Source organism: Coptis chinensis, chromosome 5, assembly GCF_015680905.1.
Source record: "Coptis chinensis isolate HL-2020 chromosome 5, ASM1568090v1, whole genome shotgun sequence".
Taxonomy (NCBI): Eukaryota; Viridiplantae; Streptophyta; class Magnoliopsida; order Ranunculales; family Ranunculaceae; genus Coptis; species Coptis chinensis.
In genome coordinates this window covers 2,442,402-2,503,349 of record NC_141460.1, presented here as the reverse complement: position 1 = coordinate 2,503,349, position 60,948 = coordinate 2,442,402, and the positions used below count along the sequence as shown (strand labels likewise).

The 60,948-nt window shown below is 39.0% G+C and overlaps 2 protein-coding genes across 5 annotated transcripts; one reads left to right on the top strand and one right to left on the bottom strand.

The window, feature by feature from the left end:
* Nucleotides 1-10,384: 10,384 nt before the first annotated feature.
* LOC147496259 (transcription factor bHLH52-like) lies at nt 10,385-11,861 on the bottom strand. The gene is made up of 3 exons (XM_086562460.1): nt 11,720-11,861; nt 10,853-11,519; nt 10,385-10,729 (listed from the first exon to the last, which is right to left on the bottom strand). Exons 2-3 carry the CDS (start codon nt 11,495-11,497, stop codon nt 10,532-10,534), a joined length of 843 nt encoding a protein of 280 aa, XP_086418586.1. The 5' UTR covers nt 11,498-11,519; nt 11,720-11,861; the 3' UTR covers nt 10,385-10,531.
* A 4,867-nt stretch (nt 11,862-16,728) lies between these two features.
* Nucleotides 16,729-22,689, top strand: LOC147496258 (uncharacterized). Of its 4 annotated transcripts, none has more exons than XM_086559250.1 (5): nt 16,729-16,943; nt 18,175-19,008; nt 19,593-19,742; nt 21,321-21,572; nt 22,345-22,689. In XM_086559250.1, exons 2-5 carry the CDS (start codon nt 18,181-18,183, stop codon nt 22,468-22,470), a joined length of 1,356 nt encoding a protein of 451 aa, XP_086415376.1. In that variant the 5' UTR covers nt 16,729-16,943; nt 18,175-18,180; the 3' UTR covers nt 22,471-22,689. The 4 variants fall into 4 exon arrangements, with proteins under 4 accessions (XP_086415376.1, XP_086415377.1, XP_086415375.1 ...); XM_086559251.1 differs by lacking the exon at nt 16,729-16,943 and adding an exon at nt 17,019-17,145; XM_086559249.1 differs by lacking the exon at nt 16,729-16,943 and adding an exon at nt 17,220-17,358.
* Nucleotides 22,690-60,948: the final 38,259 nt, after the last annotated feature.

Sequence of the window (60,948 nt, the reverse complement as noted above, 5' to 3'; positions counted from 1 at the left end):
GATTTGTCGTTAGTGAGTTAAGGTGGATTCAATCCCCCCCTAATTCCTTATTATAGAATCAACGTAGTATTTCCGTAGTTGAATCAATTATAGTTTGTATCTTGTGGGTAGTTGCATCGTAGTATAATCCCCCCCTCGTAAAACTCTCATTGACTTAAGACTGATTAATTAGATTAGAAAACAATTCCGTGCTAGAGAACTAGGAGTGGATCGAATTTGTTATTCCACTCTATTTTCGATAGAATTGAGAGTAGGAATCTTTGATAAGCAATCTAGCATCATTACTAGTTTAGTTTTTCTTACGTTTTGAGTTCATCGTTCATTTCTTAGGAAAAACTATCATTTTTATGTTTATCAGTTAAGAGAGAAAAAGAAAAGACATGGAATGTGGAAATTCTATTACTAAACATGGGATTTCCCCCATTTGTTTTTATTCTTCCAATGATTTTATTTTATTAAATAAGGACACTCCTACAAAAACTGAAATTACTAGATGCTTGTATGTAGCCATTGGATTCATATTCTTAGAGATGTCATTTGTGAGGTGGACTACTGGATTGTATAAAGTCCAAATTATTTCACTCCAAAATTTAGTTTGTGGACATAAAATCTATTTGTAAACAAATTGAGTGGTCATGTCCTTTTTTGGTGTTTTTTTTCTTTATAAAATTATGTGGATAAATTAGGAAATATGAGGCTTTCCAAATTGGCGACCACCTAACTCGCCTAAGAGTTGAGCCAACATTGAAAATGATGTTCTATAGCTATATATTGGGCCACAATGCAGATTCAAGGATCTCTTATAGCTTAACTATTTGGGCACAATGTAGATTCAAGAATCTTTAATAGCTTAATATCTTACCTTTGGCAGGAGCAAGTTGACCTTTTCTTTAGAATATAGATGAGAAGTCGAAGAAAATATCGAAGTAAATAACTTGATTATGTGGAGAATTATGAGAAGCAATTAAGAGTTGAAAGTATATATGTATTGATTTTCCAATTGTGTTTGTCAATTAGATACATATGGAAATTCCAATGATATCTATATATATAAAAAGAAAATTCCAAAAGATAGGTTAGGTATAGTTAATTTCCAAATTAGACTTCTATAGAACACTAGCCTATTTTTTAGCAAGTTTAGGTGATAAAAGCAAGTTATTTTGACATGCAAAGTCGCAAACTCTCCAAAGAAGTTCCCTGTGGCATGGTAGGCTTAGAGAAAAGGGTTATCTTTCATATTAGAGTGCCACCTAGGAAATAGAATCAATTTCCCTTGGTGTACTCTACTTTAGTATATAGATAGTAGATTGAAAGTTCATTTTATTTTCATGTGACATTAATAGTTCATTGTACTTTTGCAAACCAAAGACAAAGTTTATTGTATTTTTAGGTCATTAGAGCATCTTTAATGGAGACACCAATTATATACAAACACCAAATTCTTGAAAATTTGATTAAAACCCATCTTTAGTGGAGACACCAATTCATCTCACAAACCAAACTTGGGTGTTTGGTTTGATGTTTAACCAAATGTACGACGTGGCTTTTTGAAAACCACGTGGTTTATCAAACACCGCACATGTAGTCCCACCTACCATATAGCTTGTGGTCATCCCTCAAAATAGATCAAATTAGCCAATAACCAACAGTCACGTGTGTCATTTGTTTTCATATTCTTTTTCCTTATGGTCCCCCCCCCCTCCCAAGACAAATAATTTGGTGCTTAAATTTTGTTTTATGGACTGAAAATGTTTAGTATTTTTTTTATTTGGTGTTTGGTTTGATAAAAAAAATTGTGTTTTTTAGGTCTGACCATTAACGATGCTCTTCTCTCCACAACTTAATTGTAACGAATAAATGACATAGAAGCAAATCATGATTTTTGGAGAGGATGACCTCGTGGTCATGGAGACACCATCTCACAAGATAAACGGAGACATCATACCAAAACCAAAGAGGCTCATGCATTTTGGCCAATTTAGCTAGATCATATATTTATATGTTGTTTGTTCGGAGAGAGCGTACCTAATTAAAATGAGTTAAAGTTAAAATGAGTTAAAGTTGTCACAGATATAAGTTATTTTGCTTAGGTACTATTTTATTCTTTATTATTGTTGGGAAATATGAATATTAGTAATATTTACAGTATGTGGGTTAGTCCCACATTGAGTAGGTAGTAATCAGAGTATGTATTCTCTCATTATATAATGAGAGTGAGTCCATTTGTAATTGCATCTAATCATAATAATATTTCCGCTTTATAAAATTTACTTGATTTCGTAGCTTTAGAGTTAAAACCTAGGGCTTTATGTTTCTGGTCACCGACTGTCGGATTTTGGCGAAGAAATTTTTTGTTTTTTTTAGGTCAGTTTGTTAGGTTATTTTATTCTTTTTGGTGGTATTGTTTATGTGAGTTGGAGATTTTTTCCGACAAGCAGATCTGGTGGTGTTCTAGATGATTCTATTCTTTTTATGCTCTTGAATTTACTGTTTATAGTACTGTTCACTCGTACTATTTACGCTGTTGTTCACGGTATTTTTCACTGAGTTATTATTCACTGCGATCTAGTGGAATTATCGTTTGTTCTATTTCTTTGGTTTTGTTGGTAAGCTCTTAATCTCTTGCTTGACTTGATTTGTTTTTTGTTGAGAGATACGGGTCAAAGTTTTTCCTCCTCTCGACTTGTACAATTTGGTAGGACTCCCTAATTATTGGTTAGTTGATAAGCACTTTCATTTATATAAGGTTCCCCTTTTATGGTTCAGCTTGTAAGGGTTTGACTCCCTTTTATGTTGTGGTGCCGAGTTCTCTGGTATTTCACAGACTTTTTTGTTGTAGCCCTCTTATTAAGGAGCGTATTATATGATGTTGTCATTGATGGTTTAGCTTTTCAAGGTTTGATTCCCTTTTTATGCCATAGTGGTGCCGAGTTCTATGGTGTTTCATCGTCTTTTTTGTTTTAGCCCTCTTATTGAGGAGCTTATTGTATGCTGCTGTCATTGACAGTTAAGCTTTTCAGGGTTTGATTCCCTTGTATGCCGCAGTGGTGTCGAGTACTCAGGCGTTTCATAGACTTTTACTATCTCTTGTTGAGGTAATTCATTATTTTTTATGCTACCCTGATTTGTTGTCACAAAATGCTTATAGGGAGTTACTTGTGTTATATGTCTTTGGATTTGACAGGGAGTATTGGAAGTATTTGCTTCTACATTATCTATCAAGTGATGCGGAAAGTTTTGGTATAAGGTGTTCGTGGATGAGATTGTTATTTTGGCTTTTGGATGAAGTTCTTTCTAATTGGTTTGGTTGCATCCTCCCCTAGTTGTTTATGAGTTGTTTGGATACATCACCCTAATGCTACAATTGGTCTTTATTATTGATTATTGGATCCAACTTAGCCTTTTCTCTTGTTGGTCAAGCTCTTCCATTATTCGATGCACCCAGTTCTTGAGTTACCTCTACATGACGAGCAGTTGTTATTGGAGCTTCCTTGGCATGTGCTTGGAGCATTTTGGAGCTACCGAGTCCTAAGAGTTCGGAGCCTTTGTTTTTGTTTTTGTTTGTTAATGATTGTCCATATCTCATGTTGAGGTATAAACAATGATTGTTCATACCTCAACATAATGTATAACCGGTAATAACACATATTGGAGTATGAACAATGATTGTTCTTAACTCATAGTAAGGTATGAACAGTGATTGTTCATACCCCAGACTGTTCATACCCCAAATAGGTATGAACAATGATTGTTCACACTCTGGAAAATAGGTGTTCCTACTGACCATACATTATGTTGAGGTATGAACAATGAGTGTTCATATCAATAGTGATTGTTCATACTCACCCCTAAATAGGTATGAACATGCAATGAGTGTTCTTATGAACAATAATTGTATATAGCTCCGGTTAAGGTATGAATAATCATTGTTCATGCCTCGAACAATCACTATTCATACATCAACATGAGGTATGAACAATGATTGTTCAAGGTATGAACAATGATTGTTCATACGAACAGTGATTGTCGTTCATACTCCAATAGGTGTGAACAATGATTGTTCATACTTCTTACTATACTGACCACACATTATGTTGAGGTATGAACAGTGATTGTTCATACTCTAAATAGGTAGGATAGGTATGAATAATGATTGTTCATACTATATACATCGGGTCATTTCAGTTAGGCCGGGCCATTTATTATTTCGCATCAATGGTATACTTGACCTTTCATTTACCCGAGCCAATTTTAATTTCGTGTCAAGGGTATACTTGACCTTTTATCTACCTAATCGTTATGAGTGATTAAAAAAATATGTTAATTCTGAGAGTTACTTTTTCCCTTGATCTGTCCTGGAGAGTCACTCCCTGTTTTTAGTTATTCATGAGCTAAGTGTTAGCAGTCATCACTTACAAAACTATGTATATATGGACATGAACCTTGAGTGTTGGAACTATCCCGCAACCTAGAGGCAGGCTAGCTCGGTACCACTCGACCATGCTGGTCTTGCTAACATCGTCCCATGTATGTAGGGATCAACCGCCAAGGAGAACTGTATCTCTAACCTTATTGAAAGAATTTTACAATACAAAATAAAACAAGAACACACAAAAATCTTGAAATGATTTTACTATGATTATTACAATGAGTCAGCTATTTATAGTTCTGCACTAACTACAATACAAAGTTAATTAGTTACAAAAGCTGAGCTGTCCTTTGTTAGTTGAGTCTTTGACATGACATTTTGCATTGTTTTCTTCGGACACTCTATAGTACACTTTATCTTAGACTTTATATCCTTCAATACTAAAGTCCAACTTATCATCTCCTTCTCTACAACATCCCAAACAAATATGAGGTTTTGTATGTGCTCAGTCGTCTCATAGCCAACTCTATTCAAGGTCTATACAAGACAATTATTTGTCCTACCAAAGACTTTGTGTATAATTTACATTAAATGTTTGACTTTCCATGTATTATATATACCATTCATATGGCTATGTAAAGAACACAATTCAGTGAATTAAAAGCAAGCAAGTTTCTCATTTTAATTTCACATGGTATCAGAGAAAACACTTACTTGTGATTTTTTTTCAATCATTTGTATGTATCTCATGTTAGCATAAAATTTTGTTTCACCTCTTCTGTGAAATTCTTTAAGCAACATATCACCTCTTCAGTGATTTTTGTTTCACCTCTTCTGTGAAATTACTAACAAAGTAGTTATCACCATTATGTCTACCATACATCAACTACCATCAATGTTGCCCAAGCTAATGTTCCCTCAACTTGATGAACCATGGATCCCAACCCAATCATCCACTCTTTCTTCACCACTCAGACAACCCGGATACCATCATTGTCTCGCATATATTAAATGGTATGTGATAACTATGCAACATGGTCTCATGCTATGCGTATGATTTTAGTTGCTAAAAATAAGTATGGATTTATAGATGGCAGCAGTCACAAACCTAAGGACTCTTCTTCCTCTAGTACCATTTGGGAACGATGCAATAGCATGATTTTATCTTGGCTTACAAATTTTGTAAGCAAAGAGATATCTGATAACGTATCTTATGCCAGTACTGCTCATGAAGTTTGGCGTGAACTTCACGAGCATTTTGCTCAAAGCAATGCACCCCGCATGTTCCAATTGAGGTGACTTATAGCCACTCATGTCCAAGAGTAAAATACATTTGCTTCTTACTATACTCAACTCAAACAATATTGGGATAAATTGTGCTCTCACATGCCTATTGTTACTTGTTCTTGTGGAGAATCTACATCTCTTACTGCTTATCAACAAATTGAGTACCTTGTGCAGTTTCTAACTGGCCTCAATATTTCATATGGTCCAATTTGAAGCCAAATCTTGCTCATTGATCCGTTGCCCACAGTGACAAGAGCTTACTCTTTAATCTCACAAGAGGAAAGACAATGGGAATTGCACATGGGACATGCCAACAATGAACTCGTTGCTCTTGCAGTTAACCGTCCTAACCATGTCTCTACGAATTCCAGTGAGACACGTTCTTGCTCTTCAGTGGAAAGTTGTTCAATGCGAAAATTGCAAGAAAACTAGGCACACTCGTGCTAAATGTTACAAATTGATTGGGTATCCAAAAGGTGCTTCTAAACCTTGGAATAATGTTGTTTCCAAGCAAACTATTATTGGTAGTGATTCACCTTCTTCTTCTAGTGGAGCTGCTCCTCAGTTTACACTTTATCAACAACGGCAAATTTTGAGTCTCCTCAACCTAAGTAACTCATATACAATGGCCCATCTTGCAGGTAATGCATCATATTACTCTTCAATTTATAAACCATCCACTACTTGGATTATTGATAGTGGGGGAACTAATTAATCATATTACCAATAATATTTTGTTGCTTCAAAACTTGGTTTCTTGTGATGCCTCTCTGGCTGTTAAGCTGCCAAATGGTACCATAACACCTATATCTCATGTTGGTTCCATATTTCTCACTAGAAACTTGACATTAAATGATGCTCTATGTGTACCTTCATTTGGCTACAACTTGTTATCTATACCAAGTCTCACCAAGTCTATCCAATGTACGGTAACATTTTTTTCCGATCATTGTGCATTTCAGGACCAAACGCAGAGAACAATTGGAGTGGGTAAATGGCACGGTGAACTATATTTGTTTTGTGTCCCCAATACACCGGTAGCTTGCACTTCCATTCAACCCAACGTCTTGTTTGATTTGTGGAATTGTCGTTTTGGACATCCTTCCAAAGTTTGACAAAAGGAAGTTATTTCTAGTAACTTCGATTCTCATAATTGTGTGTGTGATGCTTGTCATAGAGCAAAACAAACTAGGCTTTCATTTTCTATCCGTTCTATTTCAACTAAATCTCCATTTGATCTTATTCATTGTGATATTTGGGAAGGATATAAAACTACTTCACTAAGTGGTGCTTATTACTTTCTTACTTTGGTTGACGACTTTACTTGTTGTGTCTGGATTTTTCTAATGCATCATAAATCTGAAGCTAACTATCATCATTTTTTTACTTTGTAAAAACTCAATTTCATTGTTCAGTTAAAACTCTTCGAATTGATAATGGGTCTGAGTTTTTCTCCAATGACTTCAAAAATTACATTCTCAAAAACGGTATCATTCACTAACATTCTTGCGTTTACACTCCACAACAAAATGGAGTTGTAGAGCGTAAACATCACCATCTACTTGAGATAGCAAGAACTTTGCGCTTTCAGGCTAACTTACCATTTAAGTTTTGGGGTGACTACATCCTTACCGCTGCTTTCTTGATTAACAAATTACACACAAAAATATTGAATGGTAAACCACCAAATGAAGTTTTACATAATGTCAAGCCTAGTTGATTTTTTAAGGGTTTTTGGTTGCTTGGCCTATGCCCATAATATCTATCACGCACACAAATTTGATAGTCGTGCTCGACGTTTGCAAATTCACTGGATATCCTTTTGGTCAAAAGGCTTATCGTTTCTATGACTTAGAATCGCATATCACATTTATAAGTCGAGATATCAATTTTTATGGAACTACCTTTCTTTTTGTTTCTATGCCACCTTCACAAGAATCACACAATGTCCTGCCCGTGCCCGTTCGTGATATTGAGATAGTTGATACTCCCACCATTACCACTGAATCTGCTCCACCAATAGTTGAACGTACACAAACACCCATCCTATCCAACTCTTTAGGTGAATTGAAGCACCCATTCATGATGTTCCTCGCCAATCTACTAAGCCTCGCGGACCTCCATCATACTTGCAAATTAAATTTATCATTGTCCAACTATTAAGCCCGTTGTTACCACTCCAACATCCAATGTCGTTGCGGTTAAAGGAGGTACACCTTACCTACCTATCATGTAATTATATTTCATATGATAAGTTGCCCATTTCTCATCGGTCATTTGTTGCAGCCCTCACATCACCCCACAATTTTAAGCAGGCTATGTTAACCCAAATGGAGAGAAGCCATGTCTAAAGAAATTATGACCCTGAAGAAAATAATACATGGACTTTAGCAGTGTTGCCTTCGGGTAAAAGGCCAATTGGTTGTAAGTGGGCATACAAAATCAATTAGTGCAACTCGAATGGTTCTATCGAGCGCTACAAAACCAAACTTGTTGCAGAAGGTTTTACCCAAACTAAAGGGATTAATTATCATGAAACCTTTGCACTTATGGCCAAACTAGTCACTTTTCAATGCCTACTTTCTATTGTTGCTATCAAAGGCTAGCCATTGCACCAACTTGATGTCAACAATGTTTTTCTTCATGGGGATCTTGAGGAGGAAATTTACATGCAAATTCCACCTGGATTCTCTAGACTAGCCAAGGGGAGACGTGTTTGTCGCTTAAACAAGTCTCTTTATGGACTCAAACAATCCTCTAGGAATTAGTTTGCCAAATTTTTTAATGCATTATTGAATGCTAGGTTTTCTCAATCTCGAGTTGATTATTCTTTGTTCAAATCTATCAAAGGAACTTCTCAAACCTTCGTTCTTGTATATGTTGATGATAACGTCACTGGCAATGATGAAGATACTATTCTTCAATTGAAAATTTTCTTGCACACCAAGTTTCACATCAAGGACTTAGGACTTTTACAATACTTTTTGGGGATTGAAGTTGCTTGATCTAAAAAAGGGATCTTCATATGTCAACGCAAGTACACGTTGAAGATTTTGGAAGACAGGCATGCTAGCAACAAGAACAACATCTATTCAGATGGAACAAAACTTAAAATTGAATGATTCTAATGGATCCATCCCTTCTTGAGGATCCTACTTCTTACCGTCGTTTGGTTGGTCGACTCATCTATCTGACCATTACACGCCCAGATATCACCTACATTGTTGACATCTAGCTTGAGTCAATTCATGAGCAGACCACAGAGTACCCATCATGATGTTGCTTTGCATGTTCTTCAATACTTAAAGGGCACACCTGGTCAAGGATTGCGCGTTGTTGTCCAATGACTCGTCGTTATTGTGACACTGATTGGGCTAGTTGTCCAATGACTCGTCATTCTGTTACTGGCTACTGCATTTTTCTTGGTGATAGTCCTATTTCATGGAAGACCAAGAAACAAAACATGATTTCTAGATCATCTGCAGAATCTGAGTATCGTTCCATGGATTCTGCCACCTATGAACTAATATGGTTGTGATACCTTCTAGCAGATTTTGGAATTCATCATAATTCTTCAATGGACTTTCATTGTGACAATCAACCTGCCCTTCATATAGCAGCAAATCCAGTTTTTCATGAAAGTTAGATTGTCATATTGTCCGAGAACGCATTTAGCAAAGTCTTTTTCGTACGTTCTATGTATCCACCAATCATCAACGTGCTGACATATTTACCAAATCTTTAGGCACAGACAAGTTTCACGTACCTTTCTTGCAAGTTAGGCATTCACGACATCTATGCTCCAACTTGAGGGGGAGTTTTAGACTTTACATCCTTTGATACTAAAGTCCAACTTATCAACTCCTTCTCTACAACATCCCAAGCAAACACGAGGCTTTGTATGTGCGCGCTCAGCCGTCTCATAGCTGACTCTATTCAAGGTCTATACAAGACTTATTTGTCTTACCAACGACTTTGTGTATAATTTACATTTATAAGTAGTTGTCTTCCCATGTACTATATATACCATTCATATGGCTATGTACAGGGCCGGCCCTGCGTTTGAATGGGCCCAATGCAAGGTCCGCAAAATGAGACCTTTGTTTCTTTGATTTTTTCAAAGAATGGGCTTTTTAGGTGGGTTTTTTAAGATTAATGGGGCTTTTTGTTTTGGTTTATATTGGGGCCCTATGCAAGGCCTTAGACAACATTGGCCCAGGGCCGCCCTGGCTATGTAAAGAACACAATTGAGTGATCGAATTAAAAGCAAGCAAGTTCCTCATTTTAATTTCACACTTTAACCGATGAACTCAGCTATATATAGGGAAGAAAAGCGTAAATGCCCGCTAAGAAATAATTAGAAGGCGATCGAACTTTGAACACATAAATATGGGTTAACAAAAACAAAATCACTAGCTTGTGTGATGCTTTCAAAAATATTGTGAATTTGTGTTACACTATCATTTTACTTTAAAAACAAGCTTGCCAATCAAAAGAGTGAAAATTAAATGTAACTTGACAAGCACAACATTATGAGTTGTTGATGGACTTGTATCACAAATTGGGCTTGGATTAGTTTTTATAGGCCCTACTTAAGTGCATGCAGTTACGCAAGACCGTGGTATTATTATGGACTTGTGGTATAGGTGCTTGTGATCCAGTATAAACTGCTAGTCACGCCGTCGCGGCAGGGCATGTAAAAACGGACAGCAAAATAACACACAAGTCGAACAAAGAGTTTAATTCATTAAACAAAAAGATGATTACAACAATAAGAAATATGGATATAATGGCGACCAATGTGGCATTGGCAACATAAAAATTTTAGGAAACAAAAATGAAACAAAAAACTTCATTATCGGGTCTGGACTGTGATCAACTCCCCGATTGGGTAAGCAAATCGACTTCTTTAGAGATCAAAGGATTTGATTGTATGTCATGATCTTTTGCAAGAATTTCAACAAATTCCTTTGGAACCAAGCATTTCTCCTCTGTGGATAGCTTCTCTCGGATAGCTGGAGACGCAATGAGTGTTTCAAGTCCTCCCGTCTGTTGGACAGTACCATTTTCCTCCTGTCCATAAAAACACAAACACCAAGCCCAAAGAGCATGCATGTTAGAGCACACTCCGAAAAGCAGTTAATATTGGATTAAACTGACCATGACAAGTGAATATAAGACAAACAAGAAATTCACCTGGATGGCCCCCATGAGTTCAAGAATTCCAACTTGGGCTTGCATATACTTGATATATTTGAAAGCAGTTTGAAACATTCCAGCTGTGTTCATTCTGTTTCCTCCAGGAATAAGCTTCCCAAGCTCTTGAGTCTTCTCACTAATCTTTCTCCTCCTTTGTCTAGCCGCAACACTCTGCGCTGACAAACCCCTTTCGTTCGACTTCTTCGCACTCTCGACAGCTCCGCTCGAATAAACAGCAGGAACCTGAATTTGCTCTGTTTTGGGAAACACTGCTTGTTCAGGCAATAAGTATGTAGGATATTGATAGGTACTATTCACAGCGTAGCCATCCAAGCAATCGAACATAATATCCGAGCAATGTAGGTTATCGTAGCAAGCCTTTCGGCGTTTGGGATGTTGATAACAATCTAAGTCGTTGTCAATGGGAAGGATATCAGGTTTTAGAGAAACGAGTGGATCAGTAGGATAACACAAGTATGGTAACAAACTAGGGTAAGTATTGTTCTCTGCTGGGTCAGCAGAGTACAGGAAATCATTTGGCTCAAAGAAAGAATCCACGAAGTTATTAGAAGCCATTAAGTCGTTGTGAAAGCTGCCAATGAGCTCTGCTCCTAGCTGTGTTTGTTCATACACAGTACCCATTTCTAGTATTAATCCTGACTATCTGAAAGAAAAAGCAATGACCAACATTAATTAGTCGAAGCATTTCTAAGTATATTGCTTGCAATGATGGGTTTTGTGTCCTCAAGGCAAGTGAAGTAGAAATGTAGAATGCACAAGTAAGAAACTTAAAAAATGCAAGAAAACAGTAAAAAAAATAGAACAAATGAACCATTTGAGACCGACAATGTGCGAGAGATATACCTAAGGAAGCTTTTGTCCAAGACAAAAGGCTGCTGGTTGAGATATTTGCTCAATCTATCTCTTTATTTTCTCTCTCTCTGTGTTTTGAATCCAAGTAGACTTAATTTGGCTTGTAAACCGTCCTTAACTGCTGCTGTAACTTACACTAGTCTTAGACACTCACACACTCAATATGTAAAGGACGTGGGGTTGATCGGGTCCTTTAATCTCTTTGCCAAGTTTGTGCGCTAGATTTATCGTACACCCCATGTTGTTCAACCTCCACCTCTTGCTAGATTAGGATTTTGGTTTCAATTGATTGTTTTGAATCTAGAGGAATGTGAGGGGTTGAGATTAAGATGGTTGACGGTCCACTCGTGCTGAGCATAAGAAAGCCCACCAAAAACAGTTATCCACGTCCAAGATAGAAGGAGAACACGTTCTCTGAGGTGGGAAGTTAGTTAATAACTTGGAATGGAAACTAAGTGTTGCTATATCAATGTACATCAGCGTTTGATGCACCTTGACTTACTGAGGGGCACGTCGATAATCGCACACTACTCATAGTTTGTATCTGATTTTCTTTGTTAGGGTAAATTCGTAAATTAGTGCTTACGTAGTATAAATTGCTGCAATATATTGTGATATATATATATGCTGAAATTGGAATAATGGACAGTGTCAAATTGGGTGGGAGTTTTGTACATGACCCACTGCCCCGACACGAAATTAGCGGGTTTGCGTCATTTAAGAGTTGACCCGCCAAATAAATGGGTTGGGTTAGGGTTTAACCCGAATAACCTGTTAGTAGACCGGATTAGTTCTCGAGTTTAATGGGTCATCGAAACTCGTGATCTGTATAACCTATTTTAAAATAAATTTCATTATTCCAACAACTTAAAATAAAAACGACTAAAAAGAGAAGGATTAGCCGCCATATTGATTCATTCGATAAATATATGTTTTATTATTCAATTGTCATTTATATGTAATTGAATTATGGATGGTTTTTGAGAATTAATACATATATATTTTTTTGATAAATAAAATGGTGAAATATTAAATATTTTGCATACAAGTTATATGTGAATCCGATCCAAAACTGATCTAAAATTTCATCTATCATCCCAACTACCTAAAATAAACGACGAAAAGGAAAATGATTAGCTGTCCTATTGATTTATTCGATAAAAATATGTTTCATTATTCAATTTTCATTAATATGTAATTAAATTATGGATGGTTTTTTAGAATTAATGTATTTTTTCTATATATTTTTTTGATAAATAAAATTATAAAATACTAAATATTTTACATATAAGTTATATGTAAATCTGATTCAAAATTGATATGAAATTGACCCGCTAGCTTCACGGGTCACCCGTTATATAGGCAGGTTGGGTTTGGATTTGGCAAACTCGACATGATTAGTAATTGGATTTGGATTTGCTCTCCTAATACGCGATCCGAATATAACACGACACGAACTCCACCCAACACGACCCATTGCCACCCCTAGTGTCGAGTTTATTCCAATGTTGTACGGCTTTATTATCGGGTATATCGAAGATATATGTCAAACTTTCAAGGTGACATTTGTATCGGCATTGTCACATTGAACTTTGAGGACCAAAACTTTTTGGTTTTGATTCCAACTTCCGAAAAGTCCAATCAACGCGGATCACTTGAAACGCGCCGTCTCATCAACAGTTGAGAGATCATTGATATGCACGAAATGTTTATGTTTCAATTTTGTAATCAGCAATATGTAAGTACGAAGGTGTTGCTCAGGCCCAAAAGAGTTCACCTCGTGGCAGGGCGGGTTTCGTGAAGTATGTTTTGAAGATAATACTAGGGGGTGTACCAGAATATTTTGCACCTCCTTATTCTCAGTTTTATAACTATCTTGCATTGGATTCCTTTATATAGAACGCAGATTCCTTGGAGAGAATTTTGCACATACACAGTCCCTTGTAAGCTGTTGGATATCATCTACCATGGATGCACGAATCACCTGAAGTATACAGTGCAATTACATTTTGGACGGATCCCAGCACCTTCTGGGCCCATTCGCAGTCATTGGCATAGTCATGGGCCTCTTAATTATTAGTACATCAAAAACGTCCCAAAGGTTGGTATCAAATTTTATGATTTTAGTGTTGTGTAACAAATTAACACTAGCAAAATTTTCACACCAAAGTAAATCATTCCGCCTTCACCAAAAACAGGGATAGTTAAACATTGACATCTACCGTGGAAGAAGAGATAAGTCAAAGAAGCTCCCAAATGAATTGTAAGGAACTTTCCAATTTATTCGAGTCAGTACAGCATTAATATGTAGGAAATAGTCTCTAAGGTAACACCGATTGCAAAGTTAGTCTCTAAGGTAACACCGATTGCAAAGTTATATTGAAGCCCGCGCAGGAAGACAAGCAGCTAAGGTTGCCATCATGGCAATCCCTCATGCACGAAGGAGGGGGCAATATTTTGACAACACACCCTCCCATGCATCTCAACACTTGTTGGGCGCACGCAGCAAGACATTGTGTCATGCAAGTAAAAACGTCTTCAATGCACAATGCAAGGCAATCCGCGGCAGTCTTATTCTGACTCTTACCTTGTGTTACCCATGTGCTTAGCAGCACCATTACAACCAAAAGGCCCAAGCCTAGGAAGTGGCCTTGTGTACTGCCACTTTTGCTAATGAGCACCACCGTCGACATAAATCCTCCTACTGCAACTGCAATAATAAGAATGATGATTTTTATTTTCTTGTGCTTGACAATTAGAATCCTATGAGCTACATTGACTGATGGTTGTATATGTAGAGAGAGTGAGCGTAGCATTTTAACTATGTTTCCCACAACTTCGTCACACATACCAGAAGCATGATCTCTAAGCTTGTTAAGCCAACTCACACGGATTTCATTTCCTAGCTTGTTTCCCATAGGATATATTGAATCATGATAGTTGACTTACAATTTTACAAATTACAATACATCTCGCAGTAGACTCTTCCTAAGACACATGATGACGTATATCACAGATGCACCCTCAGAATATTGTGTCAACTACTTATTAGAATTTGGTGTGCATGTACAACCTTTCAATATATCATGTATATTTGTCTTTTGCTAAAACTCACTTTATAGGTTGGAACAAACTATGTCAACTGAAATCTTCTATTTGTGGGCTTGGCACAAGACTTGCTCTGAACCACAACAAAGCATTGATTATATTGCTAATTAAGCTCTTGTAGAGAATAATCAATAAGGAGTCAGACAAAAGATACATTTCTTTCTAGGGCACGACTACAACACATGGCCAGTACAGAAATTTTTAACGAAGTCGCACATGATTGGTTTGGGATCATGACGTGGTACTAAAGGGAAACTAATATCTCACGAGTGAATAAGACGAATATTAAGGGAAAAAATAATAATAAAATAAGAGTCTCTCTTCTCTTCCACCATTCTCTTTCGCTTAGTCTTCTCGTCTTTACATACATCTTTTTTCATCCACGTCAATCACAACTCACAAACTTCATTTGCACCGAGCCATTAGTCATTCCCTCAATGGTCATGGGCGTGGCATGAATTCCTCCCTTCAAATCGGTGGTCTTCGTTTTCCTCATTTTATATTTGTTGCCATATTTTTTTAGGCCCTGAGGCAAAATAATTAGAAAATTAAAAAAACTTTTATAGCAGATTAGTAGTAGTCTGATGGTCTTTCCTAACACAGTATGCACCAACAAAAATGACAATGAGAAGGGTGGGGTTACTGGATTTTGTGAGAAGAGTTGGGGTTGGGTTGTTTGCATTTTGTATTCAAAATTCCTAATTTTTACAGCTTAAGTGCTTGAAGCATCAAATGAATTCTTTAAATTTCATATTTGTTCCACTTGATTTTATTTTTGGAGTTTGTGTTACTAACTTACTACAAGAGAAATAGGACTTTACTCTTTATTTTTTGTAAAAGAGAAAATGGGTGGGCGAAAGGAGAGAAGGACAAGAGACAGAAAGACTCTTATTTTACTTTACTGTTTTTTCCCCTTAATATTCAGCTCATTCACTCACTCGTGAGATAGTTTCTTTTTAGTGCCACGTCATGATCCCAAGCCAATCAGGTGTGACTTCGTTAAAAATTTGTATATTGGGCCATGTGTAGTGGTCGCGCCCTTCTTTCTAACCTTGCAAGTACATATATTTTTTCAAATATATCATCCAAATCGATCACTATATGACATGTGGCTGCGTATCAAGAATGGGAGTTAAGAACTCATTCAAGTAGAGAACTACTTAATTCCGATTACTCTATACAATCGGATACGTAAGCATCACACTGACGAACAACCATTTCCAAATTTCCAAAACTATCTTTTTCCTTCGTATTAGTATTTGTAATTTTCATTCATTACTTGAAGAGATCTCTTACTTGAATTGAAAAAAAGAGAATCAAGTTGATGTAGTATTATTTTAATCATTTTTCCAGTAGACTCAAATATACATACATTTACAAGCCTCGTAAGGAAAATGGCATTAAAATAATTTCCAGCATTTAGACTATGGGATACACTTGTGCAATGCATGCACACAATTACTAGAAATAACAATAATAATATTTTTTTCAAGATCATGACAAAACGAAACTCTTCCACGTGTAAGATTGGGGACTATAATAATAATAATCATATCAATGTGTTTTTAGTGGTCGACCTGGCATCGGCGTGTTTTGACTGTTTCTCTAAAGACAATTACCCCAATTTATATCGACTGAATATATTGAATAGATGGACCGATGGAGAACATATAGAATTATCTATGTATGCATTGACCTTGTTAACAAATGTTGAGCATGGATCAGATCCTCCTCGTATCATAGTTTGTAATTTATATTTTCGAGTGGCATTTACATTAGATCCGAACCAAGAAACAACTAACGCTCGTCTCGTATTAAATGCTTCACATCCAATCTATTGTTAGTATCGGATCTAGCTATGCATATACGCCCAAAAGAGTGATGTATTTGCCAACGCATTCTGAATGTGAAGCACCCCAATAGTCAATTGTCATTGTCTAGTGTACATTTTTTAGAGTTTATGGTGTTATCATATATTCATTCTGACTAATTATTTGACAATTGAAATATCTGTATAATTCAAATCCAACCAACCTTGAGTTCGCCCGTAGATCAAGTTAACTTATTTAAAGCCTAGCTTGAAAATTAAGTCTGTAAATTTTAATTGGTAAGTTGTGTTGATTGTTTGATTCGTTTTAATATGTTAATAAACCATGGAAAAAAATCGTGCTCAATGTATGTATGACCTTTTTAATATGATTAATTAGTGGTAACCATGCCGTTCGATTAAGCTGTCGATCACATTAAAAAGAAGATTCTTGAGACTTGTGAAACAGAGATGGATAGAAGAAGATGATCTAAATTAGTAGGTATGCATATTTTATGTTCAATGATGATGACTCATGAGAGTGAAATCAAAAAGTTGTACGTATGTAATGATGTCATTCTCTTTCTTTGACTAGCTCCTCATCATGGGTTCAATTCACACTATGTTTTTTCTCGTATAAATAAAAAAGTCCGATTCTGATCTTACACACGTACACTCTCATCTTCTCTCTCTGCTCTGTCTGGGAAAAAAAAAGGTAACAACGAACTCAGCTTCTTCATCGCCTCAATCTTCTTGTTGCAATGAACTCAACGTATATGATGCATCTCTCCTTGTCCTGGTTATGGATTGATTTAGAAATATAATTTGTTACTACGTACAAAACTTGTTCCTTCTGCTCTTCTTCATTTCTTTTACTTTCTAATAAAGCAATAGAAGAAGAATAGTAGCAAAACTTTTGGTGATCGAGAAAGAAAAATGGTGGTACCAAACTGTGATTTTGGATTGAATTGATGGTATTGACTTTTTTTTGTTTCTTTCTGTTATTTGATAGTGTACGTGTGACTGTGTTTCTTCTCCTCTTTTTCTTATCTTTTTATAATATTTTGCTTTTGGTTAGATGGTGTTCGATTACTTGATTAGCTAATGTAAAATAGTAAAAGTGAATGGCCATTTTTCCCTTGCTATTCCATTGTGCTGCTCAGTGAATTGCATTGTATAGATACAATCATACAAATAATCGTAAAATTACACATGTAATCATATGATTCTTAGCAGTATAAGCTGTAGAATTCTTTTGAATATGTTCACCGGAAAATCAGCTAATGAAACCTCTATATATAGTTGGTTTCGGTATGGTTGAGTACCAACCAAAGTTATTGAAATTGAATATCTTGCTTGCTGAAAAGCAAAAAGAAATTTATGTTAAAGAATATAAGGTGTACCTCTGTCTATTCTAAACATCAAAAGTATCAGCATTATGATTTGCATTACCTATTTTAATCTCTTATGGGCAAATTATATGCATGTTTCATTGAAATGTATGGTTCTAACAAGGTGTTTATTTCTGCAGAAAAACATGTTGTGTACATGTTGGTTGCATCTGTTATCCACACTGCTGCTAGTCTCAGTCGCTCTAGCATTTGAAGTTCTTGTTAGTGAAGAAAATGGATTGAAAACTGGTGTCTACCACTCCCCTAAGTTTGTCCAGGGAGCCGGTTCTGTGGTGGACAAAGTTTATTTCAATATCGACTTTCCAAGAGGTCATATTGCTCTTAAATCACTCAATGCTGAAGTAGTCAACGAGCAGGGGATTCCTATCCCTCTCCATGAAACCTATCTCCATCATTGGCTCATATCAAGATACTATGCACCCAAAGAGGACAATGGTGACACAGAGTCGAAAATTATACGATTGCGAAACAGTGGAGTGTGCCAGAATCTTGGGCAGTATTATGGGCTTGGATCAGAAACACGACGCACAGAGACATACGTTCCTGATCCCTTTGGTATACAAGTTGGGAATCCAGCAGATATTCCAGAGGGGTATGAGGAGAGATGGTATGTTAATGTCCACGCAATCGATACACGAGGTGCAGTAGATAGTTTGGGATGCACAGAGTGCAGGTGTGATCTTTATAACATAACAAGGGATGCATATGATCGACCTTTGAGGCCTGATTATATCGGAGGGTTGCTATGTTGTTATGATCAGACTCAATGCAGAATAAAAGAAGGATTCAATAGCATAAAAAGAAACATGTACTTGAGATACACAGTGAAGTGGACTGATTGGGTGGATTCCATTGTGCCAGTCAAAATATATATATTAGATGTCACTGATACTGGGGACAGAACAGGAAGAATGAATGATTCAGTGAGGCTCACTGCTGAACATGGTTGCAAGGTATATAACTAAACTCGCTAGTTAGAATGCTTTTATATTAAGAGTGTGTGAGGAAAACATATGTGAGTGCATTTTATAGTTACTGAACACTATGATTTTGTAGAATTGTTAAGTTGGCAGCATAGATCATCTCGAAATTCCAACTGCTATTATACATGTTATCGGGCATGACATTGATTCAAATCTTGTACACATGTATGATCTAATAAGAATGCAATTTATTTTATTTTTTTTTGGTCCTTTTTGGCTCTTTCGTTTTAAGATGCAATCTCACCAGTTTAGGGGTTCAAGTGTTTGCCCAAACTAGTAAAAGAAATTTTGTAATTGAATGATAAAAAGTAGGATCGGAAGAGAATGTTGGCAACACCATTTATGGATTCCGAATCTGAAAATGTTGGCCTAAGCACCAACCACGATTAAAATATTTCCGTGCAATAAAGCCTCAAGATGGATATGGATTGAATAGATTTCTTTATTGGGCTCTGTATGAATATAATGTTACAAATTTTATTAAATAAGACACTAACAATTTTGGAAGTTATGATTACTCTGGATATTGAATCACCTAATGTTTCCTGGCACAGGTTGAATATCAAGTCGAGGCCTGTGGTGTTTCTAGCAATGGATGCTTGGATAACAAAAAAACTGGTATAGTCATGCAGAAGGCGGGTTATGTTGTCTATGGTGTTGCTCACTTACACTCAGGGGGACTTGGATCAGCTCTTTATGGGGAGGTAATATAAACTTACCCTTGTTTCCTAACAGAGCGTCATTGTTTATATCGTTCAATGTCATTTCTTTTTGCTTTCTGAAGCTATGCATCCTGCTCAAGCACAAGCAAGAAAAAGCAAGAAAGTTAAAAGGATCTAAATGTCAGGAAACAATGTCTTAATTCACATAAGCTTCCTTAAGAAGCTCGAAGAGACTTACAGACTGTAGGTTTTGTATTCCGGAGCACTATGTTTCCCAAGTATTAGGATACTTTCTTTTTCCTTTTGCTCTAGTACGCTTTTCTTACCAAACCTCGATCTGTGGAGAAACTGTACAGTACTCAAGTTACTGGACTCCACCTGTTTTTAGCAAACCAGCACCACATGCCTGAAGTGATGTAGTTGTCGTAGAATAAGACTATTAGCTTGAGATTGTCAGCATAACATATTTGAACGGATGGAGTTCTCGTAGAAGATGGAAACGCGTATTGCCGTGTTTTTGACCAGTGGCTATTACTTTTATCTATCGGTTTTGCTCACAACAAAGCAACTTGTCTTTTTCATGTTCCATTCAAAGTACTGGTCAATTGTGCTCCCATTGCATTTTCACCAACATGAGAATGTGATGAGCTTCATTGATCACTTGCTCCTGAGACTTTGCAGGGCTGTTCAAGTTATTATTATGGTTCACTTGTCCCACCATTTGGTTCATCTACCAACGGGGTATAGAAGTTTCCACTTGCAATATTTGCATCAAAAGTTTGCACTTGGTTTTCAGCATTTAAGTGATCTCCACCTTATCTATTTGAGTCAGTCATAGCAAGAGCATAACCCCCTGAATTGGTGGTTGCCCATTAATTCCTTCCACAATTGAAGTACTAGTGTCACTCAGTCCCCACTCCTTGTTGTGCGACCCTAGAAGTGTTAGGTGCAGCAGGGGTAACATTACTGCACTTGTTAGTTTTATGACCAAATCTCATACATTTGGCACATGATGAGGGTTTCCAAGGGTATTCAATCCCAAGGCGTACATCTCTACCACAGACTTCTATAGAAACAGTACCAGGGAATTCAAATAACAAGGGTGCCTCAACGCATACCTTAGCGAAATTGAGTCTTTTCTTGTTTGTGGTGGCTTCATCCATACACTTAGGGTCCCCAACTAAGCTTGCAAGATAAGAAAGTCATTCAATGTCCACAACTCCTTTGGGACATTAGACATTTTGATCCAGATTGGTACAGTGGCACTCTTGCTCCTCATTACTTCAGCTTCAACTGACCATGGCCTTACTACAAAAATTCTCCCAACAATAAAAATTTGTCCTTCCTCGAGCACCATTAATTTTTCTATCCTCAAGTGAGAACTGGGAACAGAAAAGGTCTTTATCAGTAGTAATTTCCATCGAAGCTTTCAATTTCTATGCCTTTTCAAGAGTGCTTTTAACATATGGAAAGGCTAACCTTTTTTCAAGGAAATACCAAACCAAAATATTCCTCCACTCCTTCATTCTCTCTTTCTTCTTGGAAGTTTTTTCATAGCTTAAGGAAATTGTATTAATGCTACTAAAAGAGTCAATCTGATTTCTATTTTTAATGCATTAGGATGGTCGGATGATATGCTCTTCTATAGCAGCTTATGGAGAAGGTAAAGAAGCGGGCAATGAGGCTGGCTACATTGTAGGAATGTCCACTTGTTATCCTCAGCCTGGATCTGTCAAGATATCTGATGGAGAGGCTCTAGTCTTAGAATCAAATTACAGCAGCAGCCAAAGGCATACTGGAGTTATGGGACTCTTCTACCTTATGATTGCTGAGCAATTGCCGAATAATATGTTACTGAGTGTACCAGTTAAGGTATGATGTTCTTTTCCTCTCCTCTCATGATGCATGCTAAGTTTTTCTCATGATCTTGCATACTTGAATTTTGTGCCTAAGGGCATCTCCAATGGGGGGTGTAAAATTACACCTCCACCTAGGCTCCACGTAGGTGCCATTAGGATTTTACACCTCTAATTGTATAGTATTGTATAGCTTATAAATATCCACACTCTATACTCTCCAATGGAAGAGTGTAAAAAAAAATAGATTTTAAACTGGTCCAAGTGACGTCCCTCTTTAATTTAAACTGGGACGTCACTTGGCTTATAAATATCCATACTCTATACTCTCCAATGGAAGAGTGTAAAAAAAAATAGATTTTAAACTCGGACGTCACTCCAAGTGACGTCCCTCTTTAATTTAAACTGGGACGTCACTCCAAGTGACGTCCGAGTTAAAAAATTACTTTAGAATTAGAAAGGGACGTTACTCCAAGTGACGTCCGAGAATTATTTCACTCGGGCGTCGCCCGAAAGTGTCGCCGGGTTTTTATTAACTAATAGTGAGAGGGGGAATTCCCCACCCTCTCTATTAGCTAATACACTATTACCTACGGTATAGCACTCCCATTGGAGAGAGTTTTTTGATATTTGGAGTGTAAAATTTCCACTCTATACGGTTTACACCCCCCATTGGAGATGCCCTAAAGGGATTTGAATTCCTATTTTAAACTCATTATTTTTATATTCTTAATAGATGTTAATTTTAGAACCCATGTTCACTACTTCAATGCTTTTTGCTAATGCAGGACAACAAGTTCACCAAGTACTCCTTTCCATTGGTTCTCGGAGGGGTAGCAATAACCTTTGTTGTGGCCATTGGTTATCGTCGAAGGAATGAACAAGAAGAAGGATACCAATCCTTAGTACTATAGGCATACTATTTCCGTAAATGAAAGTTTAGCAATACACCATAATGAGTATAAATCAGGTGTCATGTTTGTGCAAAAGCGAATAATAGATATATAGTTATGGTAATTTTCAACTTAGAGTTGAATATAACATCGTATACTTCTTTCCTAATAGTTCTGAAACATTACTATGTCTAAGTTTTGAAGATTTTAAGTTGTAATGAATAAAATAAATTAACTGTCTCTGCTTTGAACCAAATGCAATAAGTATCCCAGAAAACAGTTTCCCCTCCATATGACAAAACATAGATCATATATGAAGGGGAAGGAAAAAAAAATAAAAATAAAATCTTACTACATGTGTTGTATAATTGAGATAATAGAATGCCCAAATGCTCAAATAGCCAGCAATACCATTCAGTCGATTCTTGCTGGATTGGCTTCGTAATCAGTTTGCATTTTCAAGAGAAGAGATAGAATGATGGATAAATTTTATTTTGTCGAATTGAGGCAGCGAGGAATTAGATTTTGCAGAATTCCTTGTGCTTACTGTGTTGCACCACTTGCACCATCATATGATAAGACCCTCTATATACTGAACTAATTGAGGTCTACAAGTTGGTACGTGCGTGTGCGCAAGTGGCAAGAGTTGCAAACTTAGTTGGGAGACTGTCTCGATCTACAGAGGAATTCTTGAAGAATACTATGGTGGAGGAGGTGCCGTGAAGATCTAGGAGCTGAAAGGCTCCAATACTGTTTGGAGGGCAGGGGCATAGATGCCAAACCTGACCCCCATCTATCGTCGTAGAAGCTGTTCCTAGGAAAGATTATGGTTCTCGGGTATGCCAAACCGGGCGAAGCTTAAGCGGAAATGAAAAAGTAGGGTGAGGGAAAAGGGGGAAGCCAAAAAATGGAAGGCTTCGCTCGCTCTAACGCTCGTTTAGTAGACAACGAGTGGAGTGCATAAGCCCCTTTAGAGATAGGGACGAGTACTACACGAGCTCGTAACTCAAGTGCGGAACGAGCCTTGTCTACAAAGCGATTTTTGCTTACTCGTCTTGCTTGCTTCCGGCGAAGCTTCTAGTATGTAGGCATTCAGGTATGGGACGAAGCATTTCCCGGCCGACCATTACATAGGAGCGATAGCCAAGCCAAGCCAAGCCAAGCCTTAAAAAGGCGAGCAGCCCTTATAGCAATAGCAAAGGGCCCACTTATAGCCCTATTTTTCTTATCTTATTTAGGCGCTACTGAACTAAATTTACTACAAAAGTACCAAAGGCGACCGGTCCATGAGACCGCCTTCTTAACAAAAGGTTTTGAACCCTGTTGCTTTCCGAATAGCCATCAGGGACCCATGCTATGGGAAATAAAAATGGGAGTTGTTGTTGGGAGGTCCAATGCTAAGCTTACCTTAGGTAAGCAGACCTATAACCTTAATTGATCAAAGATATTCCCGTTCTGTTGCTGAAAGATAGATGCTGATAACGTTTCAAAACAAAATGAGAAAAAACGACCCTTAGAATTTCATTTTTTATCTTTTTTGGTCTTTAATTATACCTCTTTTGACTTTCATTTATGTTTGTTATTTTCAAATACCTGTCGCTTATTGTGTGGATGATTCTCTCGATCTCGAACTGACTAAGGCTGCCCCTTAAAGGCTCGGGGGACAGGTCCCCAATCTCTTACGGAAAACGAGGCGACCTTATACTGGCCATGGTTGCCCTTGGCCGCTCAGGAACCGGCTCTAGCCGGGGCGGCTTATATTGCTCACCCGTTTTCCGCTGGCCCTTGACTTTGGGGCGGGCCGCCGAGGTTGCACTCGGAAATAGCCAAAATAGGGGGAATACTTCCGATATCATGTAATACATTTTGAGTACTCCCCCTGTAGGAGCAAGAATCTAAGAATATAAATTGGACCTAATCCAACAAATGGAGAATGCAGTCAAAGAGATATACGAGGGGGCAATCATCAAATCCACTATGTCGATTTGAGTCTAATGATTAGATGGATCATTGATGATCAAGACGACGAGGGCCCCCCAACTCTCCGCTATATCCTAAAGTAGCTCCGTAGTAAGGGAGAGGGAAGCACATACTATAAAAGCATGCTTCAGGCATGGATGAAAAGAATCCCTAGTTTCTGTCGTCTTTGCTTAGCCTGATTTTCTTTTCTATGGACGTGTTTTGCTGGATAAGATAAGGAGGATCGCAACTTTGGCTGTATACCCCCTCCATCCTTCGGAGGTGGAAGAAAGGCTAACTATTACGGTACGGGTCTCAGAATGCAAAAAAAAAGGGGGGAGGGGGGGGGGGGGCAGAGAAGTAAGCCGAACCTCTAATCGACCTGGACACATAAAAAATTATCGACGTCGAGAGAGATTTGAAATTCCATAAGTAACTCAGTGAGTGCTGTGAGGGAGTGGTATTCTCATTTGGGAATATCAAGCACGTGTTCAGCATAGTGGAAATACCAAACCGACCTCTGACCTAGTTCTCTGAACTACCTTCAAAGTGACCTACATCATCAACTTACGTCCACGAGCTACGAGATCGCTCTATAATAGATCGACTCACACATCTTCACACAGAGCATTCTATATCATGACTCAGCCTATCTTCTAGAAACAATTATTGCCAAAGTTGTACTTACACACTTCATCAGAAATTCGAACCCGTAACTACTCCCCATCATTACATAGAATTCCTACCACTACCATTTCAACACTCTTTCTCAATCTTGACCATACATTTGTGGATGTCAGTACACGTGTTGGATAGAGATCCACATCCACCGGCTATAAATACCTCCTATATGAACTACGCCAGACCTGATTCTTCTCTCCCCCCAGAATCGAGAGATAGATACGTAGGCAGTTCGCTCAAACAACGAATTCGGTCTTTCCCATATTTAAATCCTTTCTCCTCCTAACTTTGTATGTAAGGTTAATTAAAATACACCTTTACATTGGCGCCGTCTGTGGTCTCGATTTCTTGAGAAACCACTTCACAAATCCCAAAATCAAAAAACAAAATCCTCAAGCCCACGAAGCATGGCAAGCCTCGAAGCTCAAATCCAGAGTTTAGTAGGTCAGTTATGTACAATGAACAAGCAAATTACCTTGCTCAGGCAGGAGAAGGTTACTTTGCGTGCGCAAGTGGACACGCAAAATCCACCAGGTGCCATAGCAGAAGACGGTATCAACGAGGTTAATCAACAGATTAACGAACTGTCACAAAGGATCTACCAAAGTGTAGTTAAGAAAGACGCCACTCAGATCGTTCAAAAGATGTTGAAGACATACCGTGCGTCCCCATTCGCTGCTGAAGTACTTAGTAAAGCTTCTCCTCCAGATTTCATCTAGCCACGTTTTCCAATGTACGATGGCAGCATGTGTCCTGGTTAGCACGTGACACACTACATTCAAAGCCTTACACTCTATAGTGCTCAGGAGTTCGACCATCTCCATTGCCGTTTGTTTCCAGCCATTCTTAAGGATGGTGCGCTTGATTGGTTCTTTTCACTCAAGCCAGACTCGATAAAGAACTTCGAGCAACTCACCGATTTGTTTGCTAGCCAGTACGTCCACAACAGGCATAAAAAAGCTGATCTCAATTCACTTTTCCAGCTCTCACTTGGTGAAAACGAAATAATTTGCGCCTTCTTAGGTCGGTTCAAAACCGAACTACTTGGCATGGAAAGTGGCATCAAAGAGTCGTTTGCCACATTGGCATTCTCCAACGCTTGCTGAATGCGCAATACATCATTGTCCAGATCGCTCATGAAAGAACGACTAGAAACCTTGTCTGAGCTCTATGCTCGAGTAGACAAGTTCATCAAGTTACAAGAAGGCCTGAAGCATCATGGTTTATCAGAAGAACAAGAGGTGGCAGCAATCTCTGATGATCCCCCAACTTCAAAAAAGCAACCCAGACAGCAAGGACAGAAAACTGGAAACAGACCAAGCAACAATTGAGAGTTCACTGTACTCACTCGATCTCCCAGTTACATATTGGACAAGATCAAGCGAGCTGCATATTACCGACCTAACGTACAACAACCAGAGGATCGCCCTGGCAAGCCCTACTATGCCTTTTACCGAGCAAAGTGTCATGAGACCGATGAGTGTTGGGGGCTTAAGCACTACCTCCAAGACCTCATCGAATTAGGGCATATCAAACATTACGCCAATATCGCTGATGACGACCTGTGTCATAAGCTCATGGCTCGCAGGGAACGGATAGGTCTCCACCTCGCCATAACCGCCAAAGTGTCCAAGCTCGCTCTAGTAGCAGAGGATTTCAAGCGATCGTTCGGCCACGTTTCGTCGCCAAGACTCGCCGAGATAATGATGAGAATGATACATATGATCATGTTCCTGGATGATTCTGTTACATCCTCCAGAGAAAAAAGGAGGCGAGTTGGCGTCCTTCAAGAAGTATACCAGTTCTCTTCACAGGCCGCACCTTCCCTGCACAGTTCAGGTGATATAACTTTCACAGAGGCCAACCTCAATAAGGTTTGCCTCCCTCACAATGATGCACTAGTTGTCCATGTCAAAATCAGCGACTGGACAGTCAAACGAGTCCTGATAGATTATGGTAGTTCGTGCGACATCTTGTTCTACCATACCATCCAAGAAATGAACCTGCCCAAGTCGGTCTTCATAGACCCAATAGCTCCTCTATATGGGTTCAATGGCTCTAGAGCCGACCCAATTGGTGACATCATACTCCCAGTCTCTGTGGGATCTAGGGAGGACAAAGTCAGCTTCAATATGCGTTTCAGCATTCTAGACACCCAATCGTCCTACAATGCCATCCTAGGACGGCGTTGGATTCACCAAATACAAGCTATACCATCGACACTGCATCAAGTGCTCTGCTTTCCCGGCCCTAGGGGTATGACGGAGCTTCAAAGAAATTAGCTCGAGGCTTATCATTGTAACCAGATTCTATCAGCAAACAAGTCTGCTGACCCACCTATCAGCAATAGGAATGAGCCCACCAGCTACACGATGGCTAAAGATTTGATCGCTGAGGTCAGATCTAAAGCACCAAAGCAGAACGCTGGGGGCTTTAGCAAAAAAGTCCATTCGTCTATCAGGATCCCAGAGGTCGCCAAACTTCCTGTGCATCCACCAGTCAGGACCCCAGAGGTCGATTCAGCATTAGTTACTCCACTAGTCAAGACCCCAAAGGTCACCCCAGCATTTGTTAGTCAACCGGTACAGGTTCCAGAGATCATTCCAGCCCCTGTTGTCATGACCACAGAGGTCGCATCAGCCCCTGTTGTCGTAACCACAGAGGTCTCTCCAACTCCTGCTGCCAAAACCTCCATGCCTCAGATCGACAAAGCACCACCAGAGATCAGTTCCCCTGAGGTCGCCTCATCTTCAAAAGCAGCAGATCAGATTGCAAAAAAGGAGTGAGTAAACTTAGGAACAGAAGACGATCCCAAGTTCATCTATGTAGGGGATAACCTTGACCCTACACTCAAGGCCCAGCTTGTAAACTTTTTAACAATGAATAAAGATATTTTCGCTTGGTCGTATATCGATGTGCTTGGTATAGATCCTAGTATTGCATGTCCTAGATTAAATGTCAACCCTAATGCTAGGCCAGTTCGACAACGACCTTGAAGATTATCCCTAAGATTTCAAAAAGCAATCAATGATGAGGTCGACAAACTCAAGCAAGTCGGTTTCATCCAGAAGGTCGATTACCCAAACTGGATTCCTAACATAGTAGCAGTTCTAAAAAAGAATGGCACAGTTCGCCTCTGCGTCGACTTCACGAATGTCAATTGTTTCGACCCCCACCTACGTGGCGAACGTCCATTGGTAGGAGTCTCTATTTTATTCATTTAATCGACAGGGCTAAAGCCCAATTTGCAATACCATGGATCAATGTACAGGCCCATTAACTCATGTATCTAAGGCTGAACCTTAGCCACATGGCTTGCCACTAATGTACATTGATTTATGTCCAGATTCATTTCTTATCAAAGAGATAATTATCAGTTGAGAGTTATATTATATCACAATGACTCAAGCTACAAGAATACTTGAGCTACAAGGATTCTCTACTCTACCTATATAAATACAAAACTATTTTTCATTTAGAACTACGTTCTTGAGACTTGATCCCACTGATAATTTGGGTAACGAGGGCAACCGCAAGGTACTGATCCTCATCATTCCCCGATCACCATCATTTTTCTAATTACTTTTCTACGTTCTTCGTCTTTTTCATCAACACTTGGTGTTTTGATCATATTTGGTCGAAACATAATGGGCCGTCTGCGGTTCTTATACTACACCCTCGATCACGTTCTCGCGAAAGTTATGACGATACTTTCGAAGAGCTCAAGGTCCCGATGTGATTCGACGATCATCACGAACATGATGGTCAAGGACAACTTTGGCCGACGAAAGATAATACCTTCAAATATTGTCGTTCCACCAATGCGCCAAATTATTCAAATGTGGAGGTTATTGCTTCCGACGATTCTCCAAAGATTCGACGCGGATAATGTAAGTCATATGTCTCGAGAAGCACTTCTTCAAAAGTTAAAGACTGTCCGCAAAACAGAATAATTACTACAGCGCCATCTTAAACGACGCAGCTCCCACTCGTAGATGATGTTGTATCCGGTCACACCACAACGTCACACACGCCAACGACATAATAGTGTGTGGGATCGTTTAAGTGGTGAGGATGAGATTCGCAATATTCGCAGCGAACAGCCATCAACAAGTTAAGAGTAATGGGCTTAATTTAATTCCCGACCTCCGCCGAGAAATCTCCACCCACTTGGTCACGTTCTCGGTAGGCAAGGTACTGCTCATAATCGTCCGACTGCACCCCACGGTCCTACAAATTTTCGGCAAGTCCCGAGGAATTCAAATGGTGAACAGAATAATGATCGCACTCATGATCGTAACCATCAGTATGGTGAAACACTTCAGCAACGCGGTTCTTATCATTCCGAGCATTATCGTACTGAAAGCCCAACGTACCATCCACAATCATCTCGACACGGAAACGATGAATCTTCGTCGTTTTCTTCTCGTTCTGTTCGCTCCCATAGGCGTCATCGTGACTATGATCATGATCCAACAGATACGGATCTAATGACTCCTCAACGTGTCAGAGAAATGATTAAAAAAGCTCTTCTGGACAGCGATCCTTTTGAATCGACACTAGAAAATCTGGCAGTTGAAGATGGTATTTTGGACAAATTTTTCTCTCGCCCCAAAGGGCTACTCATAACAAAGACTTCAAACAACCGAGTTTGATCAATATGATGATGTCGAGGGTTGCCCTATGCTTCATGTGATTAATTTCACAAACAAACTGGTTTTATCGGGGAGGTGATGATGCTTTAAAATGCAAACTTTTCCCTTCTACATTAAAAAGGGAAGCGTTGGTATGGTTTAGCGAATTACCTCCTCGCTTCTATTCGTCGATTCAAGGACTTAACGAAAAGTTTTCAAGGCGTTTTCATCATAATCTCAAACGCCCAAATGGAGTCCGAAGTTCTTTTCAACATCAAGCAACAACGTGAGGAAACTCTCCGTAGTTTTATCGCATTTCCGCCAAAGCTGCGCAAATTTGAGATTTCCGAGCAATCCGATCTAATGGTGGTTTACGCTTTTAAAGAAGCTATCTTGTTTGATAAAGATGGGTTATACAACTCTCTTGTTCGGGATATTCCATCTTCCGACGCGTCGTTATACCAATGAAGTTCAACAATTTATCAATGTTGAAGACGACACTACGCTCGAACTTCTCGTGACAAAGATAATAAAGGAAAGGATTTCAATGATCGTGAAATAAACGAAGAATCCGACTTTTGATCAACAAGAACCCGGTCGAAGCCTTTCAGATAAGAAAGAAGACTCCACGAAATTTGGAAAGCCTTTTACTGATTTTGAATTAACTCCGCTTAATACCAAATATGCGGTAGTTTACGACAAAATCAAGGATAAGAGTCTGCTCACTCCGCCATTTCCCTTGCGCGACGACACTAAATCAACTCGTGATAAATCATTATGGTGCAAATTTCATAATGATTATGGTCATGAGACGGAGAATTGTCGGTCTTTGCGGGGAAGAATTGAAAAGCTTGTGCAGAATGGGAAGCTTGATCAATATGTGCAGAAGAAAGTAACAACTCAAGCTTTAACTATCACTGATCACAATGTCATTAAGGTTGGACATGCCATCATTGATTCATTGTCCAATACACCGAAAACCGCCGCCGTTCTAAAGTCAAATATCTGTCTAATTTGTACGAAGTTAACGGGATCAATTTCGTGGAAGGTTTTCGTACGGAGACTATTGAAGATGAACCATTATGTTTCACTGACCAAGATCTAATGGGTGTGCATGTTCCTCATTATGATGCTGTCGTGATAACTGCGTATATCAGTTGTATGCGTGTACAACGTATAATGATCGACACTGGTAGTTCAGCTAGCGTCATGTTTTCTGGGTGTTATCGCAGTATTCCTTTTATTGATAACTTGGTCACCCCTGAAAATGCGCCTATCGTTGGTTTTGATGGTACCGCTACTCATTGCGTTGGAAAGGTGTCTCTCCCGGTCACTCTTATGCAGAAGGAAGTCAATATTGATTTCTTATTGATGGATTGTAAATCCCCTTACAATGTCATCCTTGGTCGAGATTGGATTCATTATATGGAAGCTGTCGTCTCAACATATCATCAAGCCATCAAGTTCCCATTCAATAAAAGAGTCTGTAAGGTGCGCAGCGATCAACTGGCATCTCTAATTTGCCACGACAATGTTCTCGATGATTATAAGAAGTCGAAGTTGTTGTTGGATCTAACTATTCTCGAAGTTCCAACGCCGTCAAATAGCAATTACAAAGATCGGGACCTCGGTTTACTCTCGCCAATAGAAATGTTGAAGGACCCCCGACAGTCGATCCACTTTTAGAAGTTCAAATTGGCCAACTCCCTGAAGAGACTACTTTTATTTCAGCCGAACTTCCAGAAGAGGAGAGACAAGAGCTTATTTTGTTATTGCGGAAGAATAATCATGTGTTTGCTTGGCGAATAGAGCAAATGCCTGGTATAGATCCTTCGGTGGCTTGTCATAAACTCGACATTGATCCTAATGCAAAACCAGTTCGACAAAAGCCCCGAAGGATGGCCCCGATAGAAAGATGAAAGTGAAAGAGCTAAATCGACCGCCTCTCTTTGTCCGTTAACTTTATAAGGCGTGACTTATCCAACATGGATGTCAAATGTTGTCGCAATTGCCTAAAAAAGAACGGCAAATTACGTGTTTGTATCGATTTCACAAATCTCAATAAGGCTTGTCCGGTTCATCCATATCCATTGCCTCGTATATCTGAAATGGTCGATGCAACATCTGGTTTTCAGCGTTTGTCTTTTTTGGATGCTTATTCTGGTTATCATCAGATTCCGTTATTCATTGAGGACCAAGAGTTCACTGCATTCATTACAGACCAAGGCATTTATTGTTACCAGGTAATGCCTTTCGGTCTGAAAAACGCTGGAGCCACATATCAAAAGCTAGTCAACACTATTTTTTCTGACCTACTTGGAAAGACAGTCGAAGCATACATCGACGACATGGTTGTCAAATCTACAGAAGCACCTGATCATCTTACTGATTTGCAAGCTGTTTTCGACAGACTCTCCAATGTCAACATGCGTTTGAATCCGGCTAAGTGTTCTTTCGGTTTATCATCTGGTAAATTCTTAGGATACATGATGACTAGACGCTGAATTGAAGCAAACCGGATCGATTCGAAAGCTGTCCTTGAAATGCCTTCTCCGGCGCCAAAGAAAGAAATTCAACGACTTACGGGGACGCTTTGGCTGCCCTAAATCGATTTATCTCTCGGTATTCGATCGATGCCGCCCTTTTTCCAAACATTGAAAGACGATCAATTTGGATGAGGAGGACCGTGAACTTGCATTTCGGCCATTTGAAAGCATACTTAGTCCAACCTCCAGTTCTTGCCGACCCAAAGAACGGGCAGCCTATAGGTTCAGATTTAGCCGCCATCGATCATGCCGTAAGTGCCGCCTTATTTGTCAACGGTGGCGATGGGCGCCCTATATTCTTTGTTAGCAAGACTCTTACAAAAATGCTGAAACAAGATATTCTCGAGTGGAGAAAATTGCATTGGCTTTGGTTCATGCCGCCGACGCCTTAAACCTTATTTCCGTGGACGAAGTCGTCAAAGTTTATACGGAATATCCACTGCGAAAGCTTTTCGCAATGCTTTCGGGGAATCAAATTAAGCTCATGAGAATGGGAAAGTTACCTTTAGCTTTTATAGCATTGTGTTTGAAACTTCGCACGGTGAGAAAGGACAAACTTTGGCTTCGCTTAATGGCTGATTTTCCAATTGAGGATATTCTTATGTCCGACGCGTTACATTAGATCTAAGAGAATGTCGCCGACAACACGCCATTACCCTCTCGGGGATGATGATTTGCCAAACTTATCGGATGTCTCTGGCGATTGTTGGATTGTTTACACCGATGGTTCGCGATAATAAATATGGCTCCGGTATTGGGTGTGTAATCTTGCAACCGAATGGAGAAAAAAATTGAGAAGTCGATCCGTTTGGGTTTTGACGCTTCAAATAATGAGGCCGAAGCACGGTTGTCATTTGCGGCTTTGCGACCGCTCTTCACTTGGGGCTTACTAAGCTACAATTATTCACAGATTCTAAGTTAGTCGCTAGCTAGCGGTTTGGTGGATCGTGATAGCAGCTCGTGGACGATAGAATGGCGGCTTATGTGGACTTAATTCATCGGATTGCTTTCGAAATTTTGATTCTATCAAGATTGTGCGGCGTCAGCGCGTCATGACGCGGCGATCGCGGATTCTCTTGCTTATTTATCCGCGCGTTAAGTCGATAAGCCTCGCCCGGATAACCATTGAATTTCAAAAGGAACCGAAAGTATCGACCGTCCATCGAGGATGTGCGCGATATGTACATCACTCAGAGTTGTTTTTTCATCAAGACATTTTCTGAGGAATCACGTTATGCCAATTTGATATCTCCTGTGCTGACTCGGAAACGCAAGCGTGATCTTGATAATCAAGCTGTCATTGCAGAGAAAACGCTTGATCCACAACTTATGCTATCAGATGACCACAATGATCCTATCAATGATATTGTCTCGGTCCATACCGACGACGATCATGAAGCTGACAATGCTCCAGAGGTTCCTGATATAGAGCTAAGTTTTCCACTTACACCTTGTGACGAAGATGATTGGCGTCTTCCTTATATCACATATTTACATGATCACATCTTGCCTCCCGATCATAAAGTGAGTGATCGTGTTAAACGCGATGCTTGGAAATATTGTCTCATATCGACTTCGAACGGTCTGTTGCAACTTTATCGCAAAGGCACAAATCTTAACCCTATGCTTCGTTGTCTCAGCAAAGCTGAAGGTTTGCTCGTCCTGGCGGAAATTCATTCAGGCCTATGTGGGAACCACTCCCGGGGGCGAAGTCTCGCTCATAGAGCAATGACACAAGGATACTGGTGGCCGTACATGCAAAAGGATGCTAAGCGTTTGTCTGAGAAGTGTGTTCCTTGTCAGAAATATGCTAACATGGGAAATCTTCCAGCAACGGAACTTCATCCAATTTTGAGCCCTTGGCCGTTTGCAAAGTGGGGTCTTGACATCGTCGGTCCTCTTCCGAAAGCTCCTGGCAGTGTTCGTTTCTTACTCGTCGCAACTGATTATTTTACCAAGTGGGCTGAAGCTATGCCCTTAGCCCAGATCCATGCTTCAGATGTTAAAAATTCTTATGGAGACATTGTTTGTCGTTTCGGTATTCCAACATCATTGACTTCCGACAATGGCAAACAATTTGATGCTGAAGAAATTCGACAATTTTGTTCTGACTTGAAGATTAATCACAATTTCTCGGCACCATACCATCCTCAAGCTAATGGACAAGCTGAAGCTACTAACAAATCCATTCTTGCAATACTCAAGCGACGCCTTCAACAGGCCAAAGGAAATTGGGTTAAGGAACTTCCTGCGGTTATGTGGGCTTATCGAACCACACCTAAGCATTCAACTGGATTTTCTCCGTTTAATCTTGCTTACGGTACGGAAGCGGTCTTGCCTACAGAGTTGATGACACCAACCACACGAACTTCTAACGTGGAATTGGAGTCGAATGATCAAGCACTTGCTCAAGCCAAAGCCTTGATAGATGAGACAAGAGATGTTGGTCTTCAACAGTTAATTCGTTATCAAGCTGATATGAAACGAAAATATGATAAGAAAGTTCGCCTTTTAAAGTATTTGAGAAAGATGATCGGGTACTGTCGAAAGACGAGGTTGATAGATTCGTAAATTTGAGAAAACCGACAGTCCATACATCATAGATCGCCTCGCCACTAAAGGATCTTATTTTCTCCGAGATTTAGATGGGAATGTTCTCGATAAGCCGTGGAATCGTTTCATCTGCGCAAGTTCTATAAGTAGATTTTAGTTGTGTTTTTCCGTTATCCCGAGAAATAAAATAATACAATATTTAGTTTGTTACCGATTCGGGCATGTATTTTCCGTTGTTATCTTTGCATTTTTAAGACTTCGGTAATCAATAAAAAGAAGCGCTTATTTCACTTCGGTTCAATGGTATGATTTTGGTTTTAGCGAACCTTATAATCGCTACGACAAAATCCGGGCGAAATTACCACGTTTAATTTCGTGGAGTCTAAGTTGAACGCTTTTACGCCGCTTTTAGTCGTTACTATCGCTATAACAAAATCTGGCGAAATTACCGCGTTTAATTTTAAATGGAGTCCTAAGTTGAACGCTTTTACGCCGCTTTTAGTCGTTACTATCGCTACAACAAAATCGGGCGAAATTACCACGCGTTTAATTTCGTGGTCCTAAGTCGAACGCTTTTACGCCGCTTAGTCGTTACTATCGCTACAACAAAATCCGGCAAAATTACCACGTTTAATTTCGGGGTTAAGTCGAACTTTTACGCCGCTTAGTCAAGCGTTATTATCGCTACAACAAAATCCGGCAAAATTACCACGTTTAATTTTCGCGGTCTAAGTCGAACGTTTTTACGCTTAGCTTAGCCCGTTACTATCGCTACAACAAAATCCGCGAAATTACCACGCGTTTAATTTCGATGGGTCCTAAGATGAACGCTTTTACGCTCGCTTAGTCGTTACTATCGCTACAACAAAATCTGGCGAAATTACCACGTTTAATTTCGTCAGTCTAAGTCGAACGCTTTTACGCTCGCTTAGCCGTTACTATCGCTACAACAAAATCTGGCGAAATTACCACGTTTAATTTCGTCAGTCTAAGTTGAACGCTTTTACGCTCGCTTAGTTCATTACTATCGCTACACCAAAATCTGACGAAGTTACCGCGTTTAGCTTTGTCAGTCTAAGTTTGAACGCTTTTACGCTCGCTTAGTCGTTACTATCGCTACGATAAAATCGGATTTTAAATTACCCGCGTTTAATTTTTACCTAAGTTGATGAACGCTTTTACGCCGCTTAGTCGTATTATCGCTCACGACAAAATCTGAACTTAACTTACCACATTTACTTTTCGTCCGCCTAAATTGAACGATTTTACGCCGCTTTTAGTGAATTTTTTCGCGCTATGTCCACATCTGATGAAGTGCCCCGTTTCGTTTCGTCAGTTCTGCATCGGAGCATTTTTTCGCTCAATCTAATTTTGCAAGCTTAAAGTTAGCATTGGGGGCGTTTCATTCTATTTCGTGTCATCTATATAATTCAACAACATTGTCAGTTTTCCATAGGTATGTTATTTGACATCACACTGATATTCAATAGCCAACACATACTTTATTTTCATAAAAATAATTTTTAGCTCTACGGTATTACATACTCGCAATCACATGTTCATTGGTTTGGGAAAATCCAATGGTTTCTTCCCAACTTTTCGTGATATACAACTCGCATAAATCTTTGTAATTCATCTTCTCACGTTCTAGTTCATCTCCGTTTCTATTAAAGTCTCGTCGGTTGTCTTTACGGACGATTCAAGTGTGCCATTTGCACATGATCTTGGCCGAGCCGCTCGTTTAAATCTGTCATTCGCTTGTTATTTTTCTCAACCTCTTTTTGCGCACGTTTAAGTTCCTGATCTTTGGTCGCCACGAGTGACTTCAATTCTATCACATCTGCTTTTAAGTGTTTGTGTTCCTCCGTTATCTCACGGGCTTTCCCAAATTCTTCAGACGCCATCTCCTCTCTGCTTCTTCCGTCCGCTTCGGTTAAGTTTTGTTTTCGTCTTCTAACTCTTTTTGATGTTTCCGCTTAACGCTTTGTTTGCCTCTTCCAATTTTTGGTTGAGTATCTTCACTTTCTTTATTTCTTCTAAGGCATTGACTTCATTCAGAACGATATTTTTCTTCACGACTTTTTCATGAATTTCTTTTGGTCTGCATTACTACGCTTTTTTTAACCTCAAGCGAAAAAAAATATATATATATATATCTGAGTTCATCATTTTTTTGACTTAAACACAAGTTTGCAATAACTGATAAAAATAATACTATCATACCTGGTTTATACTATCGAAGATCATTGACATTGCTCTGTCATATTCTCCGATGTTCTCCGATTCTCGGGTCACATTTTTGATATTTTTGAGCCCTTTCATTGGCGTAATCCCGGGCGACTCCTTCACTTCGCTTTTCGGACTTGAACATCTCTCGCTTCAACTACCAATTTCATCGGATTAGTGTTGGACACTCATTTCTTTTACCGGCCCTAACGCAATAATAAAAATCAACGATCAACTTACCATTAACAGATTCTGTGGTTTTCCTCCATGCGTAGTATTACCCCTGACGCCACTTGCCAGTGGTTGTTGGATTCGTTTCTCGTGATTTTGCTTTGCCGTTTATTTTCTTTCACCGACTTTGTGTTCATTGCACTATCTTTTGTCCGTATCACTGTTTCATTCTTTTCCTCAGATATACCAAACCGTAACGAGATATTACATTTCACCACACTTTTACATATCTATGTTTTCTACGGTGCATACCTTTTCCTCTTGGTGTTCCGTGATGTATTATATTTAAATGCGGGATGTTTGGTGCATTGTAGTCTCGTCCCTCGAGGCATCATACATTGTACCGTTTGGTTGTCTCTCTTGGTCTCCGTCAGCCCGTTTTCTTGTGGCACATCTTCTTTTTATGCAGTTCACTTTTTTGCTTGGCAAACTCAAGACTAATTTCGCCGTGTTAACTCCGTTCCATCTTCTTTTTCACTATCACCGCCATTTGCGAATATTGCATTTTCGAGACTCTTATTCTTCTTTGCCATTTCGCTTTGTGTCTCCTTGGACCTATCGGGCCGTTGTTCGATACCCCCATAATTTCGGAAATCGACGATATCATCAAAGTAGCTCAGATCTACCAATCTTTCATCAGAGCATTCATGAAAGAAGAACCGAAGATTGCTCTCCACTTCCTTGTCCAATTCAATGTCTGGTAGTATACTCGCGTTTTCTGTTAGACACAAAAATAACTCGTGTTAGTCAACAGTTTAATCGTAGTATAGTTTTCAATACTTATGTTTTGGCTTACCTCGAAATTTGTTCGGCACTTTAAACTCTGTCGGATTCCACTTCCCTCGCAAGCAGATAAATCTATCCCATCCGGGCGATACTTTTGGAAACCCTTTAAAACTTCTATTTGAATCCTTGAATTCAATTTCAAATTTTATGTACCCTTTCACAAGATGGCTTTTCGGTCGTATCAACGCGAAGAGTTCTTGAGCCCCGAAACCTTCGTTAAATTCATTTTGTAAAACGGCGCGCTCTCGTAAAGATTAGCGTAACGATATTGGCAGTTGTCCCGGTGCAATTTGCCACCACTCCAGTAATTGCGCTATTTCTTTGCTCAACGGAATTGCGTTCCTGCAATTTAATTGTGTGTAAGCCATTACTACTTCATCTTCTTCGACTTCCGTTTCAAACTCGTACACTTCATCCATCTCAAATTTCTCGAGTCCTAGTATTTTCTGTATTTCCTTAAGCGACCATCGACGCGGTTCCAGATGGTCGCTGTATCTGTCACCTTCTTTCCACCTCACCAAGTCTGCGTTCATCATCGAAGTTTTTTCTTCTCGATTATATTTCATCCAGATATTACGGTAGTTTCTACCTGAAAAAAGCACATAACATCGGGTCGATAGGTCGAAAAATCGGGTCGAAAGCTTAAACCGCCCAACAAAACAAAATACAACCGGTCCCAAAACTTAATTAAATTGGGCCCAAACAAAACATTTAAATTACGACCCACACAACTTAAAATAGAATCCGGGACCAAACCTTAACCGACCCACTTAGTCTTGACCCAAGCCCAAGCCCAAGTTCGGTTTGTTATCGTTTCATCTTCTCTAGCTCCATCACCACTAACAATCCGCCACCACTACTACCACCACCGCAACCTTTACACAAAAGAACCCGGCGGGTTTGGTTCTCTCAGTAAAACCCCTATCCACCGATACCCTCAAAACGCGATTTTGTTATACTGACAAAATCGAGGTCGACGCCATTAATGGCTCCTCTCGAGCTTCAACAGTTTAAAAAAAAAAAAAAAAAACACCAGTCCAATGGACTAGTACAAGAGCAATAGTAGGAGGAGGAGGAGTTCACAAAATTACTTGTTCATTACTTTTCAATAACCGCTTCACTTTATTCTCTCTCAAACAAACATCTTCAAATGCCAAGAGATTCTACACTTGTAAAGCTATTTACAAACCTCAAATCCAAGTCAAAGAAGATGGCCAGCCTGAAACACTTGATTACCGTGTCTTTTTCCATGATGAATCTGGCAAAAAGGTTTCTCCGTGGCACGACATACCATTGCACTTGGGCGATGGCATTTTCAATTGTATTGTTGAAATACCGAAAGAGACAAGTGCTAAGATGGAGGTTGCTACTGATGAGCCATTCACTCCTATAAAACAGGATACCAAGAAGGGGTGAGATGAGCTGATAGAGAAAACGTACCTGCTAGTCAAAGCGAAGACGAAGAATCTTTGCCCGTATCTGGACGGTTACTTTTTTATACGCCCACGCCCTGTTCGGGTTGATTGAGGGAAGATTATTTTTTATGAGATGGGATGTGCGGCTACAGCACTTATATAGGTTTACGAGGTTTTCCAGTGCTGGTGGGATTCTTCTCCAACTCCGACTTCATCTCTACACTCAATTCTTATCTTATCCGAACACTTTGAGTCCAATTACGTTTTAAATTCCTTTTATTAATATTATTACTAAACTGCCCCTCTATTTAATTTTTAACGATATAATCCGCGTATCGCTATTCCGCTGGCACGCGTCGTCGAATTCAAATTTCGTATTTTTACGTAATGCGTTCGGTACAGTTTTCGGCAATCGATTTCTTTTACAATTTTATTTCTGTGCATATTTTATTTTTTTCTATGCCTTTTCGGCCTTCTTTTATTACATTGCGTCCTATATACGTTAATTTGACATTATGTCGTTTTCGATAAATTCACGAATTTTTTCCGATTGTCATTTTCCTATCGTTTACGTTCACACGACACTTTCGTATACGTTAATTTGACATTATTTCGTTTCCAATAATTCACGAATTTTTTCCGATTGTCCATTTTCCTATCATTTACGCCCACACCGACACTTTGTTATACATTCCGCTTTGCTCTTTTCTTATTCCAAGTTTTCCTTGATTTTTCTTCTCTTCTTTGCCATGTGAACTTTGTTCGCATGACAAAAAGGGGATGTTTCGACCCCCACCTACACGTGTTAACGCCCATTGGTAGGAGTCTCTATTTTATTCATTTAATCGACAGGGGCTAAAGCCCAATTTGTAATACCATGGATCAATGTACAGCCCATTAACTCATGTATCTAAGGTGAACCTTAGCCACATGGCTTGCCACTAATGTACATTGATTTATGTCCGATTCATTTCTTATCAAAGAGATAATTATCGGTTGAGAGTTATATTATATCACAATGACTCAAGCTACAAGAATACTTGAGCTACAAGGATTCTCTACTCTACCTATATAAATACAAAACTATTTTTCATTTAGAACTACGTTCTTGAGACTTGATCCCACTGATAATTTGGGTACGTAGGCAACCGCAAGGTACAGTCTCATCATTCCCCCGATCACCATCATTTTTCTAATTACTTTTCTACGTTCTTCGTCTTTTTCATCAACACTTGGTGTTTTGATCATATTTGGTCGAAACATCAATCAATAAACACCTAAAGATAGCTTCTCTTTACCTATAATCGACCAACTTGTGGACCAGACCTGTGGCCACGAGCTCTTGTCATTTATGGATGCATACATTGGGTACAACTAGATCCTACTCACTGAAGAAGATTAAGAGAAAACGTTGTTCATCACTGAATAGGGAATCTACTGCTATAACGTCCTCTCGTTCGGCCTCAAGAACGTTGAAGCGACTTATCAACGGCTTGTCACTGACATGTTCCAGGACATGTTAAGTGATACCATGGAAGTTTACATCGATGACATGGTGGTTAAGAGCAAGAAAGTGGTTGACCACCTCACTCACCTTGAGTAGGCGTTCGCCAGACTGCGGCGAACTAAGATAAAGTTAAACCCTGAAAAATGCCTTTTTGGAGCGTCCTCCGGGAAGTTTCTTGGGTACCAAGTATCACAACGAGAGATCGAGGCCAACCCAGACCAGATCCGAGCATTCTTGGACATGCCCGATCCAAAGACAAAGAAGCAAATACATAAGCTATCAGGAATGGTTGCAGCACTCAACCGATTCATATCAAGGGCGTCAGACAAATGTCGACCATTTTTGCAACTTCTTAAAAAAGGAGAACAGTTCTCATGGAATGACTAGTGCCACCAAGCGTTCTCTACTCTCAAAGAATACCTGACGACACCACCCGTCCTAGCAAAACCAACAGATGGGGAAACACTGAGGCTCTACCTAGCAGTGTCAGACTTTGCTATCAGTTCAGTTCTCTTTAAGGAGGACAATAACTCAGAGAAGCCGATCTACTTCACAAGTAAGACAATAACACCAGCTGAAAAGAATTATTCTTACATTGAAAGAGCAGTATTCGCATTGTTATATTCTGCAAGGAAGTTCAGGCCTTATTTTCAAGCACATCCAATCAAAGTACTCACCGACCTCCCACTGAAGAAAATCCTTCTCAAGGAAAATAAGATAACTCGCATGGCAGTATGGGCAGAAGAGCTCGGGGAACATAACATCGAGTTCGTCCCACGCACTTCTCAGAAAGGACAGGTCGTTGCAGATTTTCTAGCAGATTTTCCTGTCGACAACCTCAATTGGGATCCAGAAACAAATATCCCATCCATGAAGAAGTAGGACATATCCATCTAGTCTTTCTTTGTGGATGGTTCTAGCAACCCCAGAGGGAGTGGAATCGGAGTCGTCTTAGTGTCCCCAGATGGAGCTATGATGGAGAAATCAGTTCGCATCGATTTCACGACCTCTAACAACAAGACCGAGTACGAGGCATTAATTATGGGGCTCCGAATGGCGCTGCAGCTAGATATACAAGAACTTTAAGTCTTTAGTGACTCACAACTGGTTGTTTGCCAGATTGCTAAAGAGTATACTATTCATGAAGGTAACCTTTCTAAATACCTTAAAGTTGTTTATCAGTTACTTCCTTCTTTTAAGAAAGCTACCATACATCACTTCTTGCATGACAAGAACCGCCACGCAGACAATTTAGCTTATCTGGCTACCCAGACACCAAACTGCGCCCCTGGACAGTTACTCATCGAAGTAATTGACCGACCTATGATAGCCCATAAAAATAGTAAAACACTAATATTAATGTCAACAACACTAATACTTAATATTACTATTTTTATGTTTAAATCAATTCTTCTTACTCTCAAAACATAATCATGCAATACAAGGAGTAAGGATTCGTTCCACTCTTAACTCTTAAGACTTAAACAAATTCAATTGAACAAACACAAAGAACAATGGTGAGAGTAATGATTTGAATAAGAAATTAACTTTATAAATCTAATAGAACAATAAGAACAAGACATGATTGAATGAATAACAACTACTTATTAATCTAATGAACAATAAGAACAATGATTCAAAATGAATTTAAAACAACTAAATATAACTAAGAATTGAATCAATAATCTAAATTGAAATGAAGAACTAATCCTTTATTCTAAAAACTAAATATGATTCTAAACTAACTAATTGAATGTAAAAAAACTAGATCTAGATTTAAAAAACTATTCTTTAATGGCTACCTTCTAACCTAACTAAGTATGACTTAAGAGCTAAGTCTTTCTTTTTTAAAGGAGGAGACCAGATCCACATTTTCGTGCATGGGCTGAGGAGCCATGTTTTGGGCCGGAAAATCGAGTTCAATGCCCAATTTCTTCAGTCTACAAAGCCTGTTTTAGCTAACTTTGACTTCAATAGACTTTTCATCCACTTTTGCTCCTCTGATTGGGTCAAGGCTTAGACCATTGGAAAGCTCTTTCCGTTCCGGTCGTTTTGACATAAGGTAGGCCCAATTCTGAGGCCTGAGTCCAAAGATATGGTCTTCAAAAGTTTTACTGACTTGTGCACTGTTTCTGCCCGTGTTGACTTTTCAGCTTTTGACCGAGCTTTACAAAGGCTTTGTCTCCTTGAATCTTGGCCTTTAACCACATAATTTCTTAGCAACCAACCCTTGCTCCTCTATCTCGCCAAAGTGGCACATTTTTGCACATAATTGACTTCAATGCCTGAAATACATAAAAACACGTAATCAGCATTAAATCTTATTTATTACTCGTATAATTGGTCTAAAAGTATGATTGTTAAGGGGTTAAAACTACAGTTTTGGGCTCTTATCAAACCATCCCCAAACAACATTTTGCTTGTCCTCAAGCAAATATGAGAAATTAGAATAAGTGACCAAAAATGGAGTTCTAACTACTCTGGTTTCGCTGAGTGCGATTGCCTTGACCATATGCAACAAGGCCTTCAACCACGAAGAATTTCCTAGTGGATGAGTTATAGCCTCGTGAGAGTTTTCTAGAGAAGGTACTCACAAACTTCATCTATACTACAACGACTAAGAAATAAAACTATTGTTTCCTTATTTATGTCTCAATGATCTATACATCTCACTAGTATTTAAACAAGAATGATCATTCTAAAACTTAAACTAATACATGCATAATAATCAAATCATCTTAAGATAAACAACTATACAATGAACTATGATATGAAATGCAATGGCAGGTCCATTTCTGAAACTTTTGGCTAGCGTGCCTAAGTAGGTTCTCACAAGGAATGTGTCAAAACATATAACACTCTGATTTTTCTACTCAAGTTTGCTAACTCTAGTGTGCAGTGGGCACACGTTTCCTCACAATCTCAATGACAATCCAAGGAACGAAGCCGAGGTCAATCAAACACATCTACCACTTACTATCACACCAACCTATTCCTAATTGAGCTAGAGGTCTTTATTAGGTGATACGGGGCATAGGTGTTGGTTAAAGAAGGAAGGAAATGAATATTCAAAAAGACAAATCTGAGAAAGTAGGGTCTTTATATTATGTAACTAGAGAAAACCTTGTTCTTTTGCTTCTATATTTTGTTTTCATCCTTAGCCTTTTTATTTTGGTTTTTTTACTCCTTTTATTCTATTTTTAGAGTTTTTATTTTATTTCTATTTTTCTTTTTCTTTTATTTTCTTTTCTTTGGATGAAACTTTTTTTTTGAAGCAACTAACTAATTTTTGTTTGCACAGGTTTTTCTCTTCTTTTTTCTTCACTCATCCTATTTCTCAGACTTATCTAGATAGGTAGGCTGATTCTATTATATATATTTTTTATTTTGTTTTATTGGATAAAGAATTTTTGGTTTGTGAAAAGGTTAATGAAAGGCTCAGTTGGGCGACTAGCGGATAATAAATTTCATATAGGTGTGAATTTCTGGCTATATCGATCCAAAGAGGGCCTAAATTCTCGCTTAGGATATGGTATGATGATTAAGTAAGTGGATGTGTGATTTCTCTACTCGGAATTTACTTCTCCCTTGTGTCATTACTAAGATATTTCACTCTTATGAGGCTTTTAGGCTAGATGCTCACAGGATATGTATTAAGTACTCTAACCTAGGTCTCAGAAAAATATTGCCAAGTACAATCAAAGATGCTCATGCAAGAGGTTCGTGAAAAGATGCAATGACTATTACCTATGTATTAATCTATGTTTCAAAAATTAAATCCTAATTCAAGTACTACGTGAGATTTCTAGACTAATATCATCATGGAGAAGGGAACAATATCATTATCACTAAGTGCATAGTATACATAATATTTATGATTTTTAATTTTTTTTTATAAAGAAAAGTGCGTAATTTACATTCTAAAAGTGTCTAATTTTTTGCAAATGTTTCTATCCCACCCCCAAACAATCGAACGCTTTGTCCTCAAAGTGTAAAGAGATAAGGAAAGAATTTACCATAGAAACGTGGCAAAAATTGGCAGTACCTGTAACATAAATATTGTAAAGATAATATGATAACATGAAACACAATTAAACTGTTATGTACTGACTAACACAAACTCTACTGGAGTAAACATGACAGGCAAAGGGTGGCAACAAGATTTGAAATGAAATACCAAAATACGTCACCCCCAAACAAAATTGGAAAACTCTTTTTAAGTTTGAAATTTTTTGTTTGGCCTATACTCCAGAAAGTTGGTATTGTACAAAAACTTGGGTCTTTTAAAGTCAGATTCCCTAGACTTGATGTAATATATATGTATTAACATGCAGTTTCCCATATATCAATAAACTAAACAATTGTGGATCTTTCCATAAATAGTTAACACGGAATGCACCATCAAACATAATTAAGCACTAAGATTTCCTATGACGTAGCTTAGTGGAATGAGAGCAAAGCCTGATAGATCTAAAACCTAATCGAGCATACAGTTTCTTCTTTGTCCTCCTACGAAGGGGATGCCAAGTAAATGAACGTGAGAAAATTGATGGTTGTGGAAGATACGTGGGATGTGGATAATTTTGAGAAGGAAGAAATGGAAAAAATGAAAAAGTGTCAAGTGGCTTGTCCTTGGGTGTTACTTCTTCACCAGTTGGTTTTAGATAGTTATGAAGCATAGGAGAAACACGAAGGTCAAGTACAAACTCAATGGTTCTTTGAAAAGGTAGAGGGCGAGGAACATTCGTGATGGAAGGTGAATGAGTAACATGAGGATGTGAGGTGGGTGAATGGTGTTCAACTAGTGTTCTTAGTTCTATATCATCAGAGGCCTTGAGATATGCAAGATATTCCTCAATAGGTGGGTAAGAAGAATCACTGGGATAGAGGGCAAACATTTCTTCTTCCGTCATGGCGTCAAGAGATGAATGGATGTCAATAAGAGAGAACTCGCGAGGCGACAAAGAAGGGTTGCAAAAGAGTTGAAGGAAATCTTCCTCAATGCTATCTACGTCTAGGGAGTAGAAATTGTGATCCTTGTCTTCTTCCATAAGAGGGGTATCTACAAGTGTGGGGACTAAAGCGTCAGCCGCACTAATATGAGGTACAAAACTCTCAATGGACTTCACTTCTCCTTCTACAGGCAAACCTAGTTGTCCATATTTTTTTCTAAACATGTTAACTTCTACAGAAAGATTTCCAAAAGAAAGAGTCATTGAGCCATCCCGACAATTGATTTGGGCATTGGCGGTTGCCAAGAAAGGGGCCTACTAAGATGATGGGAATGGAATCATGAGCAACTTCGTGGTCAAGAATAACAAAGTAAAATTTGGATAGTAAAAATTCTGAACTTTAACGAGAATATTTTCAACTACACCCTTGGGATACTTAATAGAACGATCGGCTAACTGCAAAGTCATTTTGGTTGGTTGAAGTTTGGTTAGACCTAGTTGTTTATATAAATAAAAAGGGAGTAAGTTAACACTCGCTCCGAGGTCTAATAAAGCAGTTGTTATGAGGTATCACCTAAGGTGCATTGTACAGTAGGACGACCAGGGTCCTTGTACTTAACAATTCCGTTATGTTCAGATAAAGAAGGATATTGTTCAGTTAAGAAGGCTTCAATGGGTATATTGGTTTTCCTCTTCTTGGTGCACAACTCTTTTAGAAACTTAGCGTGTCCAGGTAGACTTTTTATAGCATCTAGAAAAGGTAGGTTTATAGTCAAATTTTTAAACACTTCCCTAATCTCATCAAAATTCTCGTCCTTTTAAAACACAACTAGTCTCTGGGAATATGGTGCTTTATTGCTATTTTTAGCCATATTATTAGTCTTTGCTTTATCTCTATCCATTTTCCATCTAGGTGTCCATATTGGAACTTCTACAGGTGTAGGGTCTTCAATTTCTATTATTGGGTCTTGTAATGTTTTGCCTTTTGGTTGTGGTTTAACTAGTACTTCGACAGTTGTAGGGTCTTCATTTTCTATTATAGTATTTGGTATGGTATCATTTTTAGTTTGCGGGTAATCTTCAGGCATAGTTACTTTGTTATCAACTACTTTCCCTGAACGAAGGGTAGTAACTGCCTGTAGGTCCCCTTGGTTTATATTACCATTACAGTGAATACTATTTATTTGAAAGGTGGTATTTGTTGACTTAGGATTTGGCACTGCTTGACCTGGAAACACGCCTGTTTGGTTATTATTTTGGTTAGGAGACATGTCAATAACCTTTTGGCACAAAGACTGCATCATTTCCATCGTTTGTTTCATCATATTAGAGTTTTGTTGCATAATTTGATTTTGTTTCTCCAACAAGGTCACTACTACTTTGTCTGTAGATGGTTGGACTGGAATTAAAGCTTGTTGAGCGTTCATGTCTTGATGTTGATAGTTCTGGGTCATGGGTACTAAACCTCTATTCTGGTCACCTAAGTTCCCTTGTCCTTGATGTTGAGTTAACTGGTTGAAGTGTGATGGTTGTGGTGGTGGTTGTGCATAGACAAGAGGACAATAGAAGTCGGAATGCTCAAGATTAAAACAGACATTACAACGAGTAGATTTAATGTTCATGACTGGAGTGGGTTATTGTTGAACAGAGATGACATCTACCTTTTTAGTGAGGGTATCGATAAGAGTTTTAAGCTCGGAATCAGGTTTAACCTCAGAAGGAGTAGAGCGGGAAGAGTCGTGACCTCCCCAATTGTTGTTTCCCTTAGATTGATCTTCTAAGAATTTATAAGCCTCCAAGGCTCCTTTACTAAGAAAACTACCCCCAGTCATGATATCTAGAACCTCCTTATGATACTGTAAAAGCCCCTTGAAGAAGGCACGAACAAGCGTGTCCTTCGCAATATTATGATGCGGGCATTCAATGAGAAGATCAGTATAACGATTCCAGGCCTCTGAAAAGGATTCATGAGGATTCTGGCAAAAGAAATGAATCTTTTGAAGCATTTCATCTGTGTTCAGTGGTGGGTAAAACTGTTCTATGAACAATTGAACAAGATTAGCCCATGAGTCCACAGAGTTTGGCGTTTAGGCGATTAACCAAAGACGCCGCCTTTGTCGGCTAGGGTGAAAGGAAACACCCTAAGTTTAACTTGATCCGGACTTACGCTAGGATGATGGAATGTAGTGAGAACTTGGTCTATCCCACGATATCTTTGGTAAGGCTTCTCATGGTCTAAACCATGAAAAACCAAGAACAAGTTAAATATATTAGGGGGATTCAAAAAAATCCCCACTAGGTCTGCAAGAACGATGCACGACTTAGGGCCATCGTTTAGGGCTTTATAAAAATAAGAGAGAGGAGTCTCTTGTTCTTTAGCCATTGATGCAGGTGTAGTGTGTGAAATTCTAGATAGGCGTGTTGTATTTATTTCTACGAAAAACAAGCCTGATTATACTAGAATTAAAACTCCTCTGACAGAAGAGGCGAGGAGTGGAAGAAGGAGTACCTGAATGTCTCCTTGCTACGCGTTTGAATAGCATCTTGTATATGCGATCTCAGTGTTTGTATGATGTTAGAAACACTAAATAACTTGAAGAAATGAAAATTTGGACTGACCTGTGAAAAATCGGGCTGGTACACAAGAGGGCGCAGGTCGCGCTCAGAATAGTCCTAGGTAGGGCGCAGGTCGCGCTTGCAGTTAGCCTTAGTAGGGCGCGGGTCACGCTCAGCCAAAAAGTGGATTTCCAGGCGTTTGGGCGCGGGTGGCGCTCAACTTTTGCTTGCCCAGGGTGCGGGTCGTGCTCAGGTGGAATTTGGAATTCCAGTGTTTTGGTTGCGGGTCGCGCTCAGGTTTGGCCTTGTATCGGTGCAAGTTGCGCTCTCCAAAAAATATGAAATTTTTATAGTAGATTGCTAAGATGTCTATAAAGTAGCCTGTAAAATTTCAGATCAATCGGAGCTATGAAAGTCCATCTACTCCCCTCCAAAGTTTGTGAAACAGTTTTCGGACACAATACAAACAACTGAATGGTTAACCAATCAAAACAGAGACAAAAATCGCCAAAATTTTACTGGAGACTCCTGACAGATCAAGGGTATTCCTGTAAACATTTTAGATCAATTGGAGTTCTATAAACCATCCTTATCAGCTGTTGTTCCAGACATTAAGTGTTTGCAACACTGCAGAAACACACTAGAAACACTCACTAGTTAGGAGGTCAAACCAAATAAAAAACTTATCAAATCTTTACTAAACACTCCTGACTTAGGATAGATACTCCTGTAAAAATTTTAAATTTTTTGGAACTGCCTAAGTAACCTTACTCGTCTATTTTTCAAGAACTTACAGTTTGAAACTGAAATGCAGCACTGTAATAATCGTATTTGTTCACAAGTTAAAACAATTAGGAAAATTCTGAAAATATTCCAGTAAATCAACAACACCTTAAATAGTATACCTGAAAATTTTCAGAATTTTCGAAAATTTAAAAATACCTTTACCACAGTGTTTTCCTCTATGCATCCGCAGCCCATATGCCTAAAACAGTGAACAGTTCCGAAAATTCAAGAAATAAGAATGAAAAATTAAAAGAGTGGGTGGGTAGAGAATGGGGGATTTCCCCTTGAATTCAAGCAATTGAATTCTTGTCTTGAACGAGATTAAGATGGCAGCGGCGCCATTTGATAACCCATAAAAATAGTAAAATACTAATATTAATGTAAACAGCACTAATACGTAATATTACTATTTTTATGTTTAAATCAATTCTTCTTACTCTCAAAACATAATCATGCAATCCAAGGAGTAAGGATTCGTTTCACTCTTAACTCTCAAGACTTAAACAAATTCAATTGAACAAACACAAAGAACAATGGTAAGAGTAATGATTTGAATAAGAAATTAACTTTATAAATCTAATAGAACAATAAGAACAAGACATGATTGAATGAATAACAACTACTTATTAATCTAATGAACAATAAGAACAATGATTCAAAATGAATTTAAAACAACTAAATATAACTAAGAATTGAATCAATAATCTAAATTGAAATGAAGAACTAATCCTTTATTCTAAAAACTAAATATGATTCTAAACTAACTAATTGAATGTAAAAAAACTAGATCTAGATCTAAAAAACTATTCTCTAATGGCTACCTTCTAACCTAACTAAGTATGACTTAAGAGCTAAGTCTTTCTTTTTTAAAGGAGGAGACCAGATCCACATTTTCGTGCATGGGTTGAGGAGCCATATTTTGGGCCGGAAAATCGAGCCCAAAGCCCAATTTCTTCAGTCTACAAAGCCCGTTTCAGCTGACTTTGACTTTAATAGACTTTTCATCCACTTTTACTCCTTTGATTGGGTCAAGACTTAGACCATTGGAAATCTCTTTCCGTTCCGGTCGTTTTGACATAAGGTAGGCCCAATTCTGAGGCCTGAGTCCAAAGATATGGTCTTCAAAGGTTCTATCGACTTGTGCACTATTTCTGCCCGTGTTGACTTTTCAGCTTTTGACCGGGCTTTACAAAGGCTTTGTCTCCTTGAATCTTGGCCTTTAACCACATAATTTATTAGCAACCAACCCTTTCTCCTCTATCTTGCCAAAGTGGCACATTTCTGCACATAATTGACTTCAATACCTGAAATACATAAAAATACGTAATCAGCATTAACTCTTATTTATTACTCGCATAATTGGTCTAAAAGTATGATTGTTAAGGGGTTAAATCTACAGTTTTGGGCTCTTATTAACCTGCCTACCAAGCAGAACACGTCCTAGAAATCAATGACCTTTGCCCACTCTTTGACAATCAGATGAGTTAAACATGGATGCAGCCCATCATAGAGTACATCCAGCACGGTACACTCCTAGAAGAGCGTACCAAAGCCAGACAAGTTCAATATCAGGCACGTCGTTACTACCTAATCAACAACAAATTATTTTGAAAATCTATTGGCGGCCCTCACTTGAGGTGCATAATCCCAGAACAAGGTCAGTTGATTTTTGCAGAAATCCATGAGGGCGAATGCGGGAACCATGCTGGAGGTCGCTCCCTGGCCCACAAAGCGATCTCCCAGGGATACTTTTGGCCACGAATGCAGGTCGATACCAAAAAGTATGTTCTCAAATGCATCAAATGCCAGACTTTTGGCCATAATATCATTCAGCCAGCTCGCGAGTTAATCAACAATGCAAGCCCTTGGCCATTTCACATGTGGGGCTTGGATATCATGGAACCATTCATCATTTCATCCCACAAAAAAGCACTAGCTTTCGATTAATCTTGGCCGCAACTGATTACTTTACTAAGTGGGTCGAAGCAATCCCCTTAGCTCATGTCAAAGAGTCACATGTCAGAAACTTCATCTGGATGCACATCATCACCAGATTTGGCTTGCCACACACACTGGTGATGGATAACGGTTCCCAGTTCAAGGGAAAAATAGTCAAGGAGTTTCTGGCCAAGTGGAAGATTGTTTGTGCATTTTCCACTCCACAGTACGCCCAAAGCAATGGCCAAGCAGAAGCCAGTAATAAAGCAATTTTGGAGAATTTGAAGAAAAAGATTGAAAAGAACAAGTGCCAATGGCCAAACCAGTTGTAAAACATCTTATGGGCTCACCGAACAACAGCTCGCTCTAGCATAGGCATGTCGCCATTCTCCTTATGCTATGGCACCGAGGCCGTTATTCTTACCGAATTGACAGTCACTACAACTCGGTCAGAACTCACCGAGTTTGAACACAATGACTCCGTCCTAGCTCGAGAGGTCGACTTACTGGAAGAACGCCGTGACTTAGCAGCCATCAGAGTGGCATATTACCTGTATGTACCAGTGTACTCGTACCCCTACGAACGACCATCATTGGGTACTACTATAAGAGCCGCCCACTAATGAGGCGTGCTTGCTTGCCCACTACTATGGCAGTCCTGCTTGCCTACTAGTGAGGCGTGCTTGCTTGCCCGCTACCGCTTGCCTACTAGTGAGGCGGGCTTGCTTGCCCGCTACTGTGGCAGTCCCGCTTGCCTACTAGTGTGGCATTCGGGCATGCCCTCTATTGGAGCAATGACACTACCCACTAATATGACACCTTATATATAGCAGGTCCAAAGATATGTCAAGGGATTTTTTCCACATGAAGTTTTTGGAAAGATTTCATACAAAGAGGGAAATATCTCATCAAATAAGGAAAGGGTATTTTAAGCAATAAGAAGCTTAACATATTCATTTTCCTATAAATACCCAACAATCATTTCAAACAAAAAACTACGTGCATTTTTTAGACTTGATTCCAGAGAACGATTTGGATACGTAGGCAGCCATTGGTGGTACAGTCTCTCTCACTTCATATCAACCTCTCCAACAAGATCATTGGTGTGTTTGTGTGAGTTCTCACCCAAACATAATTGGCGCCGTCCGTGAGGATTATTAACGTATGTTACTTCTTCCAAGCACCATTAATGGCAAAAACTACACGGTCCCAGGCGAACAAGAATGCAAGAACACAACAACAACAACAAGAAAATCTGGAAGTGCTAATCAATCAGGAAGTGATAGATCAACCCGCTGTAACAGATCTGCAAGATCAGCCTTTTCAACTCCAAGTGCCACGACAACCCAGATCTAGACGTCTGCCATCTCAGGCTGCAGTAACTCACCTTCAAGATCTAGATGTTACAAATACAAACGAAGTAGATCCGGAAAATATGGAGATAGGAGATGAAGACGTGCCATTAGAAGTATTGCGTCAGAGGTTCAGAAGAGAGAAGGAGCATAGCAACTACTTGCAGAAGCAACTGGACAAAGGGAAGCAAGACAAAGGGATGATGCCGATGCTGCATCTTCCACACCGGCAAGAGCTCCCAGATTTGGTGAAAATTGGAGTGTATTCAACCGACTACAATTTCATTATGGTACATCCCATCTATTGGAGCTTGTCCCTGAGCATCATCACTCAAGGTCAAGCAGACATTCATCCCATTCAAGAAGGTGATCCAGATCTCGAAATACCAACAACACTAGGTGTAGAAGTGGTCATAACATGACAATATCATTGAATGTTGATTATAGCGCATTAGAAAGGTGGACAACATCCACCATAAGGCGCAATATTGGACGCCAAGATCAGGACCTCAGAGACGAATTGCAACATGACCTTAGACATGGCTTGAATGCAGCAAACCAATACAGACAGGTTAACAAAGGTCAGCCTAGAGTACGACGACACCAAAGAAGCGCCTCCCCAATTTGACAACTTAGCCTTTTTTATTGGCATAGGTCTCGCAGCCCAAGGAACCATCCAAATATAGAAGCAAGCAAAAGCTGGGGGCGACAACACCATGAGATGCAACGTAGTGAAGTTTCTCCTCAAGTCGTAAATCTAGAAGCCACAGGAGCACCATTCACGGAACAACAAATCAAAGACATCATCAAGAAAACAATGACCAATATGGGTGTCACTGAAGCACAATGGAAAGACCTTGCAGTGAACGAAGATGTCGTCGGGAGATTTTCCTTAAAGATACAAAATGCAGAGCATCAGAAAGGATTCAAACAACCAAACCTTCCTATGTTTAACGAAGCAGGAGGTGACCCAAACGATCATGTTATGGAGTTTAAAGGCAGGCTAATTCTATGGCACAGAGATGACCCCCTCCTATGCAAACTTTTTCCATCGACATTAAAAGGAGAAGCTCTACGTTAGCTTTCCAGTTTGCGAGCTCGATCTATCGCGTCATTCCAGGAATTAGCAAACCAGTTCACAAATCGGTTTAAGCATAATTGGACATGTCCTAAGGATGTCAACATCTTGCTAAACACCAAGCAGCAAAAGGATGAAGCACTGGTAAAGTTCGTAATTCGTTTCCGCCAAGTGCAAGCAAAGGTCACCGATGTCCCTGACATAATGATCATTCATCCATTCAAGGAAGGAGTCCATTTCGATAAAAATAGAATTTACAACTCCCTTGTACGGGACCCCCCATAATCAAAGTCTGATTTGTTTGCACGAACGCAGCAGTTCATTAATGTGGAGGAAGATGTTAGATCAAAAGCCTCCAGAGACAAAGACTTTCAGAGTAAAGACTCAAACGAAGGTAAAGGCAAACAGAAGCAAAACATATCGGAAGGGCAACAACAGAAATCAGAATACAAAAAGGTTAACATAATTCTTGAGGAAATGAAGCTCACTCCATTAAATGCCAAGTACAATGCGGTATATGAGAAGATCAAGGGACACAACTTACTTTTCCCTCCACTGCCCTTACCTGAACACACTAAGTCTAAACGCGACAAAAATCTTTAGTGTCACTTCCACAATGATTTCGGCCATGAAACAGAAGAGTGCAGATCCCTCAAGGGAAAAATACAGAGGCTAGTTGACAAGGGACAATTAGATGAGTTTTTTGCTTTCAAAAACTATGAAGCAAAATTTAGCAATGACTAGCCACAATGTCATACTAGCTGGTCATGCCAAAATAAATGACATCTCACGCACAAGGCAAAAGTGTGAACAACGAGCCAAGTTCGGTTTCTTGCGTGATTTTATCATGTCAATAACATTGATTTTGTTGAAGGAATTTATTTAGAAACTATAGAGCCTGGTCCCCTATGTTTTAGTGATAGAGATCTAATTGACATCCATCATCATCATTATGATGCTATCGTCATCTCAACTTTCATGGGATTATGGCAAGTTCAGCGCATCATGATAGATACTAGAAGTTCTGTCAGCGTCATTTTTGCAGGTTGCTACAAGAACATGCAGCTGTCAAAAAATTTAATTATTGTAGAAAATAATCTAATCATTGGGCTTGACGGAACAACAATAATCCCAGTAGGAAGAGTCTCTCTACCAGTCACGCTCATGGACAAGTCAATCGACATTGAGTTCCTTTTAATGAATTGCAAATCCCCTTACAATGCAATCCTAGGAAAGGATTGGCTCCACAGCATGGGCGCAGTAGTCTCTACCTTTCACCGAGCAGTAAAGTTCCCATCTTGTGACAAAATTTGTAAGGTGCGTGATGATCAGATGGCTTCCCATAGCTGTCACGAAAAGGTCTTGGAGGAATATAGTCAGTCGGATATGCGGGGAAATACAATTCTCAGTAATTCACAAGAAATATCTAAATCAGAATCAGTCCCACACAGTATTTACACTGCTAGTTCACGAAATGAAGGACCGCCGACTATAGACCGCCTCTTAGAAGTTTAGATTGGGAATTTAGGAGGAGAAACAACTTTCATATCGGCAGAACTGACGGAAAATAAAAAAAAGGAAATGGTAGCATTCCTAAGGAAGAACAAACATATCTTTGCTTGGTCAGTCAAGCAGATGCCATGAATTAGCCCAGAAGTTGAAGGCCACACACTTGACATTGATCCTACCATCAAGCCAGTTCGGCAGAAGCCTAAGCGCATGGCCCAGGATAGAAAACTCAAAGTCAGAGAGGAAATTGATCGTTTGCTCTCAACTAAGTTTATATGGCCAGTTTCATATCCGCAGTGGTTGTCTAACGTGGTTGCAGTACCTAAGAAAGATGGTAAAATGAGAGTGTGCATTGATTTCACGAACCTTAACAAAGCTTGCCTGATTCATCCCTACCCTCTTCCATGAATATTGAAATTGGTGGATGCCACGTCTGGTTACCCACGATTATCATTTATGGATGCTGATAAAACATAAAATGAAATAGTTTACCTACAAAATGAACGATAAAACTCAAAATGTAAGTAAACTAAAACTATCTTATGATCCTATATGTTTATCAAAGATTCTACTCTCAATCGTATGAGATATAGTGTAGGAAGTTCGTTCCACTCCTAGTCCTTCCGCATGTTCATGTTCTCTACGTATAAGTACTCTTAACTCTTAAGTCTAATGAGAGATTTACGAAGTGGCAACTAGACTACGATGCAACTACCCACAAGATGCAACTAGTCGATTATCAAAATAACTATGGGAATGCTACATTGATTCTATGATAAGGAGTTAGAGGGGATTGATTCCACCTTAACTTCGACTTAATCCTACTAACCATTTAATTGTCGTAATCAATTAAACCGCTGCGAGAACAATATGGTTATTCCTAATCCCTAATTACACATGGCATTCCTACCAATTCATAACTAGCATGTGAGCGATTAAATCCATTCTCATGGTGAACTAATCGCTTCTAGAGTGGAAAGGAAATTGCGGCGATTCTACGATAATCGGAATCAAGCTTTTCATCAAGGCTTCTCAACCCCTCTAATGGAGGTTTAGCCGAGAATCATTACATAATTATTTTCGATTAAATTAAAACTAAACATAATATAAAGAATTGAAATTTACTAATCTAAATTAAACAATAATTAAAATCTAATTAATAACTAAGAATTGAATAACAAGTAATAAATGAAATCAGATCTAACACAAATGTAAATGACAAGAATCGAAAGTAACAAACTAGCTATTTTATTAATCAATCTAATTAAGAATAATGATTCTAGAGTTTAATCTAAAACAAGAATTGGATTGGAAACTAAACTTAACATAAAGAATTAAATCTAGATCTAGAAGCTATTCTAATGGCTACTTTCTATTCTAAGCTACTTTTTATTTTCTAACCTACTATCTACCATTAACTATCTACCATTAACAAAGAGCTGAAGCTTTGGTTTTTATACATTCAGATCCAAAAATCGTGCATGGGCTTGGAGCCATGTTTTGGGCCAGAGAATCAGGCCCAAAACCCAATTCTTTCAGTCCAAAAAGGCATCTCCAGCTGCAGTTGGCTTCAACAGACTTTTCGTCCACTTCTACTCCTCTGATTGGATCAAGGCTTAGACCATTGGAAAGCTCTTTCCGAGTTGGTCGTTTTGACATAAGGTAGACCCCATTCCGAGGCTTGAGTCCAAAGATATGGCCTTCGAAAGTTCTGCTGACTTTGTGTGCTGTTTCTGCCCGCGTCGACTTTTCAGCTTTTGACCGGGCTTTAGAAAGGCTTTGTCTTCTTGAATCTTGGCCTTTAATCACAGAACTCCTTAGTAACCGACCTTTGCTCCTTTATCTCACTAAAGTGGCACATTTATGCACATAATGGACTTTGAAACCTGAAATGCATAAAAACACGTAATAAGTGTTAACTCTTAATTATTACTCACATAATTGGTCTAATAGTATGACTGTTACAGGGTTAAAACTACAGTTTTGGGCTCTTATCAAACCACCCCCAAACAGCATTTTGCTTGTCCTCAAGCAAAGATGAGAAATTAGAATAAGTGACCAAAAATGGAGTTCTATCTACTTTCGTTTCGCTGAGTGCGATTGCATTGACCATATGCAACAAGGCCTTAAACCACTAGGAATTCCCTAGTGAACGAGTTATAGCCTCGTGAGAGTTTTCCGGTGAAGGTACTCACAAACTTCATCTATACTACAATGACTAAGAAATAAAGCTATTGTTTCCTTATTCATGCTATAAATTAACTATACCTCTCACTAGCAATGCATATAGAGTAATCAAGTCGAAACCTAAGCTAATATATGCATAATAATCAATAATCTACAATAAATATATATACAATGAGTAATACTATGAAATGCCTAGCAGGTTCGTTTCTGAAACTCGGAATAGCGTCCTTAAATAGGTTCTCACAATAATAGTCAAGATACCACACTCTGATTTTTCCACTCAAGTTTACAGCTACTCCGATTGTGCGGTGGGCACACTTTACCTTACAATCTCAATGACAACAAAGGAAGTGGTCGATCAAACACATCGCCACTTACTATCACACTAACCTATTCCTAATTGAGCTAGGTGTTCATGGGGATTAGGAGATGGTTTAAGAAGGAAAGAAATGGATATTCAAAAAGGACAAGTCTGAGATAATAGAGTTTTCATATTATGTAACTTAGAGAAACCTTGTTATTTTCTTTTTGCTTCTATACTTTGTTTCCATCCTTAGCCATATTTTTTTTTCTTTTTCTTTGGCTTTTGACTCCTTTTATTCTTTTTTTTTTTTTTTTTGGAGTTTTTATTTTATTTCTATTTTTATTTTTCTTTTCTTTGGATGGAAACTTCTTTTTCTTTATTTTCTCAAGCAATTAACTAACTTTTTGTTTACTGGGTTTTCTCTTCTTCTTTCTTCCTCATTCTATTCTCAGACTTATTCTAGATTGGGTAGGTTGAATTTTTTATTTTGTTTTGTTTTTGTAACAGGGTAAAGGATTTGTGGTTTATGAAAGGCTAAAGAAAGGCTTAGAGGGGCGACTAGCGGAAAATAATTCACAGGTTTGAATTTCTGGCTATATCGATCCAAAGAGGGCCTAAATTCTCGCTTAGGATATGGTTTAGTGATCAAGCAAGTGGACGTGTGATTTCTCTATCCGGATTTTACTTCTCCCTTGTGTCATTTCTCAAATGTTTATTTCATATAAGGCTTTAGGCTATATTCTCACGAGGATTTGTAGAATAAGTACTCTAGCCTAGATTTTAAAAACTTTCTTGCTAACAATCATAGATACTCATGTAATATATTTATAGATAGATGCAAAGATTATTACCTACATATTAACCTAAGTTTCTAACAATTATTCTCGATGCAAAAGCTCATTGAGACTTCTAGATTGTTAAGAGCATAGAGAAGGAAAACAATACCAATATTCCTAAGTGTATAGCATGAACTTATTTATTTATATTTTTGAATTTTAACTAGAAAACAAATGCATATTATACATATCTATATCCTAACGGATGCCTTAATTACACGTGTTTCTATGCCCCCCAAACAAGAAGCATGCTTTGTCCTCAAAGTATTGTAAATAAAGAGGGTAGGAAAAATACCATTGAAGCGTGTGAAATTAGGGGAACATCTGCAAAATAAAGTTAAAAGCGTACTAACATAGGAAATAAAACCGACGCGAACTCTATCTGAGTTCTACCCATTATGGGGTTAACAAGAATGAAATTGCTTGGGACATAAGCGGACACTAACTAGAATGAAAACTTACCTTATCTCCCGCGATTACTCATCATCTTCCTCATCCTCTTCTTCTATAAAGAAGTGAGGTTCCTTTGCATCTGCCATGCCATGATAATTTTCGGGCTTCCGCCATTTATCATCTATTATTGCTAACCTATTAAGAGCCACTTGGTATCCGGGGTGTAGGGTGCAACCTGATGAGGTTGTATCCTCCACCCATGCCAAGTCATTGCACGGAAAGATCGAATAATACTATTGGTGGGTCGCGATGCGGTGTCAACCGTAATCCAATCCGTGAAGCGTGTACAAAAACAGGGAAAAAAACATAGCATATCGAGAAACTAGAACGGGCATAAGAAGGAACTTATCCCTCATGCTATGGGATCGAGCTAAACTAGACATCAAGGTTCGGGAAGGTCATGACACATCGCCCCGTGGCTAAAGCAAGGAAGACGGCGCAAGTGGCATCATTCATAGAAAAAACGCCATTCCCCTAAAATGTTTAGCATGATCCAAAACATAACAGTTCCTATGTTCATGGACGAGGGCTACCAAAGGCGACATTATAGTCCCCTTGGTCCTCGATCACGGAAAATGCCTGCCCCATAGGACTCATGCAAAAACTTCATAAGTGTAGACATACATATTATCTACCTAATAGCACCATGGGTCTTGTATTTGATTGGGCATAGCAAGTCCAAGAACAAATGCTAGCAAGAACACGGTAATTTCCATTGGTTCATTATCAATGTTGATGGAGAACACTTGTTCTCCATCTGGTCTTTCAAAGAAAAATGCAGTTATCGTAAAAATAAGATGCTAGTGTTGGAGAATAAAGTGCATCGGGTCTTACCATAAAGCGGCTCCTACCAGCGTATGTGATCGCCTCATGAAACCAAGCACCATAAGTAGTGCTTTGGAACAAATCCTCGAAAAGACTGTTCGGTATTAATGTTGGAGATGTCATCTCAAAATTACGCTCTGGAATAGCTGCGAATGAATCGAAACTACCCCATGAGAAAACTGGAATTTTTACGGTCCACGGAAGTCGAGATGAAGCGCCTCGACGAAAAAAAATTGAAAAAAATTGCGAGCGAAAAGCGCTTCGGAGTTTCTTGAAACTTCGGAAAATGAGGCAAAGCGTGGGAATCGTGGGAGTGAAAGGGAGTGAAAGGTGTGATGGAGGTTAGGTGTAGTGTGAGTTGTGAGTGTAGAATGTATAAAGTTTATATAGGTTTTAAGTTGCTAAAACGGATCGGAAAGTTGCCAAAAAGTTTTACGGCGGTTTTAGGAAATACCAAGATTTCCAAACCGAAACGGAAACAACTCATTTTCTTGATTCTAAAACAAACCTAGTATCTTTTAGGTTGAATTTATGATAGAATCTACCTATTTAATCGAGATTTCATCCTACAATGATGCTTATTCATAGATATGCCTAAGCGACCATATTTTCACCTTGACTCATAATAAATTCTAAGGCGAGGGTCATATAAAAATCATCTTTGGAATAGATAAAACTACCCCCAAACAATTTGGGAAGGTGGGATCAATATTAAACAACCACGATAATGAAAATAACCGCATTATATTAAAATTTTCATTCAAGTACATTTCATTTCTACAAAATTCAAATTACGGAAATAAAACTTACATGAAAATAAGTGACAATAATGAAACTACAAATAAAAATAGAACATCAAACGATACTATCCCTAATCACTCCCCTGCATGGTAGAAGGAGAGCACACGCTCGGAGATGGCTCTCGAGCTCGATGGGCGGACACCATTAGATCGCCCGGCGACGGCCTTCGTGCCTTGATGGTGTGTCCTCGGAAGGAGAATCCCCGTGAGGTGGGAATCGTGCAAGCATGTCGGTCCGGGCTGGCTGAGCTTCTAGCTCGACCCTCATCTGTTCCCACCTCCTCTCATCCTCTCTGGGTACGGATCTCGAAGTTATGATGTATAGTTGCTGTCGAGTGGGAGGTCTTCGCAGAGATAGTGTTGGTTGAACGCGATGCCACGATGA

What these genes read in the sequence shown, in the direction of transcription:
- LOC147496259 (XM_086562460.1), bottom strand. Translation starts at nt 11,497, where the DNA reads ATGGGTACTGTGTATGAACAAACACAGCTAGGAGCAGAGCTCATTGGC. An exon ending in AACTCATGGGGGCCATCCAG is followed by an intron (nt 10,730 to 10,852) that starts GTGAATTTCTTG and finishes TTTTATGGACAG; the next exon opens with GAGGAAAATGGTACTGTCCA.
- LOC147496258 (XM_086559252.1), top strand. An exon ending in CTGCTGAACATGGTTGCAAG is followed by an intron (nt 19,009 to 19,592) that starts GTATATAACTAA and finishes TTCCTGGCACAG; the next exon opens with GTTGAATATCAAGTCGAGGC. An exon ending in TACTGAGTGTACCAGTTAAG is followed by an intron (nt 21,573 to 22,344) that starts GTATGATGTTCT and finishes TTGCTAATGCAG; the next exon opens with GACAACAAGTTCACCAAGTA.